We start from the raw sequence: 71,305 nt of genomic DNA, 5'->3' as shown, positions 1-71,305 counted from the left end.
CCGACCTAAGTTCCGCTGAGAAAAGGACTTACCAAAGGGACAAAGCAGCTGGATAAAGGTTAGGCGTATTTGTTTATATGCGCTAGCTCGGACTGCATTGTTGGACACACAACTATCCTCTCTGATGCTAAGATAAAGGGATCATTGTATCATACAATCAACGCCTCCCGCTCATGGCACTTTTGTTTTGCTTTAAATCAGTGCAACTTTGCGTGATGGAGTTTTCCGAAAGTTGCCGGACGACGAGGGTCAATTGTTTGCCTTCTTTTTCAGTCTTACTGGGTACATTGAATGCAAGGAACTGTCGCGCGTTGCTCACCGGAAACTGTAGTTAAATCATGCAATGTATTTTATTGGCATAATAAGTAAAATGTTAAAATTGTCTATGTTATTAAAATCTTTGTCAGTTAAAAGAACACAAGATTTTACCTTCTTAAACTTTCCTTCAGTTTGTAGTTGAGGAGGAAACAACTTTCGTCTTTCCGTGCGGCTTTCTTTGAGCAAAAATATATCATTTGTCGCCTTTAGTTGTGTTTCACAAAGCTTGTAGCTGGTCGGACCTGTAGGTTCTACGTGTAACCATGTAATAATTGAATTTCCGTACTAGGAACCGGAGGATCTTTCGAAGCCTAAAGAAGACAGGAATCAGCGAAGGATTACAGAACTCGCGATCGTTTGTCATTTTGAAAACACTGTTTTAGAATTGTGAAAAGCAAACTACTAAGCAAGTGTCCGGAAAATATTGCCAAAGTACAATTTGACAAGCATAACGCGCGATGTGTTTGATTGCGCCAAGCAAGTGAATTTCCGGTAATAAACGCGATCCAAAACAGCTTTCATTTGAACTCGTCGTTGACCTACCAGTTGAGGCAACGGTTTCAATCTGCACGCTAGTGCCGTGAATCAACTGGAGTCGTGTAATGAATGATCTATCGATGAACTGTATATCGAAGTGGACACTTCTGCCAGTTTAAAATTCTTTGACCAAAGAGCGCACGTCTGGATAATAATTTTGCCAGATTATTTGGCAGGCATCTGTCGCCCGTGGTATTGGGCGGGCGTAAAGGCGAAAACTCCTATTTTTTTTTTTCGGCATGTTCACTCGCTTAACACAAGGCCAATGGGGCGAACTCCTTTGGGGTGATCCAGGTCAGGATTTATGATCCGAGATCACACTGATCATGTTCAAAACGAGAAGCCGCAAATGACCTTTGGAACGTCAGGAGATAAGTTGACCCATGAGAAACTTGACAGAGCCTTAAGACATGACCGCAAAAAAAAGCGGTTGTATTCCTAATTAGGCGCTTTGACAAGGTCTGTGCACCCACTACGTGTACAGGAACCACACAAAATTGCGAAAGTCGTTTCAGTTCGTCGACTAGTAGAATGGGTGATTGGGGGTATAGATCACGTTTCACGGAAAATAAAAAAAAGAACGTTTTGGAAAATCACGGCTCAGACTACTAAGGCAAAGCCAGTCGCTTCAGTTATGAGCAACTAACGATTGCTTTTGCTCCGAATCATTCCGACTTCTGTCGTGAGTCTTTTGCGGTGATCGCCTTACGAACGACTAACGATTGCTTTTGCTGCGAATCCTTGCGGCTTCTGTCGTGAGTCTTTTGCGGTGATCGCCTTACGAACAACAGTTATTAACGATTGCTTTTGCTGCGAATCCTTGCGGCTTCTGTCGTGAGTCTTTTGCGGTGATCGCCTTACGAATAACAGTTACTAACGATTGCTTCTGCTGCGAATCCTTGCGGCTTCTGTCGTGAGTCTTTTGCGGTGATCGCCTGACGAATAACAGTTACTAACGCTTGCTTTTGCTGCAAATCCTTGCGGCTTCTGTCGTGAGTCTTTTGCGGTGATCGCCTCACGAACGACCAACGCTTGCTTTTGCTGCGAATCCTTGCGGCTTCTGTCGTGAGTCTTTTGCGGTGATCGCCTGACGAACAACAGTTACTAACGATTGCTTTTGCTGCGAATCCTTGCGGCTTCTGTCGTGAGTCTTTTGCGGTGATCGCCTGACGAACGACTAACGATTGCTTTTGCTGCGAATCCTTGCGGCTTCTGTCGTGAGTCTTTTGCGGTGATCGCCTTACGAATAACAGTTACTAACGATTGCTTTTGCTGCGAATCCTTGCGGCTTCTGTCGTGAGTCTTTTGCGGTGATCGCCTGACGAACAACAGTTACTAACGCTTGCTTTTGCTGCGAATCCTTGCGGCTTCTGTCGTGAGTCTTTTGCGGTGATCGCCTTACGAACAACAGTTATTAACGATTGCTTTTGCTGCGAATCCTTGCGGCTTCTGTCGTGAGTCTTTTGCGGTGGTCGCCTTACGAACAACAGTTACTAACGATTGCTTCTGCTGCGAATCCTTGCGGCTTCTGTCGTGAGTCTTTTGCGGTGATCGCCTGACGAATAACAGTTACTAACGCTTGCTTTTGCTGCAAATCCTTGCGGCTTCTGTCGTGAGTCTTTTGCGGTGATCGCCTGACGAACGACCAACGCTTGCTTTTGCTGCGAATCCTTGCGGCTTCTGTCGTGAGTCTTTTGCGGTGATCGCCTTACGAACGACTAACGACTGCTTTTGCTGCGACTCCTTGCGGCTTATGTCGTGAGTCTTTTGCGGTGATCACTTTACGAACTACTAACGATTGTTTTTGCTGGGAATCCTCGCGGCTTCTGTCGTGAGTCTTTTGCGGTGATCGCCTGACGAACGACCAACGCTTGCTTTTGCTGCGAATCCTTGCGGCTTCTGTCGTGAGTCATTTGCGGTGATCACCTGACGAACGACCAACGCTTGCTTTTGCTGCGAGTCCTTGCGGCTTCTGTCGTGAGTCTTTTGCGGTGATCGCCTGACGAACGACTAACGATTGCTTTTGCTGCGAATCCTTGCGGCTTCTGTCGTGAGTCTTTTGCGGTGATCGCCTGACGAACAACAGTTACTAACGCTTGCTTTTGCTGCGAATCCTTGCGGCTTCTGTCGTGAGTCTTTTGCGGTGATCGCCTGACGAACGACCAACGCTTGCTTTTGCTGCGAATCCTTACGGCTTCTGTCGTGAGTCTTTTGCGGTGATCGTCTTACGAACGACTAACGATTGCTTTTGCTGCGAATCCTTGCGGCTTCTGTCGTGAGTCTTTTGCGGTGATCGCCTGACGAACGACTAACGATTGCTTTTGCTGCGACTCCTTGCGGCTTCTGTCGTGAGTCCTTTGCGCCGAACACCTGATGAACGACTAACGCTTGCTTTTGCTGCGAATCGTTGCGGCTTCTGTCGTGAGTCTTTTGCGGCGATCGCCTGACGAACAACCAACGCTTTCTTTTGCTGCGAATCCTTGCGGCTTCTGTCGTGAGTCTTTTGCGGTGATCGCCTTACGAACAACTAACGACTGCTTTTGCTGCGAATCCTTGCGGCTTATGTCGTGAGTCTTTTGCGGTGATCACTTTACGAACTACTAACGATTGTTTTTGCTGGGAATCCTCGCGGCTTCTGTCGTGAGTCTTTTGCAGTGATCGCCTGACGAACAAGTAACGATTTCTTTTGGTGCGAATCTGTTCCGGCTTCTGTTGTGAATCTTTTGCGGTGATCTCCTGACGATCAACTAACGATTGCTTTTGCTGCGAATCCTTGCGGCTTCTGTCGTGATTCTTTTGCGGTGATCGCTTTACGAACCACTAACGATCGCTTTTGCTGCGAATCCTTGCGGCTTCTGTCGTGAGTCTGTGAGTCTTTTGCGGTGATCGCCTGACGAACAAGTAACGGTTGCTTTTGCTGCGAATCCTTGCGGCTTCTGTCGTGAGTCCTTTGCGCCGATCACCTGATGAACGACTAACGCTTGCTTTTGCTGCGAATCCTTGCGGTTTCTGTCGTGAGTCTTTTGCGGTGATCACCGTACGAACAACTTGCGATTGCTTTTGCTGCAAATCTTTCCGGCTTCTGTATTGAATCTTTTGCGGGATTTGCTATTTCGCCAAGGAAATGTTATACTGATAAAGGTAGCTGACATCTGTTTGTTTCGTAGGTTCATTTGATTATAAAAATGACAGACTCTTGGTAGCCAAAGCCTAGTGAGGGCTTTGTAATCTTGTTTTGCTTCCACTTCATGAGCTAAACAGTTTTTTAGTTTTTTGCATGGAGGTTCGTTGACTTTTTGGAACAATAACTCTGGGAAATGAAATGAATGTGAAAGTTTGTCGTATGTAAGCGTTTGAAACAACTGATAGGTTGCTTGTTGTACTTGTAATAACAACAATAGATCTTCATTAACTGAATATCTAGATTACGTCTGTTAACCGAATGGACATTGTTTCTACTTCACTCTTCTTTTGGAAGGAATTCACGAATTATTTTAAGAGTGAAGCTTGGATCCCTCAAGGATAATCAGAACACTGTAAGCACATTTTATCTTTCCCTCTCTTGGTTTGCTGTTGTATGGTAAGTGTAATCTTTTGAGTGTTACGAAACCTTTCCAGTCAAAAGTAAAAATGAAACCATTAACGTATTTTTTTTGCGTTCAGGGTACGCAATACTGAATCCGTTGTTATATAAATAGTTTTAAGGAAATGTACCTTGCTATGGTATATTGAAATTACTCGCTCGCTGGCTGGCAAAAAATGGTATACTCAAACATGGTGGCAAACTTTTGGCAAACTTTTTTTATGCTGGCTAGCTAGGTGACAAATTTAAAGCATGCTGGCTCGTTGACGACCTCAACGTCGAGCGCTGGCTGGGAGTCCGATAACTTCAAAATCATGCTTGCTGGCGGTGAAGAGCGGGTATTTTTTTCCCAGGAAAGTTAAATATTAAACAAGATTGACGTAGCGACACTCGGGTAATGTTAAGCACACTGTACGGTGGATTTTCTTCGAAACTGTCGTTGGGTACTCCTGAGAACTCAGTGACAGATGTTTATGTTGCTTTCCGGCCGCCATGGTGGTGCCCATCGGGAGGGGCACCAGCATGGCGTCTACATACAAATCTGTATAAACTTTGGTAAAAAGTTTTTCCGCATATCTTAAATAAGAAAAATGGTTGTGACCTTAGTCTTGGCGAGAGTCTTGGGGTATTTACCTTCTTTCTTTTCTCAGATTCTGGACTTTATCTGTTTAACGGTTTTGATTTTGATATTGATCTTTTTTTCATGGCGTGACACTGAAAAACAGCAATTAGCGCGAACGTCCTCAAGAGGAAGTTTTGAAGAGTGATGTGTTTTTATAGGTACGATGTATCAGAAGTAAACAAAATTGCGGTCGGGATGTGCCTCCGTTACATCAAAAGAAAGTTATTTGTGGTGGTTGAGCTACATTTAGAAATAAAAGGCTCAAAAACAGGGTTGGGGCGGGGGGGGGGGGGGTTAAAGCCACGTTCCCCTGGATAATTTTTTAATTGTAATAGCTGTTGTAGTCTTTCTGAAAAAAGGTTTTAAATTTGGAATGCCCCCCCCCCCAACCCCCTCACATATACCGAGTTCCGTCGCATATGCATGTGACCAGAAGTTTACAAACTTCTGAAATTAAATATTTAATATGACATTGTTTGCGCTTACCTACATCTCTTCTCATTTTGGGTTAATTTAAACCAGTTTTATTTAGTTGTTGAAAATGGAGACGGATGAACAATCTTGCTACCAGGAATACTTCCTGGATTGCTCTGAAACTAAAAGAACGGATTGCGCCATGTCCAACAAACACAAACATTGTAAATTATGTTGTAAGACTTTCACCACGCCTTTTCGTTGTCAACGGCATTTCATTCAATCTCACGTGAATCGCGCAGTACCTTATCATGGGAAGTTCTGTTTTCCATGTAAATTATCACATGATAATTTGGGAAAAAGTGAAAGGTTTCACTTCCACTGCCCTGTTTGCCAGTGCACCATCATAAATCGGGATCCATTCATAAAACACTTGAAGCATCATGACTCGAATGAAACACCCCAGACACATGGGGATTGTGAAATGGACAATAAAAGAGAGAGTGAAGAAAACGCCATTAACAAGGACGATGATGAAGACGGATCAAGTGTGGACCAAGAAGAATGCTCTAATGAAGACTCCACAATTTCCAGAAGGGCAATCCCTGAAATGAAAGAGTGCTCGATTTGTGGCAAGTCTATGCACCAAAAAAGCTTAGCTAGGCATTATCGTGATATTCATGACAAGGAAATTGTCAGTGTGGCAACCTGCGTAGATGAGGTTAAGGGCATATTTCTTGTTCGAAACAGTTCTAGGGGTGGCGTAGGATATCCCGTACATGTTAGAAAAGTTATGGGCACTGAAAATGTAGGTATCCAGTGCGAAAAATCAGAATGCATGGATTATATGCGAGTTGCTTGGAGAAGTGGGATAACAACGGCCGAGTGTAAACACCTTCAGGAGGTAGGAAAGAATCCCGTGTTCCCAGAAGCAATCGTCCTGTCACCTGAAACCATTGAAGACCTCTCGCCATCTGGGGAATACCGAATGCTGACAGAAGAACGGATAACCGAGTGCAAAGAGCTCCAGTGCGAAGCGCGTCGCAAAAACTCCGAGTGTATTGTTTCCGTCACAGATGGATCGAGATTCATTCATTTGTCTGTTTTTGACGGAAATGTTAATTATTTTTCGAAATTTGGCAGGGTAATTGTGACAGCTGACATAGAAAATGGTACCCTTGATTGTCGCTGCTGCCGTAGACGAAGACTATGCATTCATAAATGCATTTGCTTTTGGTATTTACGACAAAATAACCTCCTAGACGCCTTCAGACAGCAAAGCACAGAGATCGAAGGAGATGAGCCTGGCCAAGAGGATTGCCCAACACCACACATTCAGTCGGCAAACCAAATATACCCTCCCAATGATCCGAGCATAGTGGCAAAAATGTGTAGATACTTACACTCCTTTAAGCGCATACCACTATACGATGCTAGTTCGAAAAATAGGGTGACAGCAACCCTCTGCAGGAAATTTATCCCAAAGGAAACACTTTGCCAAAATTGCAAGTCGCCCCTCGGCTCCCCTGTTTTAATTTCAAATAGGGCCACGTTGCTCACAATGAATGATGTGATTGAAGGAGTAGAAACGTTCTTCAAACGGTGTGAGAATTGCCGTATGTGCTATAGATACCAAGAACATGAGCACAACATCCACAATTTCAATGATACATTTCTAATAGGATTCGATGTTTGTCGCTTTCTTAGACAATGTTTACAAGAGCATTTGCCCATTGGTAGTATCGTGAAGGTTTTGGAAAGCCAACTAGGTCAGCAATTAAATTCTCAAAATGTCATTAATGCTTACTTGCATTTTGATAGCTTAAGTCAGCATTCCTATGAATACAGCTGTTCGCTATGTGGATACCATCCAAAGATTTTGATAATGGATTTGAACAAAAAGGTTGCATTTAATTGTAATGTTTCGAATTTGGAATTGCCGGAAAATTACCAGGTGGATGATGCCGACTACGTAGACTGTGATGATTTCTGGGGCAAAGTGGAGCTCTCAATGATTCTGCGAGGATTCTCAAATCGCACAATTCCCGAATTTGAGGTGAGTCCTAACCTCCTGTTCTGGTCTCCCTTCATCGGACGCCATACAAGGAAAGGGCCATTGCTGCTAAACACCGAGCACAGAAAGGTCAGCAGGAGCACTGGCGAACTGGAAAGTGAGTGTAGAGAAATTTCAGAGGAAAGACTTCTTGAACTCCTTCATAACTCCACCTACAAAGAAGTACAAAAATTCGCACAGTCAATTGGTACTCATCCGAAGGGATCAAAACTGGATGTCATCATGCAGATTAAGCAGGCCATTTCCAAGGACGACGAAAAGTTTAAGAAGGCATTTAACAAGATTTGGGGTCGCTCTGGTGGATGGGTATCTGGGACATGTCCGCACGGCGTTATCTATGCTTTGAAGTTTGTTCTACGCGCAGAAAGTCCAAGGGATTACATTGATCTTATTTTGTCCATGGCACACCAGCCAAATATCGTGGTAAGTGATATGGCCAACATGCTAGTTGCACATGGACAAAAGAGAAACAGAGAAATGTTTAACCCGCACAACGGTATGGTTGCGGAACCGACCAAAGAAAATGTGCAAGAGGCACTTGAAGGAAAACTGGAAGTATCGCTGCCATGGTTAAACGAGAACTACGTAGCTGGCAATGACAAAGGCAGTACTACAAAGGTGCACCCGGTGACTGGAAGCGATAAGCATTTATGTCTCTTTGATCGATTGCACGAAAGAAACGCAAAGAAAGATGAAGAGGCATTGAGACGAGTAAGGAATATTAAGGAATTGAAAGGAAACCTTAACACGCAGAAAGATGAGCAGCTCCATGTCCTATACAATCACGACACTAGATATTTAAACCAGATGAAACCAGTAAACCACATTTTTCTATTTCGTTCAAACATTGACATTCATAATGAAAGGATCAACCGACGTCAAGAAGACGGACTTAGAGCTGCTTTTAAACACCAGATCAAAGTAGATGAAAACGGTCGTGCTGTCCTAGATGAAATGAGCAAAATAGTTGTGAAGAGGAAGGGGCATCAGAAGCGGAATATTGCAGGTGACATGAATAACGATGCTCAACAAGGCACTCCGAAGAAGATGAAGTCTGAATCGTGCGACCCATCAGGCTCAGGTTCAAGAAATCAAGCGACAGCTGACCAACAAGCCACTCCAAAGAAGATGGAGCCTGAATCGTCCGACCCATCAGGTTCAAGTTCAGGTAATCGACCAACAGCTGCCCAACAAGCCACTCCGAAGATAACGAGACCTGAATCTTCCAAGGCATCAGTCGCGGGTACAAAAGATCAACCCAGTGATAACCAACAAGCCACTACGGAAAAGATGAAACCTAAATCACCCCAGTCATCAGTCTTAGGCAGTCAGAATGGCCCCATTGACGTTGATACAACTTTACAGCGCCCGCTATCTTTGGCAGATTGTTACTGGATCCAAGATTTGGGGCTTAAGAATCGGGACAAATACCTCATCATGAATGACTACTGGATAAATGATAGAGTCATCAATGCGGCAATGAAACTGATGAAGAAGATAGCACCGAATTTCGCCGGTCTGGCAGACGTTATCTTAGCAAAGAAAGATGGTTTTCCCCATTCGCTCTCTATAGACGGATTTGTACAAATTGTAAATGTGCGGGGCAACCACTGGATAACTTTGTCTAATGCACAAAATCTCAGGTTAGAAGTCTCCATATACGATAGCCTTCACGGGGTGGACAAAAATAAAGATACAAAGATTAGGTACCCCATAAGCGTTGAACAGAGCGTTTGCCAAATAATGCAGCCTCCCAATGATGTAACCTTTTTGGTTGACGACGTGCAACAACAGGAAGGAGGGAATGACTGTGGTTTATTTGCAATAGCCTTTGCGACATTGCTGTGCGTGGGAAGAGATCCAGCGAGAGAGCGTTTTGATCAAAAAATAATGCGTCAAGAGTTACTCAATAGCTTCGAAAAAGAAGACATGGCTTTGTTCGTCGAGAAAGCCTGCAGCACTGTCCAAAAAACAGACACGGATATTCTTTATGAGTGGCGCTGTCCTGTTCACTGTCACTGTAGAATGCCTGACGATGGCAATGAGATGGTGCTATGTATTGCCTGCAAACGTTGGTTTCACGGTAAGTGCGAAATGGGTAATTTTAACAATGCACAGTGGCGGTGCAAACCGTGCCAAGATGTCTTCGAAAGGGAACAAAAGAAGGAAACTGAAAGGAAACAAAACGAAGGCAAAGTGCAGCAACTAAGGCGTGTGGCAGCAAATTACCCAGTGGAAAGTAAGCGCGTTCAAGAGCTGTACACGGCAATTGCTGGAATTTACCAAGACTTTCCTTTCCCGGATGGCAAAACTCACATCGGATGCATGTCTGCTGAAGACCACGCGAGCGTAACCAAAGACACGACTAGGAAGCTTGGTTGTACGCATTATCTCCACAACCCTAAGTACGACTTCTACATTGTCATCTTTCACGAAGAGTTAGAGACAGATGCATCATTTTTGAGTGTTGTCATACATGAAATGGCACACGGTGAACAAGGTGCAATTTCTACATCTCAACAACCCCACGGTAAGTTATTCAAAAAGATTGGAAAACGTCTTATCCAATGTGTAAAAAGTAAACAGGCGGAACTACCAAAACCTTACTGTAATGTAGAAATAAACGAGGTCACTGTTCTTACGGCAAAGTGTTAAGGGTTTCCCTCCTTTTTAGCATTATTTTGATGTATGTAGTAAAGGCACGCCTACTGTTGAGAAGAACAGCAGAATGCCGAAAACGCGGAAAAGTGTACATAGCTGACTCCTGAATTGCTTAATTAGCCTTCAGTTGAGACGAACAGCAGAATAGTGCTGACTCCTGAAGTTTTTTTCATTAGCATTCAGTTGAGAAGAACAGCAGAATAATGCTGACTCCTGAAGTGCCTTAATTAACCTTCAGTTGAGAAGAACAGCAGACTTGATCACACTTTAAAAGCATTGCAATGGTGAATGACCAAGACCGTGCAAGCATTCCGCATGATGGATTATGCACGCCTGCCATGACTTGCATGTAAGAGGAAAGACATGTTTAACGGGTAAGGAAAAACAAATCGAAAAGTTCAATTTCAAATTGTCTTTATTTCAGGTAAGCAAGATCTCGGAAATGTCGGGAGTCCAAGCGCGTGAAAGTAAGAATATGTTAAACTTATTTTAGGCAATGCAGCACTAATCAATGCAGTAGTTTAAATTATAGCAATGTTGATTCAACTTTCTGGCACTGAAGTAGAATACAGTGACTCTAGGTGTTGCCAATTCATACTCGTCTCAGCTGAACTCGTCGCCACGGTCATATTTTTCTCATCACACCTGTTTTAGTCTATTGATAGATTTTTTTTTCGGGGATCGTTAGGTGATGAGCGTAGATCCCGTCGTGAAGACCGCGAAAAGAGTAGACTACAAGAAAGGGCCAAGCGTTTTGGTCTTGACAGAGGTAAACAATGGTTGTCATATTTTACTTGTATCAATTAGAATACGTATTATTACTTAATTCAAGATGAGAGGAATAGCAGTGACTTCTGAAATACTTAACTAAGTAGACGGAAGCTGTTCAGCACACTTCATTTAATTACGCTCTTGCGAGATCAAAATTACCCATGCTCCTTGCGTTGTAATAGTGGAAGTTGAAATTTCGTGAAAACCCAAAACGAAAATCGACGAGGACAGTACATAGCTACTCAGCAGTCCGGGCCTCATAAAGGGTAAGCCAGGCAAGAGCTTCAAGGCCCTGAAAAAAAAAAGTGAAGGTCCAGGCTACGAGTGTGCATTGCCAGGTAGTTTGTATGACAATTTCGTATTTTCCCTAAGTGTTTATTCGGTGACTATACATGCTTAGTTGACCACATTGATAAGTTTCCCTGTGATCATTAGATAAGGCGCGAAGAAACCGTCAGCAGGAGGAAGTTGAGCGACGAAGAAAGGAGGAGAGGGAAAAGTTAATTGAAGAAAGGCGGAAAAGAGATAGAGGTAAACCACTTTAGCTCATATTGCGGAAGCATCGTTTGTACAGCGATGCTACTGTTAGACATATAAGAGACCTTTTTTTCCAGAACCTACGCCTGAACGCCTCCTTAGATATCCTGCCAGATGACCTATAGGTTTAATTTTATTAAACAGAAAAACAGAAAAACAACCGAAGATTTTTTTTTTTTAGAATGGGGAACTGACTACCTTAGATATTGACAGACAATTTGGCGGGAAACAAGCACCATAGTCCTGGCAAAAGTAACTTACAAATAGTAGCAAGTCTACGATACGGACTCGAAAACCACGAACCTTTTGTTGAGATCGCAAACTGATGTGCAAGATAGGAATAGTCCAATTGATCATCGCACATTCGGTTGTGAAGCACAAAGCGAGAAGGATTATTGCTTATAGAGACCTATAGCGAAAACGTCGGGAAGACCATAAAGTCACCCCAGCGAAGGCTTCAGTTTGTGCTGCCTCTGAAATAGTACTAAATATCAAATAAATCTTTTCAATTTTCCAGAGGCAAACAAAGGGAAATGCTGGAATTGTGGCCGAAAGGGCCACCGCTTTTATCAGTGCCGAGCCAACAGAACTCGGCAAAAAAAGTTGAAGCACATAAAGGCCAAACCACAGCCACAACCACAGCCACAACCACAGCCACAACCTGGAATCACCATTACGCTTAATGTCCAGACTGTAAACTTCAAACAATAAGATAATGGTAACGATCATAACAATAAAAAGCATTTTTTCAAATTCTGCGAAACAAAAAAAAAGGCCATTTTCGTGTTTGTCCTGTCTATTGTTTGAAGTTTACACTTTGCACGTTAGAATGAAATTTGATTTTTAATATTTACCGTACCTATTAATTATATAATATTTCATTAACTTAGTTAGGCAGTTAGAAATGAATATTTCGTGTTGGCTTCAAAGTAATTAAAGAAATTGTTTAAAGAAGCCATATAATTTATGTAGAGACAAGTTAAACTGAATTAACACTTACTGAAGTAAATGGGGGTTTTAGAAAACAATATTTGTAATGAAATCAAGTTAAAAAGAAAAATAGTGGCTGATTGTCTTTTTCGAGCACAATAGGTAACATTTTCAAAGGAATTTTACAAGCGATAAGATAGTTTTCATTGATCTTAATTACAACATCGTAAAAGGTACTTAGAACCAAATCCGATGGCGAAAAAATTGAAATACTGCTGGCATGTGACCCATTGCTGCGAACGCCAAAACTTCTTTATTGTTTTGGAAATACGATGTATATGTATTTACTTGATACACAATACTTGCTGCTGGACATAAGTGTAAACAGATGCAATGTTCATTTGTTGTGAACATCATAAGTCAATTATGTGGTGACTGACTTCACAAGTAGTTGATGTCTTTTTGCAGCTGACAAAAATAAGGCAAGTTGTCACCCCTGAAATCCCCACAGCATTTCATCTTCTGTAATTGGTTCGTTCGTTGTTGTGTTCAATCATTCTTGGACTTATGGTATAACCAAGAAATTACTACTTTACTAAGTTTGGCGGAGAGGAGGCCAATTTGGCGTTCATTCTTTATTTGTAATGCACTGCAAATTGATGCAGGCGGTTTCCTGATTTTGAAATTTACATAATAAATGAGTAATCGTACGAAAGCGGCTGGGATCAAGGATTTAATCCACTGTTGATTTACACTGGTAGTGTAAATACTTAATACTTGTTAGTGCACTCTGATTTATACGAATACATATACTATATTGCATGGTGAGAAGAACTATTTGAAGTTTGTAACATTTATGATCCACGCCGATTACGATGATCCCTTCTATGGAACATAAATCAACTATCAATGGAATTCCCTGCTTTTATTGCTGTATAGTTTAATAGTGATCAGAGCTATATTTAAAACAGCTGTAATAGAAGCAAAAAGGTGTAAAAAGGCCTGCCTTGGAATGGCAACAGCTCACATTTATACAGAGAATTTCGGATGTGCTATTGACCCTTAAATCCGATGCCCCTATATGTCAAACGCCCCTATATGTCAGATGCCCCCATCTGTCAGATGGCCCTATATGTCAGAAGCCCCTACATGTTACATGCCCCTATTTGTCAGAAACTCCTATATGTCAGACGCCCCTATTTGTCGGAGTCCCTTTATTTGTCATATGCCCCTATATGTCAGACGCCCATATATGTCGGACTCCCCAAATATGTCGGATTCCCCTATTTGTCAGATGCCCCTATATGTGAGATGCCCCTATTTGTCAGATGTCCCTATTCGCCAGATGCCCCTATTTGTCAGATGCCCCTATTTGTCAGATGCCCCTATTTGTCAGATGCCCCTATATGTCAGATGCCCCTATATGTCAGACGCCCCTATTTGTCAGACGCCCCTATAGCTGGTTTTCACACGACGTCACTAAAATTCGAACTACAAAACTATTGATCTCCCTGAGATTTTACTTTAATGATGTATAAGAGCAGCTAAAAAGTAATATTCACACAAAGTTTTGCTCCGAATGGGCTCTTGGTTTTGTGATACAATACGCTTGAATTTCCAAGCTTTTACGTGACGCGGCATTTACATGACGGCCTAGAGAGCTGTCAGCATAATTAAAAAAGTGGCTTATTTCGGGGAACTTGGCTATCTGAATAGTTCATGTCTTAGGAAAAGTACTATTTTAATGTTTTAAAGTTATTCCAGGGATAAATTCACGTTTTTGTAGCAAAACTCAGTGACAGATTTTTCTGTTGGTTTCCGGCCGCCATGCTGGTGCCCATACGGATGGGCATCAGCATGGCGTCTCCATACAAATCTCTATAAATTTCGGTAAAACATTTCTTCACGTATCGCGCATAAGAAAAATTGCTTTGACCAGAATTTTGGCGAGAGTCTTTGCATATTTACCTTCTTTCATTTTCCAGATTCTGGACTGTATCTATTGAACGGTTTTGATTTTTATTTTGATCTATTTTGAATTGCGTGACACTGAAAACCAGCAATTTGTCAGATGCCCCTATTTGTAAGACGCCCCTATTTGTCAGATGCCCCTATTTGTCAGATGCCCCTATATGTCAGATACCCCTATATGTCAGACGCCCCTATTTGTCAGACGCCCCTATTTGTCAGACGCCCCTATATGTCAGACGCCCCTATTTGTCAGACGCCCCTATTTGTCAGATGCACCTATTTGTCAGATGCCCCTATATGTCAGACGCCCCTATTTGTCAGTCGCCCCTATTTGTCAGAAGCCCCTATATGTCAGACGCCCCTATTTGTCAGACGCCCCTATTAGTCAGATGCACCTATTTGTCAGATGCCCCTATATGTCGGACGCCCCTATTTGTCAGATGCCCCTATTTGTCAGATGCCCCTATTTGTCAGACGCCCTTATATGTCAGATGCCCCTTTTTGTCAAATGCCCCGATATGTCAGACGCCCCTATTTGTCAGATGCCCCTATTTGTCAGATGCCCCTATATATCAGATGCCCCTATTTGTCAGATGCCCCTATATGTCAGACGCCCCTATTTGTCAGATGCCCCTATATGTCAGATGCCCCTATTTGTCATATGCCCTTATATGTCGGAGTATACAAGAGAAATGCCAAAACATTAATATGTGCTGTTTGCCGTAAATGGGAATTATTAAAGCCTCGAATCTTACCTCTCTAAATACGTGTACGTAGACAAAACTTGAGAGCCAGGCATAAGAGACGGTAAATTTATATCTGTTTACAATTCAAACAGAGTATTTTGATGGCAGTGGAGCGTGACATGGAGCTACGATCGCGTTTGTAGAAAAATATATAACTATCTCAAGTTTTTTAGCCTTTTTAGAAGTTGGAGCATTAGGAAATATGCTTAAATCCAAATGCTCGTTTGCTCAATACAGATAATCGATCGCCTAGATAGCCAAAGTAAGTTCCAGATGTTTAAAATATTTCCGGCCGTCATATTTAGTTGACCACGAAGGTAATCCAAGACGGCGTTCCCGTACTGTGGGCTCCATAAAGTTCTGTGAAAAATTTATACGAATGTCTTAAGTTTAGGAAAACGCAAAGACCTAACCGTACGAAAAATAATGATCTTCTTTACCTATTTCTTGACTTTATCCACTAGTACTGTATGGTGTTGTATTTATTTTCTTATTGCGTGACATTGAAAACGATGTATTGTATTTTTCCCGTGATAGATACGATGTAGATTCCTTCGCAACAACGGCTGCGAAAGAGACAACGCGATAGATTGATCAGTTTTGAAAACATGAAGCATTCATGAATTTGCCAAAATGCGTGGCTTAAGTTGTTTGTAACAATTCTGTGACAATTTCAGGAACAGATCGCCCCATTCAAATTAAAGTTTACTGAACTTGAGTCGCAATACATGTAGGAGGAGACTTCGGCCATTTATGACTCTCTTAAGAATTATGAAATCCTGAAAAATATTCCGAATTTAGAAAGTTTAGGACTTAACAGATACTGGCAAAGAAAGCATTCGTTGTAGTGGATCTAGATGGATCTTTCTTCAGTGGATCTAATTGGATCTTTCTCGACACCTCCATTCTTCGAACCTCAACTCAGCGAACCAATTCATTATTAGTCTTTTCCTTCCCGTAGAAGTCAAAAGCTGTCGTTTTAACACTTTTTTATAAGTCCAAAGCTGTCATTTTAAACCTTTTATTACTAGTGTGACACATTAACTATGTAGAGGTAATGATAAACTTTTGGTATTTTGATATAGCGCCCCTATATGTCAGACGCCCCTATATGTCAGACGCCCCTATTTGTCAGGTAACGTTACCAACCCCGTTCTTAGTGATTTCGCCGCTCAACAGCATCGTCTAAGTCAGCGACTATAAATTCACTGAGCTTGGCCTTTTTCTGCCGTCCATTTGAAAGATTGAACCGGGCTCTTACTTGAAACCGAACATTCACCTGAAATTTTCCGCTGCTATCGGCAAACATTTCACCGCAGTTGGATGATCTCCTATGTATAATGTATAATGTAAATAAATTCTCGGTTGAAACTCTGTTGAAATTTCCGCAATAACTTTTAGACGCAGCGAAAATCGTCACAAGAGGCCTCTTTCGCCGTCTTCTTTTTAAAACTTCTTTGGCAGTTTCGCTGAACGAACACTGAACGAAGGTATACTTCTCACGGCATATGTTTTTGCCTGGCTACTTGAAGAGTAGAGTAGAGCAATTTTATTCAGATCTCCTGGGGCTATTGATAACAGGCGATAATAAGAGGACGTCAAGATGAGAAATCCTACACCGAAAAATCACTCGGCCGTGAAAGGGCAAACTCTTGGGCTTAGGAGGTAGTCCCTCCTTTCGCGCGCTCCTAGCCTCAAGGATTTCGCAAGGCCATTTTTTTCTCGCGAATTTCTTTCGCGTCACGAGCGACGGACTAAGCGAAAGAGGGACTACTCGTAGTCTAGATCCGATAAGGCATGCATCGTTTGGAAATTGAGATCGTTAAGTGTGTATGTATTGACCCTGATAGACATCATCAACAACATCGTACTCAGTAGTGATCTTGAATGACCTACCGGATGCCTTGTTTCAGCATTTAACGGAGACCTGGGCCCTGTCCACACTACGCTGGAGAAATTTGAAAACGACATTTTCACACCAAAAACGCATCAAATGTTTTCTGTCCACACTACGCCGGAGAAATTTGAAAATGGAATTTTCACACCAAAAACGCAACAAATGTCTTTTGTCCACACTACGCCGGACAAATTTGAAAACGCAACGATCACCGGCGACAGAAATCACCCTCGAGGGTTAGGATTAATCACATCGTTTTCGAAAACCTCCGTTTTCAAAACGCTTCCCCTCCACGCTGAAACTGAAAACCGAGTTTTCGTAAACGTCCGTTTTCGGTCCGGATTAGTAAGGACGGTAGTCCTAACCGTAGAAAAAAAGCTGCGTTTTGAGATTTCTCAGGCGTAGCGTGGACGCTGCCTTATTGGTTGTTCTCTCCCCACAACGAAATGCAGCTATCACGTGCCCAACGTGCGCGTAATACACATGCGCCACATGCGTGTATTATGTTACCGTGCGAGACTGGATACTGTGGAGTGACAAGAAGATATGCTACATGTACAGGATCAACTTCGCAACCAGCGACAAAGATTTGTTTGTCAAAGAATAATTCCCAGACAATGAATTTCTGCAATTGAATCGCAGACAAAAACAGCCATGAATATTTTCCAGTTGCTATAGATTCACGTTTTTGTTGCGCTATTTTTTTTTCCCTAGACATAACGAGGCAAATTCCGACCTTATAACAAACAAACAATTACCTTTCGACATATCTACGATAGTAGCCATTAGATAAAAAGAATTAAAAAGAAAGGTTAAAAAGTCTGGTTGGCTATATTTATTTACCTTGAAACGAATAGCCTGCGGAGCGCCGTGGGTCAAGCGAAGAACACTGGGTGTTGTAATCATATAAACAGTGCAAATACAACGAGTGACGGTGAGGTACAGTGCCAACAAGTGAAGATCGAACGACTGTTTTGCAGGTATAAGTATTAGATCTACGTCTATCATGCTTAATGTACTGAGTACAGAACATCTATCATGTCTTTCAGTCACTTATGAATCCTTTTATTTAAATTGCACTTTGACAATTTAAAACATTCACAAACATACCAACAGTTCAGGCGACCGTGCTCCACCGCAAGGTTGGTTGCATTGTCTCAGTCAGTTCTACTTTGATCAACACAGCAAACAGGCTTGGAGTAATTACATGCCTGTAAAGTGCATCTTTTACGCGCCTGATACAGTGCGTGTCACGATTCGAAAGACCTGTGGCGTTGCTTAGGGTTGGGAAGGGGGGGGGGGGAGCCCTGAGGGTTGGCTCGATCGATGAATCATTTAGCAATTTGTGAGCTGTTTTAGTCTGAAATAAAGCATGGTTTTTCAATCAAAGCGAAAAAGCCCCTTCCCCAGAATGTCGTTGGGTAGGTTACATGTTACGATTGGAAACAATTGGCGTTGTGCAGCGCGAGGAAGGGGGGGGGGGGGGGGCGAGTCACTGAGAAATGCAATTTGTGAACTATTTTTAGTGTGAAATCGAGCGCGATTTTCAAAGCAAAGCGAAAAAGTCCCTTCACCCCTGCATGTCATCGCCAGAATTAGAACAACAACAACAATTAAGCTTTATAAACTAAGTATTAGAATATAGCACCGTATAGAACACGGCTATTTTGACCTGACGAGACAAAAAAAAAAACAAAAAAAACAGAGTCAACACTATAGGAGTAGTTTCTTTCTTTTCTTAAGTTTTATTTTGTCTTATTTCTTTCTGTATTGGCTTTTTAGTCGCGTAACTTGAATAGTTTTCGCCTCATTCCGGGGACGTCCACTGGTAACTTTCAATTGAGATCATTTTTGCCGTTTTTGGATTGCTCAGTTTATTTGTTTCTGTTTTCTTGTGGTGCCAAGAACTCAAACCTAATCCTAAAAAAACTTTAAAATAATTCACAAATACATATGTTAGGTAAACAGCTTATAATATGGCTAAGTAATCCAATTATTTCAGCGTTATGAGATATTTAGAATCCTCGTTAAACTGACTTAAAACTAACTCTGGCCAAGTTTTCATGTCAGGTGAAACGAGGGACAAAAAGCTGGACTTTTCGACATAATAAACGGTAAAAAAGGAACACTAGAAAAGGCCGTGATGAAACGCAAACTCAGATATCAGTTTGTTCAACCATTCTCTCCTTGTCATCTGAATCTTACTCTTTTCTTCTTGTGTATGACATTGATTCTCCAAGCCTTCACTAGATCATGTTGCGGTAAAATGTAAAAAATAGCTGGCTTTGGGCTTATGGTCTGTAAATAGATTTGAAGTGAGATCAAACAATGTGTTTGGCGTTCACTTTAAGTCTCAGGATGATAGTCAGTCACGCCTTTGTAGAAGAAGGAAATGGCCGCTTTCTCAAGTTTCTTAACTCTTTCCTTCCCTTTTTCAGCTTCCAAGTGCTCTTTTCTCCCTGTATTCCCTCTCAACCAGACGATATTGTGGTCTACCTCATTTAAGTTTTAATTATTTTGTGGTTTTGGTCTCTTAAATAAGTCACTCTATTTTTGAGCTCTGATGGTGCCAATTGTGGTATAGAGTGTCGGGGTTAAATAGCGAGTAACGGGTTGAACGTGATGTGCACTGGCTGAGGTTTAACACCCGTTTTGCCCGATCGTGCAATGCAGGTACAAGAATCGCATTAATTACTCAGATTATACTTGATGTTTTGAGTATAGAAATAGATTTAGTATACGTTACTTAGCTACTCACGACCCTCTTGTTGAGGTCAAACTCAGCCTGTCCTGTCCAATCGTATTCTCAAGTGTTACGATGTTGTAGCGTGTTTAGAAAGCGATTAAGAACATTACTGTATCTATCAAATTTAGTCACTTTATATGTGCGCGCGGAAGAGATCAGGCAAAAAAAAAAAAAAAAATTAAGTTATCCAGTGTCACTATCCATTAAGATTTGTTGTGTCCCTTGCCTGTCAGGTACAATATTTTTGCCTCGACGTTTTCTTCCAATTGATCTATAAAAAAAAGAAACAAGCAACCAAAAAAGTAGTTCGACGGATCAACAGTCCAAATTGTTCGACTGGGGACCATGTGAAAAGTAACATTTAGAAAAGACGCAGATACAGTCTTTCTTTCTTTTTTTTCAGTGCCAGTTTACTTTTTTGGCACAGTATGCGACCGGTTTCAGGTGTGTGTATAAACATACGCAGCAAGTACAACCAAGATGAAAAAGTAGAAACTGTGAGTAATATCGCGGGTTACTCATTCATCGCGTTTTTCTCCCCTCCGTTTCCTCAATTTTAAAATGCCATCTTCTACGCGGCTAAATGCGTACGACTTTAACAAGCCTTAAAAAGAAAAATATCTTTGCGCAAAACACCAAGTGAGGTCGTTTTTGTCGCTGTTTGTGATCTGCTTGTTGTTTGTTTCGCACTTTGTCCCAAGTACTCAACTTAATCCCGGTAAAACCTTTGAAAAAATTTACAGCTAGAAATAGCTAAGAAATAAAGCTGAAATAATCTAATTATTTTAGTACGAAAACTTAATATAGTCCGAACCCAGCGTTAAAAACAAATTAGGCAAACTAAGTATTGCAACAGTCGAGATCCGATTGAAACGGTTCGGAGAAATTGGAAAGACAATTTTATCATCTCAGGTAAGATGCCAGGCAACTTTGTTGTTAGGTTTCCGTCGGCGACTCAAGGGCCATTTATACGAGAAAAACAAGCCGCGGATTACTCAAGTCCCGGCTTACGTACTGGACGCGAACTGAACCATTTATACGAGCGCGACTTGTATAAGACGCGAAGTGCTCGTATAAATGGTTCGCGGCTTATTCGTGACTAATACCTCGCTTTTGTGTTGGTTGTCATAGCGATCGCGAAATTACGCGAGCGCTCGAGCGAGCGCGGGAAAAACTTGCGCTTGCGCAGTGTGAGTTCGCGTCTTACGTAAGCCGCAAACAAGTCGTGATACCAGTTATACAAGTGGCTTCGCGTCTTACAGAAGCCGCGGCTTATTTAAGCAGAGCTCAAAACCCTCGTCTTACACAAGCCGCTGCTTCTGTTATCCGCGGCTTGTGTAAGACGTGAACTGGCTAAAATGTACCGTTTACACGGCAAGTTCGCGTCTTATTTAATCCACGGCTTGCGTAAGCCGCGGATTATTTTTCTCGTATAAATGGCCCTTCAGTTTCGTTGCCTCCTAATTTAGTCACAACTGTTTCGGACGGGAAAATTATCTATTCTGCCCTGGAATAACGAAAGTGATTTTTCTGACGCATTGACTGACTTTTAATAACTTAAATTCATGCGATACATGTTCTTGGATAACACAACCACTTTCTATCCAGGAGGAAATATGTATATGTACCATATATGTTATTAAAACCAAGAAAAGATCCTGTGGTAAAATATGAACTGAGATGAGTGATAAGTTAATAATGATGGTGAATTTTAAGCTCGGTAATGAAATGTGAAGGTGAATTAATCAACATGACACGAGCGTGGGACAAAGAAAAATTCTGAGTCCCGGACAGGAATCGAACCCAGGACACCTGTCATATATGAACTCAGTTAAATGACCTTGCTTTCCATGAGTTCTCGTAGCTCAGTGGATAGGGCAGGCTCGATTTCCGCCGCTTTCTCGAGTCAGGTCTACGTTCCTCCCCGAGAAGAGACGGCTGGACGCGTGAGCGACAAAGCATGTCTATGACGTAAATTCATAATTTAATTCTTGCGGCGCTTCAGGTGCCCGGAAATGTCACCTGATGACAATCATAGGCAGGCCCACATGATGCCTACGGCTCGTAAAATTTGTGGCGTTTTCGCAACTTCTTTTAATTTTGGCCCTCCAACCTATTTTGTTTCACATTATTGTTGGGGAAGGGCATTACATGTTGTGTTCTATAGAAGAGCAGAGCAGAGCTGTTTGACTATGGTGTAGCAACTGTCATGTCAAAGGTCACGCACATGATGTTGTATGGTGTGCGTGGTGTTGACACCATGTTTATGTTTTGCTAGTTCGCTTTGCTTCGGCTCATTTAAAAATTTAATTTTGTCTGGCTTCGCCAGAGACTGGTGTCGCTTCCCTTCAAGAAGATTGCCGTGCACATCAACTCGACTGAGTGTTTTGTTTCTTGAGATCGATGTTTGCGTTTATCCCTCTCTTCGTTGACTTTGTTCGTTATCTGACATTCTGGCACCACATGATTCAAATATAGATTCTAACGCATAAGGCTGTTGACTATTTTGCGTGTTGTATATGCTGGTATATGCCACTATGGTTTCGATCAGGCAAGATTTCATCAGTTGACGGTATTTAGTTAAATGTCCCACTAATGCGATCGCACTTCATATCGCACAACTTTTTTGCTACTGCGAGAAAGCTAATTTATGCAGCCTGCTCGATTCAGGCAGGCAGATTTCTTATTGGTTGAAAGTAACAATGTGAAGTCCACGAGTCCAGCCGTGATTTCGGGGGAGGAGCGCGGGCTCCTTTCCCGAACAGCGGCTGGTAATCGAGCCTATGGATAGAGCGCCCGCCCGGTGTTCGGGAGGTCATGGGTTCGATTCCTGTCCGGGACACAGAATGTTCCTTTGTCCTACGTTCGTGTCATGTTGATTAATTCACCTTCACATGAATTGAGATATTGGGAGAAGAAAACTCGAGGCATAAGACGGACCTCCCATCTTCTACTAATCCCACTATTTTCTATCTCCTTTTCACCCACCTCCCTTCCCCTCTTCCAAACCCTCCCCCCCCCCCCCCACCTAAGTTAGGCTTGTTGCACTGCATTCCAAACCTTATTGCTGGTTTTCAGTGTCACGCAATTCAAAATAGATCAAAATAAAAATCAAAACCAGTCAATAGATAAAGTCCAGAATCTGGGAAATGAAAGAAGGTAAATACGCAAAGACTCTCGCCAAAATTCTGGTCACAGCAATTTTTCTTATGCGAGATATGCGGAGAAATTTTTTACCCAAATTTATAGAGATTTGTATGGAGACGCCATGCTGGGGCCAATCCGTATGGGCACCAACATGGCGGCCGGAAACCAACAGAAACATCCGTCACTGAGTTTTGCTACAAAAGCGTGAATGTATCCCTCGAGGAACTCTAAAACATTAAAATAATACTTTTTCTAAGACATGAACTGTTCAGATAGCCAAGTTCCCCGAAATAAGTGACTTTTTTTAACCATCATGACCGCTCTCTAGGCCGTCATGTAAAAATTCAAGCGTAGTGTAGCACAAAGCCAAGAACCCATTCGGAGCGAAAATTTGTATGAATATTAGTTTTCAGCTGCTCTTATACATCATTAAAGTAAAATCTCAGGAAGATCAATACCTTTGTAGTTCGAATTTTAGTGACGTCATGTGAAAACCAGCTACTCATTTAATTTTCTGAGACATTAATGACTGTCATAATTTTACACGCAATGCTATAACCATGGAATCCCGGTTTTTACAACTTCTTCCCCGAAATCATTATTTGATCATCAGTCGTACATGATCATTTGCTATTTTGAACCATAAAATCCATAGCTTATCCATAGAGAGAAGTCAAAAATATAACAGCAAGAAATATTCGTGACTTGCCAAAATAATCCATTCATTGTTGTCTGGATGTCTTGTGTCGCACGTGAAAATCAAAAGTCAGCTAAATGCTTTGCCAAACAAAGGACGAAAACTGTCATCAGATGTGAGCATCTGTTCCAGGCTCTGATCCTGAACTATTGGCCTGAAAAGTAGTCTTGCAGGAACAAAAAAAGCGTATATCCATGATAAAGACAAATACTATTGATCATAAATGTCAGTGCCTATTCGGTGATGTGATGCTGATAAAGGATATTTTCTGAGTTGTAAATTGTCTTATTTTTTTCCCTTAAAAGTCGAAGGGCTAGATTTTTTTCTCCGGCGTCAAAATCGTGATTTTGTTAGCAGCCGTATAGCCTGCAGACAGACTCTTCTCGGGGTAAGCCACGCAAAGAGCCTGCGCGCAGGCTAGTAGCTGTTAAGCATGATGGTAACTTTCTGTGAAACAAGAAATAAATGCTTGCCGTGAACCCTTATTTTGACTGATTATGTTTTGTGTTATTCTCGACACTTCTCATTACGTAATAAACATGGCATGACTCTGTGAAATCCATTCGATCCTTCTCAATTTTTTTTTGGTGGAAATAAGGCGAACAGAAATGACACATGTCGAACAAGGCTGTTCATTGGACATTTAATTTCAAAATCTCATTCATTTTGTTAAATTTGATTGAAAAGTTTCCTCCCTGAGTTATGATACGTAAAATGCCCATTTTATTTTATGTGAATAGTGAACGGACCCTTTTTTTATTTTCGTGAAACGTGATCTAGGTCCCCTTTACCACCCTCTGAGATGGCCACTTACCTTAACCTCAGTAACAAAGGCAAGTTGTGAAGCGTTCTCAGTCATATCAGACCCTGGGATTCGTGAGGCTCTGAGATACCTGCTCCGTCTGTGTGTTTAGCGCGCTGTTCTTCAGTGTATTTTGCTTCCAGCGGTGGTCAGAGGATCTTTTAGCTGAGAGTGTAACTGACTTCTCCTGCGCCGAGGTTAGTTTAACCATAACTAGATATGTCAAAAAGAATTTCACTTCATTTGTCAGGGGCACCCAACGAATCGTTTCGGTAACTTATCTGTTCGGAAGGCCTTTAATCCCCTCTGATTTTCTTAAGAGAATTGTCATCTCGAACTTTCGTGATGTGAGAAATTTAATGTCTGTTGTCTTCGGATTGTTAAAAATGTCGTTTTGGGTACCGAAAAAAGGTCAGCTATCATTTTCTGAAAGGCGATAAGATCTAAGGTTTTCGGGGAAATGGACAAAAACGCCCTAATAAATTCGAGAATACTCAAGTTCTCCTAGAATAACTGAACAGATAATTTTTTTTAGCGCAACCTAAAATTAACCTACAGAACTTTAAAAGTACCCCAGATAGCCTAAAACAGCGCTTAAAAGCATTCGAGAGAAAACGGTCGTTGGGTGCCCCTGATTTGTCAATCGGTTAACATGGCGATCTTGTATATACGTGGAACAAACACTCTTCCGTCCCGGAAAACTGTACTTGACGGTGAATTTGTTTAGTTGCGTGCTACGGTGAGGAAAAACAATTATCGGACCCTTATGGGGACAAGAAGCCCCCTCCAACCACTGTCAAAATGTCACTTAATAAACGGTAAAAATGAATAGATTAGATTTCAGTCTTGGATACGTTAATTCGTAGCGTGTCCTTAAAGTTGTATTTATTTACCTCAATAATTCTTTATAATTTTCCTTTGCTGTATCCACTGGTCACATAATGTTGGTCCAAGAAAGGCCAAAGTTTGTGGGAAATTGAAGTAATAGTCCGGTAGACCATTATTCCAAAAGTCCAGGCCAGTTTAAAAGTCTAGATGTCAACAGTGCAATCGACTGTCTTATCTAATGTCAAGACAAAGCTGTCATAAAGGGTTAATAACCGGTAAAGCCAAAGCAAACATTCATTCGTATCCGAAATCTTAGAACTGTAGGAGAGTTTTATCTTTCGAGCTGCTTAAAGCTCATACCAACTGAAGGTAAGTTGATTTTTTGTACTTGAGTAGTGTTTTGCTAGCTTTAGTGAACGACCAAATTGAAATTTTTCAGATTCATTTTCACTAGAGCACTGGAAACTACGTAGAAAGAAAGGCATTCGGAAGTTTAGAGGTCATTAGCTAACCTGAAGCAAACGCTGGAGAAATCACTCGCACGATATGATCACGTTTAGAAAAAGTTTAAATTGTAAAGTGTCAGAATGCGCGCGAACCATGCGCCTCAGAGGAAACGCTCTTGATTATCTTCTTACACCGCGTCTTACCTGGTGTTAACAAGACTTCAATATGATGTGTGAGCTGGCTTAGTCCGACATGCATTCCTCGCGAATAAAAAAATGTAAGCGGTAATAAGTTTACGGATGACAATACTTGCGAACAAAACTACCCAGAAATGATGGAGCTTTGTGAACTGATTACCACTGAACGGACGGAAAAGCAATGTTGAGATTCTAACATTCTGTCACATTGCGGCTCATTTCATTGCCATCGTCATGTATTTTGCATAAATATAAATTTTACGTTATCGTGTGGGTTATCAGTGGGTTCTTGGCTTTCTTCCAATCGTTTGTTATGGCGAAGGTCACACCAATTCTCATGCCGCTTGCATATCGGGTGCACACTTTGGGTCACTGCGTTTTGTGCTGATGTTTTATATCAAGGCTAAAGTGCGTCCATTTTGACGGAACAAACAGCAACTGAATAAGGTGAAATTGTGCTATTCAAAGCGAGCCACCCAAAAGAAATGTATGGCATAATTCAATAGAGTAATATTGGAAAGCCTGGACTGAGAAAAATTGTCCCAGTCCCTTCCCGTCAGCATGCGACGTGGGACGTCAGCGTGCGACGTTTGTAGGTTCTAGAATGTTTACAGTCGTTTCAATGTCGATCTGTTGAGGGGAAAAATCCATGGAATTAAGGTCAGATTATTATGACAGAAAGAAAAGCTGGGCACATCTTGCTGACCGGTGACACTTCCATAGTGGGAAGTACACAAGAAGGAGGCGTCCTAGCGCATAATCGGACCATAATCATGCTGTTTGTATCGATAAACTCGTTTATATCGCGATGAACGCAAGAATCTAGTAAAGATTGACGATAACTGAATACTCCTAAAAACAGTTCTGGCTCATTGTTGCGTTACTGACATATTTGAACAAGACATTAAAACTTTATCTTTTGGTTTAAAAGAACGACGCGTTTACCCCCTGGTAGGTGCGTCGTTTAGCTCGAGGTTCTTGTTCAGCGTAATCCGCATCAAACTTGTGGATAGTCTTAACACCATTGTTCCCGTTTTTAATATATTGTTGTTCCAATGCGACCACCAGGAAACCAGAACATGGTCAGTGAGATACAACAGCAATAAACTTTTCGCTGTAATGCCAACATGGGCAGCCAAGTGGTCGTAGTGTTAGTGCGAGGACAAGCTTGCGTCTACTCGACAAACTTTCAATCCTCAAGTCGTTTGGACTCTCTTTGATTTCTCGTTTGGGTTGACCTTAATCTGTCAGCTCCTGTCAAGTTACCTGTTATTGAGTTAAATCATTAGATTGGTAAACAAGTTGGGAAGACTGTTGTCTCGGTCACGTTTTGTCCATTCCATCGTTTCTTAATCCGACTTCATTGAATTGACCCACATTTATCTCCCAATCGGGTTTGCTAGCGCTCAGCTTAACAATCGTATCGATTACTGTCAAACAGAAAGAAATGGCTAGGGATGGATCACGCTTTGCAAACAAATAAGGTTGGTTTTTCTATTAATAAATGTCTTAAGGCAATCAACATCAGAAGGACAAGTAGAGGGACTACGGTCTACAACAATAACAACAAATGTAAAAATACTAATTTCGTAAATGTAGTGCGGTACTCCTCAGTTGCTAGAAATCCAGTTATAACTGCATGGCATTGGCTAAGAAAGGAGAGTCTTAGCAAGTTGACAATATATACTACTTGAAAATAAAAGCTCCCGTTCTCACGTTTGTCTCGCCCGAACTATCGATTCCAGATTCTGTTGTTTTAGACGGAATATATTTTATTTGCCGCTTTCTGTAAGATTTTCATGTATTCACTGCGGCTTCTCTCAGTGGAAGAACTAATGGCCGTGTACGCTTACATATGTCTCAAGCAGGGTAAAACTAGTCATTTTGGGGTCGAGAGGGAAGGGGAAAAAATCCTATACTCAAGCAAGAGATTATCAAGGAACTTGTCTTGACTCAAGTGAATGGGGGGTCCGATGGGTTCTACAGAACGTCTAGAGCTAAGGGAGCTGCTTCTACGTACAGAATCTCGATCATTTCTCAGGCGTGGCTCCTATTCGTTTTTGCTCTCAGAAAGTAGTTAGTGAGTATAGGCAATCAGGCAGAGATGCGTCAACATTTCAAAGGCCACTGGTTTGAACCATTGTTGTATTTCTTCGCAGCAGAATTACTGAGACGTTACCATGGCTGTTCGTTTTCGTTTACCTGCCTTGATGAGAGAAGCTGCGGCTGAGTTCGCGGCCACCTTCATTTTACTGGTGAGTAAAAGAGGATTGCTAATTTATGGTGGGGGTGGGGGGAGGGGGGTGGCCACTATACAACAACTGTATTCACTTCTGCATTTACAGTTTTATAAAATGTATATAAATAGGAGAGCAGGGCTGGCGCAGTGGTGAGAGCGTTCATCTCCCACCAATGTGGCCCGGGTTCGATTCCGGCCTTGGGCCCGTTTCTCGAAGGTTCCGAAAAGTTTTCGCACCCGGAAAGCCGTAGCAAAATCTTCAAACCTTATGATTATAAAGCTGTTTTATTGACATATTCTTAACATGAAGAGAGTTTCTCTTCATACAAAAAGTTCCAGGTGCTTACACCTCTTTGTTTTTAGATACAGATTAATTAAAAATCGCTTTGCGGGTCCGAAAGGTTTCCGGGGCTTTCGAGAAACGGGCCCCTGGTGCTATATGTGGGTTGAGTCTGTTGTTGGTTCTCGCCTTGCTTCGAGGGTGTTTCTTCGGGCTCTCCGGTTTTCCTCCCTCCACAAAAACGATCACTCCAAATTCCAATTCTACCAGAATAGAGGACCCGGGTGAAAACTAGTTAAGGCTGATGTGACTTCCTCTCTAGATACTGTAAATTATTTCTATTTTGTTTATTTCAGGACAGAAAAAATTGAACAATTTGAGTCAGGAGAATGAAGTAACCCGAAAGTTGTCTAGTCAGTCCCCCAGCTTTTGTATGTTTCTTTAGAGAAGAGATGTGTACATGGTATAATACAATGCAGAAAATCAAAACAGGCTTCCGGAATGTTGTTCAGACCGTAAATAAAATTTCACTTGTTTAGAGAGGCTGAATGCACTGAGATCTTTAAGAGCATTGGGGCTAAGGCATTGGGACATTGGGGATATTGTCCCAGTGAATAGTCATAGTCGTTGTGTAAGCTATTTTTGTTTTCCAGAATTGCATATCTAGTATTGTATCCTTGCACTTTACTGCCGCATTGAAAGAAATCTTGAAAAGAGCTTGATAGGGGGTTTTTATGCCAAAGATGCAGAAATACCATGGCGCATATGGACTAGCAAGACAGGAAGGATATTAATAAGAGATGAAAATTCATGAGCCGTAATTTTCTGTTACGTTATTTTGCAGACTTTTGGAGTGGGTTCAGTGGCTCAGATGGTTCTTAGTGACTGGAAGTTTGGAAATTTCTTCTCAGTCAACTTCGGTTGGGGAATTGGAGTCACACTCGGTTGTTATTGGGCAGGGGGAATCTCAGGTAAGCTTAGAGCAACGAAACTGCAGTAGATATAAAATACTTATTTTAAACTGCCTTGCACCCAATGTGATGATCAAATTATTTTAGAAACATTTTGACACAAGGGGACCTGCAGACAGTACTTTATTCCTTTATTATCAAGAACTTAGTTGTGGAACTTAACGGCGCAAATACAGTCTATCAGGCCCGTTTATTGACAACATGGACCATGGCAAAATTACTAGGAAATGGGTATGACGTGAATAATTTTTCAGTAAATATCCCAAGACATAAGTCCAACAAATGCACGCTAAACGACCGATTGACAAAGAGCCAAAAGTGTTCAAATTCCTTCGTGACTTCTGCTCTGAACCTTTCTGCTGGTACATGACGGAACTTGAGGGCAGGATTGTTCGGAAGCCGATTAAAATAAGTAATGCGGGCTTAAAATTTTATTTTGTGGACTAATTCTATGTTATTGTTCGAGATTAGCTAAAAATAGCAATGCTTGACACAATATCGAGCGGATAATGCTTTTAATTACTTGTAAAACATCTTGCGTTTGAAGTGGAGCTAACCCTGTCTTTGTGTTATTAAACTTTGAACAACCTAACCTAGGTTACGTATTATCAATTCCGAAGTAGATTTCGCTTATCCAAGAACATTTTTGTAAATATCATGCTTTGCAGGCGCTCACATGAATCCCGCGGTGACGTTGGCATTTGCTGTCGTGAGAAGACTTCCCTGGATTAAAGTACCCGTATACTGGGCAGCACAAATGCTAGGAGCATTCGTGGCTTCTGCTTGTGTCTATGGAGTTTACTATGGCAAGTTTTATCCATGCTCAGAGCATTCTCTTACTCTTAGGTTGACGGCTTTTATTTTCTCACTCCGCGCGCACACATCATGAAATCATGAAGCATTCTACTGCGAAAGGTTTAGTTTTACTAAAGATGTCCACAGTGTTTGTGAATATTTGGACCGGTGTTAATGTGAACATTTCTGTTTACTTCAGCTGGAAACTATTCAACCAGCATATAGTCTCATTAGTGGCGTGATTAGCTAAACTGCGCAAGCGTAACAACAGATTTCTGTCCTGGAAACAACATGGTTATGTGAAACACTGCTTGAAATGAAACCGTCGTTTTGTTACCCAACAATAATCCTTTTTTTTTTCTATGTCATTTGTAATCTTATAGACGCCCTAAATAAATATGATGGAGGTGTCCGCCAGATACTGGGTCCAAATGGCACTGCAGGGATCTGGGCTACATATCCTCAGGACTACCTGTCAATTGGGAATGGCTTTGGTGATCAGGTAAACAAAGACAAATCATTGGCATCTAGAATAGATCATTGCTTGATAATTACAACAACAACAACAACACGCGCTTTCTTACTTTATTAATATTAAACTTACTTTACAAAACATAATATGTGAATACAAAAGAATTAGGTAAATTTACCAACCTAGCTGATGAAAGATAAGCGGAAAGGAGGGTAGACAGACAGAGAGACAGGGAGACAGGTAGAGAGGCAGACGGGCAGACAGGCAGACGGGCAGACGGGCAGATGGGTAGACAGGCAGACAGGCCGTCAGGCAGCCGGCAGTCAGGCAGTCAGGCAGTCAGGCAGTCAGGCAGTCAGGCAGACAGGCAGACAGGAACTCAGGCAGTCAGGCAGTCAGGCAGTCAGGCAGTCAGGCAGTCAGGCAGTCAGGCAGTCAGGCAGTCAGGCAGTCAGGCAGTCAGGCAGACAGGTAGACAGGCAGACAGACAAACAGATAGACCGGCAGGTAGACAGGAAGCAGGCAGACCGACAGATCGACAGACAGAAAGGCGGGCATAGACAGATAGGCGAGTGGTGTTTCACGGTAGACGAGGAAGCATTGCAGGACTAGTATGTGTCCATGTATTTCGTAGGTGTTTGGCACAGCCCTGTTGGTTGGCTGCGTCTTCGCCATTATCGATAAGAGTAACAATACTCCTGACAAGGGCTCAATACCCGTCATGATTGGTCTGGTCGTGTTCGTTATTGGCGCCACTTTCGGATACAACTGCGGATACGCTATTAACCCGGCCAGGGATCTGGGACCAAGACTTTTTACCGCAATAGCTGGATGGGGCGGGGGTGTGTTCACGTAAGTATGGACTTTTAAACCTGATTTTAGTTGCATTAGAACAAGTAGAGGAATCGCCCATAATACAATGTGTTAGAGTAGTAATCTTCAAGTTGTTTTCTTAATGAGCGGCGAGGGACTCGGAGCACTTCAGTAAGGGGTCTTGGATCAGTAATCCATGTTTGAGCTTGGCCATTATTAAGACCGGGTGCTGAAATTTCAGCTGTCAGTTGAATTCTCGGACATTCCTTGGCTATCAAAACTCAGATTTCGGCCATCGGTCATTTTTTCAACTGACAAATTTGGAGTTCAATGTTATAGCGAACTCTTATAAATTAACACTAACGCCGTCCGTTCAGATGGCCGAGCAAAACACTCCATGTCGAATTTGGACTATTCTAAATTTTGGAATGCATGTTTAGCATCCACTGATTAATATTATATTCGGTCGTGTCAGCTTTAAGTTTTTCGTTAAGTCGTGGCAGAGTTTGGACTGAAAACACTACATTGCACGTTTAGTCGCTGCGTTTTCGTTTCGCGATTTGCATTTCGCATCGTCGAAACACTCGGCAATCAGTAAAATCTATCCCTCAATATTCTTTTGCTGTGTTCTGTAAGCTATTTTCTTTCGTGCATTGCTTTTTACGACTACTGTTTAATTGCAGCGAAAGTCTGGAGCAAATTAACCTTGCACCGTTTGAGACCAACGTATTAAATGATATGTTTTGTCTTCACAGCGCGGGAAACAATTGGTCCTGGGTACCAATAATTGGTTGTTTCTTGGGCGGAATTCTTGGGGCGTTGGCCTACATCGGTCTTATCGAGATGCATCATCCTCCAGAAGACCCGAGACCGGCTAACACGGAACTCGAGAGTATCATTACGAGTAACTGAAGACAGAGTGGGTGCTCCGGATGAATCATCGTGTTTCATGACAGCGGATGATAACTGAGGACTTTTCAGTGGTGTCTTATATAGTGTACTTATCCTCATAGTCGCATTTAGTATAGAAACGTCCGTAGGAGAAAAGCGAATGACTACCTTGCAAGGTAATTGAAGTTCAAGACTTAAGCCTTGATAAGTAAAGACGTAGCACATTGAATATGTACAAAGATGTAACCAGTGGCTAAGCCGTTTTCTGTTGTAGGACCCTGCCAAGTAATTCTATAGTTCTTTCAATTCAAGAGGGTTCAAGCGTTGAAAATGTCACAGATCGAGATACTGGAAAACTAGTAAATGAGTCTCAAAGCCAAAAATAAGAAGATTGGTAAATGTTCCTGCTTATAGCACACTTTGTCAAACTGTACCATTCCAGATATCACGTTTACAAACATAAACAAAATTACAATTGAAAATGGAACTAGCAGAACTACCCTAGCTGCTATGTCACTAGAAAGAACTCTATTTAACAATTAGATTATTCGTTCTCTATCAGCTATCAACTCATAGAAATAGAGAGCGAATTATCTAATTATTTTACTAGGATTCTAACTAAATGAACGCAAATAATGGTTTCCAATTATTTCTCCATGTATCATTAAACTGTAGACTTTATCAAAATCGCATGGACATTGGAAATTTGTAGTTGTCTGCGCGCGTGCACCCGTTCTTCAATGATTTCAAGTTTAAAAAGGCCAAGAAACCGTAAATAACTCTGTTACAGTCTTCTCAAGAATTTAATTATTCGTTTGCATCTACACGTTCCTCCAAAACTTCTGGAATGTCAGAAAACGTCGCCATCTCGTAGACGACTGACAGCCACTGCACTCTAATGGCTGAAAGTGTACGGTTAGCTCAGCCAATCAGATTGCAGCATTTGCATTAGTATTCTAGTAGAATTCTACTAAATGAATTTATTTTTGTGTCAAAACAACATGAATGATAAAATATGGCTTTTTGAATGTGTAGTTATTGTCACCTTATCTAACCTTGCATCTGTTACGTATTGTATATGACAATTGAAAAATATTTTGTTTATGGTCGCTGCTGTTGTTGTTGTGGTAACTAACAAAACGCCCAGCTAATGAGCTGGATTCCAATCTTTCTTAATGAATGAGATTAAAAGTAACTGAAAATTTTTTAGATTCTGCTTCTGTAATTATGTTGCGTTTAAGTAGTATTACGTTTTCAGCATGTTCTTACTGTTAATTGCTATCGACTCTGCGCAGTGGATACTCCACATATTGGCTATGTACTATGTTATTTCCAGTCGCAAATCACGATACCGCTACCTGCTAGACTGGGTCGCAGACAGTCTAAACCGCCGGTATAGTCCCGCTAAAGGTTTACGTATAGACTTTTGATGAAAGTTATAACCAAAGATAGGCCTAATTGGGTACGCATCCCATCCTCGTCTCGATCTATTAATTGTACTACCTTTATAAATAAAGGAAAAACAACAAGGCTGCGATTGCATATTTAATAATAAGTACAAACCATAAACAGTACAATCAGTTTTATTATCCGAATTCTACTTTATACAAATGGCTACTGAACGTTTTTTTTTTTTTTTTTTACAAAATTCATACACTTGTATAAACTACCTCCGACGCAGAACAAAATTGAGACTTTATCACAAAACTAGATCAATTATATATCTGCGTGCTGGCATTTTGTAATCACTTTGACTATCTATTGTAGCGTTGTTTGTAGCGTTGCAAAAAAAGAAGCACAGTCTAATAAGTTGTTTTCCTTGTAAAACAGCCACTTTGAAGACCCCACTGATTACAATTGGGAAGTCTTCTCGGTCACGTTCGTGTCCAATCCCTGGTTGTTATTGGGGCCCATTCCGTCCTCCGTAAAAGCCATGTTACCCACCCCCAGTCCATTTCCTTGCATCCTACAAACTTCGGGCTTACTAGTAACAATACTTTGGAGTTCGTACGCAGTCTCTCCATCGTTGTCGGGTGTGTGATGTATCTCAATTAGGGCAATGTACAAGAAAGCTCCCAGCACTCCGCCCAACAAACAGCCCACTACTGGTACCCAGGACCAGTTGTTTGCCTCACTGTGAAGTACAAGTGAACCAGCATTAGCAGACCGATGGAATAAAGTTATGAGAAAAGAGATCGACGCGCTGGCCTGGAGTTTAGCATCCCGCCTAGGGGTAGCAACACTGCTCTTAGACACTTCTTCACAACTCTTAAAAATTGTATTGTAAGGCGTTTGACGAGACAGTTTAATCATACGAGCCGACAGACCAGGCTGGGTGACAGTAGCTCAATTGCAAGTTACAAAGGTTGTCTTTCCAGTGTCTTATCGTCCGGCCCAAAAACGATGATTTTAAAAACTTGACAAGTTTGTAAGCGGCCGTTTTGGCGGGAACTATACGTACGCACTTCGTTTGACGCTGTGGAAGGCAATTCATGCTGCATAGCCTGATTCACAATAGGTTCGAGGTCGCTTACTCTCAGACTCTCTTATTCTCTCTCACGAGAAAGCTCGTTTAAGCATTTATAAGTAAAATTAATCAAATACTTACGTGAACACTTCAAAGCCCCAACCAGCAACGGCAGTAAACAATCTGGGTCCCAGATCCCTGGCGGGGTTTATGGCGTAACCACAATTATATCCGAAAGTGGCGCCAATGATAAACACTACAAGGCCAATTACCACTGGTACCACCCCCTGGTCGGGAGAATTGTTGTTCTTATCAATGATGGCGAACACGCAGCCCACCAGCAGAGCTGTGCCAACCACCTATCAAAGGTAGAGTAATTAATTAACGGATCAATCAGTAGCAATTAAAGGAGCAAATATATAGCAAAACTCTGTCATAGCTCATGAAGATGTCCGATATCCCTAAATTTTAAATTTAAAACGTTAGTTATCCGAAGAATTCGAGATTTTGGCTTTTGGAGCTGATGAGCTATTCAGCAGCCGAAACTTACTTACTTGTCGCACGAAAATTAGAACCAAACATAAGCGCGTCATACAAACCAAACGAATCTCTGAAACGTTAGGCCATCAGAATATATAACTTTTTGGCCCAGATCCCAGATACACCTCTGGCCGGGTATGGAGATAAAAGCGGAACCATTTTATGTTTTACATTGATCTCCCTAGATTGTGAAGGACGTACGCTTTGGATTACCCTGACGCTGGAAGGAAACACTTACATTACAGTGAATTCCAACTTTATTAGTATTCTAGTAGAATTCTCCGACATACACGTTAACTCATACCATCACGGTCGCACAAAGGAGGAGGGGATAGGGTGGATTGAACCCTCTCCTTGGCATTTTCTTTGTAATAAGACATATCAAGTCATTTCACACCTAATAGATTGTCTTTGGTCTGCTGTACAAAATGGAATATTTAGTCGCAAAAGCTAACAATTCACCTGGTCTACAAGGCCATTCCAGGTTGATAAGTAGGATTGAGGATATGTTGCCCAGATCCCCGCTGTGCCATTTGCGCCCGATATCTGTCGGACGCCTCCATCAAACTCATTCAGTGCATCTATAAGGTTACAACAAGAGACCATGATCTACCTCATTTTCTCTTGGTTACAATTAAGCAACCAATTGTCCATGATAAGCTTAATACCAACTGCACGAGTTACATCGGGGATGTTAAGGTGTAGGAATTCATTAAAGCGTGGTGATTTATTTCTTGTTCCTCATTATACACACTAATGGAGTTCGATTTTGACTTAAGTTTACTCGGTATCATAAAGTACAGTTAAATTGAATAAAAATAGTCTTCTGTGATCTCCCCCCCCCCCCGTTCTTCTCTCTCATTTGATCCCCACCCCTTGAGTCCAAGGCCGCTGACATGCTTTGAAGGAAATTAAACTAAACAACCAGGTAATATTTGTTTGTCGGAAACTCTTATTTCCCTACATGGGTACTAAGTTCACCTTATTAAACAGGATTATGTAACAGAAGGAAGGGGTAATTGTATATCAGGGGATGGTTAGCCAAAATACCCTGGGGAAGAGATGACGAGAAACTAAATAAAAAAAACTCACATCTTTCGTGCAAAATCCTTTACATCTTTTACAATTGCCCGATAAAGCATTCTTACTACCGTAGAATTCCGAAAGTAACGCACCGCCCCCTCCCCCAAAAATAACGGCTTCCCGAAAGGAACTTTAATTTTTTACCTTCCTATTGAACCCCGAAAGTGACGGCCCATCCGAAAGTGGTAGACCTTTAAAGAAGTCACTAAGTTAAAAGAGAAACTCTCTGATCTCAGGCGCAATGCGGATGAAGCACTCTGACCGCCGGACTGAACAAATTGAAGAGTTATTTGTAATTTCATTTCCAAATTCACTGAATTTTTCTTAAAATTATGATTTATGGGCTGTATTTGTCTGGCAGCACATTCAAATGATACACCGTAGTGTAATCAGTTCCATCACGATATAATGCGATAAAATAGTTTCACCCTTCAGTACCAACATTTGGGACCTTTATTGCTTATACAGCCTGCTTTGGTTATGTAGGTAGTCAGGAACACACACCAATGGAACTTTTTATTTCATGTGTTATGCGTCCGGTTTGTCTGAAATGACTGTTACCGTACAAACGTTTTTAATCATCCGAAAGTAACGGGTACCCATGACTAACGTAACGGCTACCCGAAAGTAGCGGCTCCTTTTGCTTGCTAAATCCGAAAGTAACGGGGACCGTTACTTTCGGAATTCTACGGTAACTAAATAAGTTATGAAATGAAAAAGGTGTTGTCTGAGAGCTGGCGAACCTGTACTATAACTTTACTGTGTGAGTATTTGCATTAAACTCACCGTAGTATACTGCATAAATACAAGCCGAAGCCGCGAAGGCTCCCAGCATCTGGGCCGTCCAATATACGGGAACTTTTCTCCAGGGAATCCTCCTGACAACAGCGAAAGCTAATGTCACCGCGGGGTTCATGTGAGCGCCTGCAAAGAATCCAAATACGATCGATAGAACTGCTTCATTTAGGGTGATCCAGTTAATAGAATAGAAGGAAAAAGAATGCAGCTTGAAATTTTTAATTTAATTGCGACCGGTTACTGACAAGATGTAAGAAATGCTGTTTTTCGCTGTGGGTTCGTTTTGTTCGTTCAGAGGAGGAGCATAACTGTACGCCATGCTGGGAAGAATTTTGCCGACTTTTCGAACTGGAGAGGGTCATGCTGGTTTTAAGAGAACAGGTCGCACTTCTGATCTGTAAATGCACCGTGTAGAGATTACCCCAGCGTGAAGAGACACTGCTTGAGGGCAAAATCGCTCACACAATTATTCAGATGCATACCTGAAACACCGCCAGCCCAGTAACAGCCGAGTGTGACTCCAATTCCCCAACCGAAGTTGACTGAGAAGAAATTTCCAAACTTCCATCTACTAAGAACCATCTGGGCCACTGATCCTATTCCAAACATCTACGAAATGTATATAAAAAAAACCTTTTTATGGCATTCCCTGTTTTCACGTGGAGAGTAAAGGTAACTTCATACGATTTTTGTTTTCGTTCCCTATTTGGCTTCTCTGAAACTGGATGCAACGTGGCTGGGTGCACATCTATAGCTGTATTTGAGAAAAAGGCAATTTTGAGTTGGGCTCTGCTTAAGAATTCATGGCGACATCAAAGGCGGGTTTGAATTTTGCATGAAGCTTGCCTATCCCCGCGCCATTTGATAACTGTTGCGCTGCTTGGGAATGGAAAATTAAAAAATTAACAAGAAAGGGAAAATAACCTGACCATCTATTCCAATTTTCTAGCTTCTTCACAAACGCAAAATTTATGTTAATGTTTTTTTTCTAAGTACGAGAAGGCGTATATAAGGGATGTGGCATGCCGTTCTCGCGGTATGCCCTTCTCGCATTCGCTATTTTTTTCAAAAATATCATATGGCAGTCTCGATTTTTTGCAAGGCCATTAAAGATAGTTTGCAAGGCTATGCTCAACAAGTTTGCCTTTGAATTCTAAAGGTCTCTGAAGAGTCTCTTGGCCGAGACGAAACGCGCGTCAGACTAGCCACGAACATTTCACAAGTATTTAATTAAATTGCTTTGTATTATTTCCCATTGGGATAGTCAGACCTTTGTATGCCACTCCTTGTGAAAATCACACCACTTGACGCCGACCAGTTTACTCGAGGCTGTTTTTCCTTATTATAAATATCGTTGTGTAAAATAGCGTGTAACATTTTCTTATATTTCCTTGTATACCAGAATCACTCAATCCACTCACCAGTAAAATGAAGGTGGAAGCGAACTCAGCCAAAGCTTCTCTCACCAAGGCGGGTAAACGAAAACGAACAGCCATGGTTAAAGTCTCTCCTCCGCACTGTAGAATGGAATAAAGCGGAAAACTCAATTGAGTCTTAGTTATATAACAGCGTATTTAATTTTGACTGAAAAATGAAACGCGTTGGAGTTCCAGAATTATTTTGAACTTGAGCCAACGTCTTGTATTTTTAAGCAGCGTTTGTAATGGTACAAAAGATTCCAGCGGATTCACGACATCCGTAACTGGAGACCAAAAAACAATTGAAGACACCTTGTCGCCAAGACCGTCCTATCGGAGAGCACGTAAAATACAGATGAAATAAGTATTTGTTTGCCACAAAGCGTTCTATGGCCGTGTTATTGTCAACCGATTTTTGTGGTTAAGAAGTTCATTAAAGAGAGTAATGTTGTGGGTCATGTAATACCGTAAATCCCGAGGAATTCACTGTTGGATTACGAGTTATGTAAGGATAATTCAATTCTAACGGACAATTGCGCTGCGCCTCTCCTGCTGAGAAGTAAATCGTTAGCATCCTGGGATTCTTCTCCTGATCCAATTACTTGAATTCTCGTATTTCACCAAAACATACGGCCTTATCCAAAGTCTTCCTGTAAAAACTCTTTGAAAATTATTTCTAATGGTTTTCCTTCAATCAGGCCAGTTTCAGGATAACCGCAATTCAGACCCGAGCTTTCTACCAGAAAATTACGCCAAGCAAAGTTAATCCACAGAGACTTGAGCAAATATAACATCAGGGTTTAAATTTACGGCGGAATGATCAAAGAACAGTGTGTAGCTAGGTGGTCACTGGTCTACATGTAGACACACTAAAGGTTTGATCATCCGTGGTAAAGTTGGCTCTCCTGGCACAGACCATGCACGCAGAGAAATATTCTGCATGTCATTTCATTGTTTACTCCATTCAGCTTGATCAGGGCTGGTACAAACAAATTTGATGATGCTTTATGCAGAAAGGAGTAATGAACATCGATTATTCAGTAAAGTGAAGTAGAATTTTTTAGCCAGTGTGGCCCATTTAGCATCATAAAAGATCTACCGGCGAATACGCGAACAAAGAATTTGAAACCTTTTTTTGTCTGAGACTCGGTTCAAGATCCTGCGGCCTCAAGACGTGACTAGATAACTCTACCCGAGGTGCAAAGGACACAAATTATAATTACTCGGTGGATAAGGAGATTAATAAAAGACGAAAAAAGAACCTGAAGTATAACATCAAGGTTAAGCAGATTAAAGAGTATAACATCAATTTTACAGGGTCTAACATTCTGAGCCTTGGGGCATTCTTATTAGGCGTCGAGATTCTGGGCGGCTATTTTGCCATTAAATTCTTCCTTAGATAAACGAAAGCAAATTTCTAAAGCAAATAAATAAATGTAAATAACAGCCGGAGCTTATCTTGTAAGCCTATATTAACATACAGCATCGAGGCCATTTCCCATGAGAAAGAAAAATAATAAGAATATCATCAATTTTCTCAGTGGCACCCATAAACAAAGAAGTTCTGAAATTCTTTGATAGTTTCCGTGGTGGATACTTGCTTCAGAATGCTAAACAAGTTAGATCGAAGAAGCTTCTCTTCCACATGAATACTAGCTTGTGCCGCTTCAACAGAAAGATAATTTTGTCCTTTACATTTGCTTTTATTTGTATGCCGGACGTGTCTACATTTTCCCTGGTCTTTTAATTCGATGATATGGAACAAACTCTATAATCCCAGGGTTTACTAATCTGACTGACTAAGCTCTTTTCTTTAGTTTTGCTTGTATGCACTAAAGGTGTAAAACGGGTTCTTTTTTTGGCATTATATCCTCGGGGCGTTTAATGGTATAGAATTCAATGGAAATCACACTTTATATTGTACCAAACAGCCGCCTGAATATATCGCTACAAGTAGCCTTTCTGCCACTGGAGACCTTCAATTCCGCCAAATTTTAACGCTTATAAACTCAGCTGCTCAGAAAGTAAACAACATTATAATTATCATCAGCCCCATGACAAAATAAATTTTAATGCAAAAATCTGGCTAAGTAACATACATGAAAACAGTAGCCCAGGGTAATGGCGGAAGGTATCTAATTTCTCCCCTTGGCAAATATTAATCGAGAAAATGCACCATTAGCTTGACCTGATAGAACAATGTTTCGTAGTTACTTTCATGAAACTTTTCAACGTGATGTCCACTTCTAATGTAGTTTTCAATGTTTTATTGAACGAACAGAGTCATTGTATAGCTGCGGAAATTAAGTTTACTACCCTACCAGTTGCCTCTCCCACTTATAGATCACCACCTTGATATCCTTTCCTCAAGACATTGTCTAGCAGTTCTTGCTACAGGCACACAGTAACAATGACTTCGCTCAGTACATCCCATACTGATGAATGAAATAACTACAAATTTTCGTGCAATGTGTTTTAAAAAATGGCTTGCTGACATTGCCATCGTTGTATGAGCCTTGAGGGCAAATCTGCGGCATTTTCTGATGTCGGAATTTGTGACGTTTACAATTTGGAACTGTCTGTCAGTCTGAAGCAAAACCACCGTTCAAATCCGCATGATAATTTCAAGCTTTTCAGTCTACGCGGAGTCTGTTGCAAAATTGGGGGTGCGGTAAAAAGATCGAATTGCAAATAGGCCGGACTTAGAAAAGAATAAAACCAAATTTATAAATCTTGTTGTTACGATTAAGAAAGATCTTCCAAATAAACCAATTTGTTGAGTGATGTATGTTAAACATTTTGTTGTGACGTTTCCAGGGCAGGCCAAGCGTGCCTTTCCTCCTTGCTAAATCCAGTGCCCATTTATGTTTGTGCAAAACTAACTGTATCAAATCATTTCTGGGATGCCAAGCAGCGATTTGCAGCAATGTAAACAGTGCCGTACCTATCCGAAAAAGACTAACGCTACGAAAGTACCATTTACGAAAAAGCTAAAGCAAAATGCAACATTATTTAATTACGATAATTAGTTGAAATATTGTGCCTTTTTTCCGAAGACAGATATGTTTTATGTGGCATCGAATTTTAAGAAAAAGTAAATAAATATTCGGCCGTGTTGAATTTAACCAGAAGAGGCTTATAAAACGGAATTAAATTTATTAGCGACGGTGTTCTTGTAGCGAACAATAAAACACCGATGTTAACGAGAACAGATTGAGCAATTGAAGAAGAAGCTGCAAATAAAACGGGTGACAAAGTGACTACGGGTGACAAAGAAACTTTGCATTAGGGTAACTAATGCAAATGAGACTGTTCTTTTCAACCAGCTCTGGGCTACAGTACGCAATGACCTGGTTCACAAGGTTAAATTTTACAAGAATTACTCAAGCACTTACATTATAAATAAAACGATGCCTGTCCGGTGTTGGAATTTGTGGCTCGAATTCCTACAGCGTGAATATACTGTTTCTGTTTTCTCCTTCGTTGTGGCGTACGTGGGCAGTGGATGTTCATGTGTTCAAACAAGGCTATGCATTAAGCATTAACCAGCAGTTATTAGTTTTGGTAAATAAACACTGTGACGGTATCTTGACATAAAGCTTTGCCACAATGGTGTTTCACGGACCTAAGATAGACAGATTCGAGAGAATGTGTGGGAGGTCTTCATAAAACGAGACCTGATGGGCAGGTGGATTTCGACCAAGAACGAATTCGAAACTCCAGATCAAAGTGCAATAATCAAATCTCCTCTAATTCTACCATTCTTCTGTGTCTAGCGAATAGCTCACGGTGGGTGCGAGACATATTGCGTCGGTAATAATCAACCATGTGACCACCTCAGACTATATAGACTAGACTTAATTACGAAACATTCTCTAACGCTTAATTGAAGCAATGTAATCTGGCCATAGCTAAAAGAGGGAAATGGTTGTAAGGCCCGACAAAGTTCTTTGCTGTTTGTTTTTGTTCGCTGTTTTTGCCTCTGGCCGTGCACAAAACACAATACGTGTTTACTTCTGACTGAGGACTACTCTGAGGAACAAATCAATAGAAACGTTTTGATTACGTATACGTAATTCATGCATTCAAAACAAAAGACTGTGCACGGTGGTGGACCTTTCATCATAATTCTTGGCATCTTTGTTTGTTCCTTTGATGTTTACCGGACATAACCATAACCATTCCCCTCTATTAATGATCTGGCTAATCAAGAAAGGTCCATCTTTGCAATATTTTCTGACAGGCGATTATGAACAATTTCAAGTAATTTCTACCTGTATTAGACAGCTTCTGAACGCGGACTTGGGGAGCTTGGACATGGATTATAAGTGGTACAAAAATAATCCGTTTGTGATTGAGCTGACAAGACTTAGCGTCTTCTTATGATATATTGTAAATGAAATAACTTGAAGCGGGCATGGGCGCGCACGCGGCAAGGCACGCGAGATTCACGAGTCGTGGGAGGCGTGACTGGACTGGCTCACCGCAGGGTTCTTTCAAAAAGAAGTTCACGCGCTCTTTTTATTTAATTGACATCTTAAATTTATTTCATTTCACGTGGAAAGGCTAGGTGTATCATTGTCCGAGGAGCAACGTGCGTCATTGTTCAGTAGGTAAAAGATAGGGTAACACAACCCCGCCTTCCCTCCCCCCCCCCCCCCAAAAAAAGTCGCATTGCCGCTAACGTGGGCTCGAGTGACCTCGAGAGAGCGGCGGAAATCGAGACTACCGGTGGTAACGCTGTAGTGGGCCAGAGAAGAACTCTTTGTTGCGATGCAAGAATTTCGCTTGACTAGTTAGCTGGAATATTGGATGGAATATTGCTTTATACGATTAGAAGTTATTCCAATAAAATCAGTTGTATGTTTGGGAGGCGTTTAATTAAGGGTCTTTCAGCTGTTGGAATATCAATATTTCTTCTCTTTCTGACCCACGGCGACTCTTGTAACGAGTGCAGGAAGAAACTCTTGAGAGCGATAGAACACACAGAGAAAAGAGCTGTAGGACCTTATGATTTTTATATACCAGGGGAAGTCAGATGACTACCCGCCTGAGGCTGGTGATGACAAGATCGGATAACAATTACCGACAAATGGCTTTTCTCTTTTCAAATGGTTTTAAATTAGATATCCTGAAGTCATGAATTTCGTCTGGTGATGTTTCTCCCTTCATTATGTCTTGACTCAAAAGTTCAGTTCAGGTTTTGTGTTATACGTCATCCGATCTATCTTACAGGCAGGCGGAAGATGACAATTTTTTTCTCTGCGCCGAGTACATTAGTTCTATCGCATTTTTGGTATAAATCTACTAGCGCTCTATCACGAATGGCGTTCTATGATTGGCTGCGCTGCTCACTCTCTATTCTTTTGTAAATAGTGAGTAGGCTAGTAGTGTGTGCATCTTAACGAATTGGGGGCTGCTTCTTTGCGTTTTCGAAGTATTTGGACCACTAGTAGATTTATACTAAAATTATTAGATTATTCGCTCTCAATTTCTATGCGTGACAATTGACTCGGGCTGCGCCCTAGTCAGCTATTACGTGATAGAAATCGAGAGCGAATAACGTAATTGTTTAATCAGAAACAAAAGTGAACCTTCGAGAGAAGGAACGCACGAGATGCAGGCTAAAGTGTTTGTACAGCTTTGTCGAGTTCTCCCAAACTGTTACGAGTGTTTGTATGACTCGATAGAAACTCGGAGAAAATGTTTTCTTTTTCTATTTATATAATAACTCAAATTATTCTCGCATCTTGATTGGTTCTCACCTATGATCTATTAGAGGACAGACGCATAGAGACAATATAACAAACATTTTGTCTCGGTTTTTCAAAAAAGCGGACATTTTGAGAATTAAAACAATATTTCACGTCACTGGGCGAAGGCTGATGTGGAAGAAAGTCTTGACGAAGCTGTGAACATGTACGAGAAGCAGGAAGAAGAAATAAAAGCACGATAATAAAACTGAACAGTTACCTCAACGAGAAGTGGAGAGATCTTTGAAATAGAACAAAGCGCTTAAGACAACTGTGTTTGTAGCTGGTGCTGTAGTAACGGTTATGCTTCGTACCAGCAATTGTCTATCTCCTTTTAGAAGTATCCAGTGGCGGATCTAGGGGAGGGGCCCAGGGGGCCAGCTCCCCCCTATTTGGGTAAAAAAAAGAAAAAATCACAGAAGGAAGTAAAGCCGGCAGGGCAAGCAAAACAAAACTGCTCCCCCCCCCTCTCCTTAGCTCAAGGTCTGGATCCGCCACAGGTATCCATGCAAATACTCCGCTCGAGCGAATACTTTTTGCAACTTGGTTCACACATTTGTCATGATCAGCTCTTTTCTTAATCCATTGATTTACTGTTGGCGTCTACTCAGAAATGAGAACGTTTGTCTTTAGAACGAGATGACGAGCAGTCGCCGTGGATCAGTTAAACCAATGAAACGAAAGGGCTTTAACTTAGTGCAAATCAAATCATTGATGTAAATAAGTACCATTGCAAAATGACTGCCCAAAATGAAATTAAAAGAAATTCCACTGCCATCATAGTTTGTTTAGTCTTGTTAAATATAATTTCCCATGTTTCAAGCTTGCTTTTTACACAAGCTATTTGGTTTCACGATCCAACATACAGCTAATGCTAGTGTTTTTTGGCTAATTTTGCCGTTTAGAGATAGGAAGAATTTTATACGGTTTATTAAAAAAAAAAAAAAAAAAAAATTGTATTGCATTTACAAATTTCCAACGTTCAGACAAAATTATATTCTGTTCAAAATTTCAGCCTTGGGTTTATTATTAAAAGTCTAGAGATTTCAGCCTCCATATTCTTGTAACGAAACTGTTCTGGGTCGACGTTTTACAACAAAAAATTTAAAACAAGTAAAGTGTCACAAATGATTTTGTGATTTTCTTAAACTTTGTTTGATTCCACACATGGAAAGTTATTTTCATATGGATCACGCTAAGAAGACTTAAGGTGGCCGAACACAGATTTCGCGCGCACTCTTGCTAATGCGATTCCGTGCGCGCACAAGGATTGCAAAAAACAAACACGACGTTTATACAGCGATCATTTATTTGCTCAATGCCCGCATTATCTGTGTTATTTTTTTCATAATCGAACAACGTGTGTTGATGGTTTTAGTCTTTTCCTACAAAGGTATGTTAGAAAAGGTAACGCTGCAGAGAACCCAGCAATTCTCAGATTTTTCTTTGTTACCAAAAGAACCCGGTTAAATGCAGCGCGTGCGTAGTAAATAAAAAAATTTCGATTGAGTGTGGAATAGCTTTCTTGGAAATACGCTCATTTATCGAGAAGCAAACATTAGAATTTCACGAAATTTGGCACGAAAATACTTTAGGAAATAAGTAATTGGAGTATTGGAAAAAAATTGAATTTTAACGGAGGAAATTCTAGAGCTTCCAGTGAACCTTCAACAAGAGATAATTAAAGATCTTTCTGTTAAATTTATATTACAATAGTCAGTGTTAACTTGAGAGCATCGTTACAAGCTTGTTGCATGCAAATTATAAAGAAAATCTTATTACTAATTTTTTTTGCAAATAACCAAAACCGATTTTAAAGGCCTGTTTATATTTATTCATGTTGCCATGGCAACGGCACATACGTCAGCTTAACTATAAAAAAAACAAGTTTATGTTGTTAACTTGCTTGTTGCCATTTTTGAGGTTTTAGAGAAAAAGGCGAACGAAGCGCAGGTATCAAAAACTGTGTTCAGCCACCTTAAGTTACAGCGTATCCAATCACAAAAGTACGGAAAGTCACGTGATTCAATTCTGAGAAAACAAAAGAGTCACATGTTTTTTTATCGACATCGAAATGTTAAACTAGTATTATTGCTGTGCGAAGAACATCGATAGGTGTTTGCGGATATTTTGTCAGGAATTCGACGAGAAAGTATCTGGAAGGTGCAACAATCCATTTAAATAACACTCTAATCCTGTGACTCAGTAAGTTTAGCGGTTTACAGAGTCAAAGATTCAAGTCGTGAAGCTACCATCGAACGCCCACAAGGCGCCGGGAAACCCAACAGAGTTATTTCAAGCTGTTATGCCAGAAAATGCGAGAAAATGGCGAGTTCCTGGTAAATGGGCCCAGAAACAGGTCCAGCATCATGTGGCTTGTACGAAGCCTGAGCTACAGGCTGCCATCTTCAAAACAGGTGGAAGACTGGTAGTGCGGCAAGAACAGTTTAAGGAAGATGAATGTCTGAAGACAGTATCGCATTTCAGTGATCAAATAAATTGTTACGTCTTTATTATTCTTTCTTTTCAAATTCTTGTAATATTAAGAATAATGTCCAAGTTCGGTTTTGTTTTCTATTTGTTTTTGCTAGAAGAGCTTATATTTTCATTACCCAACCCCCAGTCTGGCCTTTTGATCTTCCCAGGTTTAGAAGGAACGTTTTCCGTCTCTTAATTAGATGAGCTGCCCTCCTGGGCTACGAGTCCCAACTACCGGAAGCATGCTAGTCAGGGCGCCAGTATCTCGCCATCGCACCTCCAGAATCTGTTAAAGCGGTCCTGCAACAGGTCTGCTTGTGGTAGGAGCCTGGTTAGAAGATGCTATTTGAGACGCGAGCCAGGACAGAGCATTAGGAGCTTATCCCTACAGCTGCTCCTAATCCATTTCGATCAACATAGCATTACATACTTTATATTAACAGCTATAAGTAAAAGCATATATAAGGTCAAACCGTATGTTTCTTCACCTTGAAATCAATTTTTCTTTTTCATGAAAAGTTGTAATAACGCAAACCATTAAACCTGCCAAAGAATCGAAAAACAATTACATCACTGAGCATTCAGTAACTGCCACAAAACGTCCAAAAGCAACTATGCAACTATTTTTATAACTTTTCCTTCTAAATATTGACACTGCATGATAAGTATCGAAACTTTTTTTTTTTAAATGAGGCTGGCCCTGGCTCGTGCCCTTTTCAATCATTAAAAGAAATTGATATTGGTACAAAATAGATACCAGAAATGGAAAGAGCGTGATAAAGTGTAAGAAATTACGGTTATCTAAAGGTTCAAAAAATTGACAAGATCTGTGAGGAAAAACGATGCTGGATAGCATGTTTTGCCATCGATCGATGGCAAAAACAATATAGTGTGAACAGACATGAAATAGGAGTGATCAGATGCAGCTCACCGATTGGACACCAAAAATACCATGCCCCAAATTTTTTGCCCAATGAAAAACCAGGATTTCGTTTTGGGGTTAGTCCGATAAGCATTAGCTTCCAGAGCAGTTAGGCTGTCCTTGTAAACAATGGTACAGGCTATCTTTTCGATTCTGCTGCTCTGTTCACATCTTTTAACCCTGGTTAACCACCCTGGGTTCTGGGGAAAGTATCTGAAAGTTACAAACATAACAACTATAAAACTCTATGGACTATTCACTACAGAATCAGTGATCTGTATGAGATAACAATGAATAGAGATAGACGATAAAGATTAGCAAACGTCCAAAATTTATTTGTTTCGGACTGCTAGATTGCATTTATTTGGACCTATTTAGCGGACTTCCGGGAAATATATGTTGGGAAATATGTTTTGATAAACCCCAGTGATATCTAATATCAGTGGGTTACCACTGGGAGGCGCGGTGGCCTCATGGTTAGTGCGCTCGTCTCCGGATCGAGCGGTCCGGGTTCGAGCCCTGGCCGGGGACATTGTGTTGTGTTCTTGGGCAAGACACTTTACTCTCACAGTGCCTCTCTCCACCCAGGTGTATAAATGGGTACCGGCGAACTTAATGCTGGGGTTAACCCTGCGATGGACTAGTATCCCATCCAGGGGGGAGTAGAAATACTCCTAGTCGCTTCATGCTACAGAAACCGGGATAAGCTCCGGCCTGATGGGCCACTTGGCTCGCTTGCAGACTTATTATTATTATTAGTGATATCTAATAAGATCACTGCCTTTAAAGGCTGATGGTTCTTGATAGATAAGTCCATGACTTACCGCGGTTCAGAAAAGAGCTGAATAATCTACATGTATATAACTATTTAGCCGAAAGAAAATACGCGCGCTGATTGGTTAAAAATCGTGTTTTTTATTAACAAATAAAGAAGCCTAAGCCGTGTATTACACTATGGTAAAACACGACTGGCATTTGAGAACACGAGGGAAATGTAGAAAACACGAGTCGCAAGCGAGTGTTTTCTGCATTTCTCGAGTGTTCTCAAATGTCCGGAGTATTTTACTACAGTGTAATACACGGCTTAGGCTTCTTTATTTGTTAAATAAAAACACGATTTTTAACCAATCAGCGCGCGTATTTTCTTTGGGCTTAATAGTTATATACATGTAGATTATTCAGCCCTTTTCTGAATTGGCTTGTGGCCGATATAACGGGCGCTCTGATTGGCTAAGAGCGAGATCTGAGTGGTCATTATGCAGCCGTGATGCCCACGGGCCGATTACGGATTATGCAGATTAGGAAGAGCCCGGCTCTGAAAATTCAAGCGCATTGAAACGATGAAAGCCGATTAAAATCAGTAAGAGAAAGGAAGTAGCTAAAAGTTTAGAGATATTTCCTTATAAAATTTATATAGATGACTTACCAGCCGGTAACCTTGGCGGGCACTAGTGAAAAACAATCAAAGTTTGCCGAGTCTTAAGTAAAGCTAAAATCGCTAAGTGAAAAACACCATTGGCAGATCTGTCATGCATCCTGAGCAGAACACCACGAAGAAACGTATAAGTTATCATCTTAGTCACAACAATTACCGAAATATTGAGCTCCCTCAAAGTTCTCATCAAATAGATTCCCTCGCTTTAACACAAGCAAGTGTAAATCAGCTTCCAGGATCATTAGATGCAAACAATCAGGCGGTTTCTGTCGGTAGCAGTGTTTCTGATAACTGCAGACGTTCACAAGGCTTGAAATGTTGATCCATAAATCCCAGAATAAAGAAGGCTAAGATGTGTTGTCGAAAGCGAATGCGAAGGTCGAGTTAAGCTTATTTTGAGCAGTGCATTCTGAAGCATTAGTATTTTCTTTCACCGAAAGACCGTTGGTTTGGACAATTTTGAAGCACTTTCTGTCTTTTCTATGTCCGTTGACGTTTCGCCACAGAAGTCGGAAAAACTCCCCCATCAACTTGTGGCACCACGTTACTACTAAGGGCCTGATTACATGAGCTGGGCTGCTTCGGTGTGCCGAGATCAACTTTCAGCCCGGTGTTACATGATGAACCGTGCTGGGCTTGCTTAATGGACTGGGCTGGCCCGGCAAACGCGATTACATGGAAAAATCTCAGCCCGTTTAGCCGGGATTCCGGCACCGCGATACCGGGATCTCGGCAAACCGGGCTGGCGCGGTTGTCATGTAACCGCGAAGTTGATTTTTGTTGCGTTTAACAAACGTGCCGAGATTCCTGCAAACTGACACCAGCCCGGCTAACCGGGTCAGCCCGGCTCATGTAATCAGGCCCTTTTTGAGGCTGTGACAATCACTTTTCGCGCAGCAGAAGACTGTGCACAACACGTATGCAAAGGTGTCTCTGTCGCAAGTGGACCGCACAAGGGTCATGTCGCATGACAGCGACGATTCTCTGACTGAATCTATCTTTGTTTCGAAAACGTGTGTTGATGGACTTAATTTAGTCGAATCAACTTCGACCTTATCTTTATTTCTCGAAATCTTTGCTAACCATTTCCTTGTGTGCTTGTCTAGTGAAAGCGCCGGTTCATTTTCCGATCGACAGGATAACAATGTTACCGCCATATCGCGAAGCCAATCTCGATCAGTCTCCAAACATCGTTTTAAAAAAGAACAAACGTTTAAGTTTATTCACGACAACGAGTTTGACTGAAAATAGAACAAAAATAAACAATTATTTACAACATTAGACGGCTGAACGGACAAACCCCGAAAAACACAAACTTACAGCTTTTTCCCGAAATGAATGATTGACCTCTGGTAGACGATGATCACGAAAAGGAAATTATAAGAACAGCGACAACGACTAGCTCTAATATAACTCGAAGGATGCTAGTTTGACCGTTGCCACAGATTTTAAACTACTAGTAAAACAAAATGTTAAAAAGAAACCGAACAACTCTTTTAAAATTAACAGGCCGCATTAACGCCACAAAGAAACTCCAGATGAAGAAGTACTGAAAATAGCTTTGCACGCCCTTTTCAGCGAAACCCGTCAAAGTCCCTCGGATTTTTCACAGACGCAATTGAATATATCAGAAATATATTTTGTTTGGTGTTTCAACCTAAGAAAGGTCAGTTACTATTGACATTACAGGGAAATAAGTTCGCATCTTGTTTTTTTTCATAAAAGTCCATCAGTAGCAGATGAAATGGTAGTTTACTGAAGCGCATCCGGCACGGCGTGGGAATCTACAAAGACCTAAGACTAGTTTTAGAAATCTGTCCGGAAAGTACACATCAATATTCCTAACTGAACATATGGATATTCCTACACTAGCCATTACAGGAAAAAAATGGTTTATGATGATAGAATTCTGTTCACGGATATTCTTTTTCCCCCTACCTAAAATATCGTAAGGTATTTTTCCATTGTCCGAATCTTATCATCCGTCATATGATTACCGCATTTTGTCATTCTCGCATTTTATCATCCGCATTTTGCCATCCGCTTTTTATCATCCTCATCTTGTTATCCGCATTTTATCATCTGCCATCCGCCATCCCCCATCCGGTGCGCACTTTACAGAGACCCCTACCGTACTGACATCTCTATCGCTCGGTCAATACGGCAAGACCTCAGTTTGAGATTTTCCCGTAACGACCGAACCGTCGAGGTTATTAAGTTGTTTATTATATGGCTCATGAATTAAAGAAAAGAAAAAAATATTCGAGCGGAAGTCGTCAATTAACGTCCGGCGATGCGCGCGTTTACCGATTCATTCTTTGTCTCAAACCCAGGGCAAACCTACACAGTCAGTGAACTTCACCACCGTATTACGTATTCCGTTAAAACACACATTTCTTTACGGGAAAAATGATTGTCACAACCTCAAAAAGGTATTTTAGTATCGTGGTGCCACAAGTTGATTGGGGAGTTTTTCCGACTTTTGTGGCGAAATGTCAACGCATATAGAAAAGACAGAAAGTGCTTCAAAATTGTCCAAACAAACGGCCTTTCCGTGAAAGAAGATACTAATGCTTCAGAGTGCACTGCTCAGAATAACTCGATCTTCCCGTTCGCTTTCGACAGCATATCGTCGCCTTCTTCATTTTGGGATTTATGGATGAACTTTTCAAGCCTTGTGAACGTCTAAAACTTCCTGCAGTTATCAGAAACACTGCTACCGACAGAGAACGCCCGCCCAGTTTACATCTGATGATCCTGGAAGCTGATTTACACTTGCTCGTGTTAAAGCGAGGGAGTCTATTTGATGAGAACTGTGTCGGAGTTCAATATTTCGGTAACTGTTGTGACTATAAGATGAAAACCCTTTACGTTTCTTTGTGGTGTTCTGCTCAGGATGTATGACAGAGCTGCCGACGGTGTTTTTCACCCAGCGATCAGTTTAGCTTTACTTAAGGCTCGGCAAACTTTGATTGTTTTTCACTAGTGCCCGCCAAGGTTACCGGCTGGTAAGTTAAAAACGACTTCTATATAAATTTAATTAAGAAAAAATCTCTAAACTTTTAACTACTCGGAATTAAATCTATTTTCTCTTACTGTTTTTAATCGGCTTTCATCGTTTCAATGCGCTTGAATTTTCAGACCCGGGAAAACGATAAAAACGTCGCATTTTATGGACGAGTGACAGTCACTGCACTCTAATTAACAATTAGATTATGAGCTCGAGATTTCGAGGCCTTCGGCCTCATCAACTATCACCTCATAGAAATCGAGAGCGAATAATCTAATTGTTTTAGTAGAATTCGAACTTAAATTAAAGCAAATAATTGTTTCCAAATATTTTGCGACGCATTATTGAACTTAACGCTTTAACAGAATCGCACGTATTGAATTGTCCTTGGTAAATTTTCAGTTGTTTACGCGCGCGCACCGGTTTTTCAGTAATTTCAAGTTTTTAAAGTCAAGAACCGTTTATGTCCTTCTTTTTGTCTTCTCAGGAATATAATTATCCATTTACATCTAAATTTTCTTCCACAACTTCGGAAGAACAATGAAAACGTCGCATTTCGTGGACGACCGACAGCTAGTGCATTTTAATGGCTGATAGTATACGAGTAGCTCAGCCAGTCAGATTGCAGCATTTGCATTAGTATACCAGTAGAATTCTACTAATGGCTGATAGTATACGAGTAGCTCAACCAATCAGCCTGCAGCATTTGCATTAGTATACTAGTAGAATTCTACTAATAATAGATAGTAATACACGACTTAAGCTTCTTCATTTGCTTTATGATATCAATTTTACATCCCGCTAGTGGAAACAACAAAACACACACATCGACAAACTGACGCAATTTAAGACCACTAAGTGCTGCATGCCTCGTCTTCAAAACTATCTGCTGCTTCGCAAAGATCTCAATCACAAATTTCTTTAAAGAAAATGTTTTCCGCCCTCTCTAGAGATGGCGGGTGATTTCCAAGCTTCTCGAGTGTTCTCCCAACGTCCCAAGCGGTTTATTGCACCGGTAAACCCATAGAAAGAGTGGTCTATCGCCTTTATGAAATAACTATGGAAAAAATCTGTCAGTGAGAGGAAAATGTATCGCACTTTCGTGATCAAGTTGCTTATCATCAAATTCATGAGATGACGCGACAAACCAATCACAACGACTGAAAGAATGAAAGCACAGACTCCGCGCCGGACACGAAATCCGCAGAGCAAAGCGACGGAAACATTTCACGCTAAGAAAGATTTAAGAAAGGAAAGGAAAAGGTTATCGGTGAAAGGCAAAAAGCATATTAATTAACTCAATAGTATTCTGACGGGGAAATGCAGGGATTCGTAGGTGGAATTGGTCATGACGAAAGTAAAAGGCTGTACGAAAATTGTACAAGTTGTCCAAACTTGATGTGCTTGGCGAAGCGATTCAACGCAGTGGTTAACGATAACTTTCCAATGTTTGGCGAATGGAATAAAGGTTAGTAACAGAAACGCTGTTTCCGAGATTTGCTCAGAATTTATTTACTTATACTGAAGGCTATGAAGTTCGTGTTTCTCTCTGTATTTTGCTCAATGAAAACTATTGCTTGAAAACTAAGCTTATGGAAATCAAATTCATTCATCCTGTTATACATGCATGCATTGAGTTTAAACTCAAAATGTCTGATAGAAAGAAATCTTTTCCCTTCTTTTTTAACAACCCAAATTGATCAGTCAAGCCCAGCTGACTTCGTCTTCCACAGACTGTGGAAGGCACCGAAAAAAGGGTTTAAAACTTCCTTAAGGTAATTCTTCACATTTGCATTGCGCATCCTTATTGCGCATAATTTATAGCGTCACGGCTAGCGCGCGCTCTTGCACGCGCACATTGAAAACATGACGGATTTGCCTTGATATCGAGTTCTGTCAGTTGAAAAATGGCTATAGCTCACTAACGAGTTCGGGCACCCCAATTTTTTTCCCAGTCGTTTTAATCAACTAATCATTAGCTTTGCGTGAGAAAAGACTGATCTGATTTCTATTGCTGAAAATTGAAGAAATTTGGAAAATAGAAGCTGCACTGTAGTCTTTTCTATTTTGCAGTTTGATAGCCGTGGCAAGCAATTTGGTTCCAATATTTTAACAAGGATTCAGCTGTCTGTCAAAATCAAACTTAAAAAGTTTATTTGCGTCCGACACAAGTATTGACTGTAGTTTGAGGCGTGTTTTCATGAGTCTGGGCTCACAAAGATTTTACAATTACTTCGAACGGGGCTCTTGTAATAAGCATTAAATAATGCCAAAATGGGACATTTTCAATGTTTCACTGCTCCTTAAAACGAGCATGGGCACCACCCCCTTTTTATTTTATAATTAAAGTCCTCATATGATAAATATTCAGTGGACAATGTTTGAACAAAAATCTATTGACAGTTTTATTTAAGGGGAATTACCTTAATTTTAATCTCAAACGTAACCGGGATAGGCGTAAAATTTTTGCCGTGGAAAAAAAAGTAAAGCTTGAAGCTTATATGACGATCAACTTCTGGTCCTTTTTCTCCTTGTAAATGTCCATGTAAATGCTGAATGAAAAGATATTCGTGTTATTGATATCTCAACCAGTGAAAAGCAAAACTGTTTATCACGTTTGTTACCGCTAGAGTTCCGAGTTGTCTAGTTCCCGCGTAGAGCTGCCACAGATTGGGAACCGTGGTTTACCCGTACAATAGAACATTTCACTGGCTGAGATATCAATAACACGAATATCTTTTCATTCAACATATACATGGAAATTTGCAAGGAAAAACAGCACCACAAGTTGGTCGTCATATCAAGCTTTATCTTTTTTTCCACGGCAATACTTTTACGCCGACTCCGGTTACGCCTGAGATTAAGATTAAGGAAGTTCTAAACCCTTATTTCGGTGCTTTCCACGATTTGTGGAGGACGAAGTCAGCTGGGCTTGACTGATAAATTTAGGTTGTCAAAAAAGCAGGGAAAAGATTTCTTTCTATCAGAAATTTTGAAATGAAATCTCAGAGGCAGCGTTACTAACCTTTATTCCATTCGCCAAACATTGGAAAGTTATCGTTAAACACTGCGTTGAGTCGCATCACCAAGCACATGAAGTTTGGACTACTTGCACACTTTTCGTACAGCCTTTTTTTATTTTACTTTCGTGATGACCGATTCCACCTATGAATCCCTGCATTTCTCCGTCAGAATACTTTTACTTTTGAGTTAATTAATAAACTTTTTCCTTTCACCGATAACCTTTTCCTTTCCTTTCTTAAATCTTTCTTAGCGTGAAATGTTTTCGTCGCTTTGCTCTGCGGATTTCGTGTCCGGCGCGGAGTCTCTGCTTTCATTCTTTCAGTCGCTGTGATTGATTTGTCGCGTCATCTCATGAATTTGATAAAAACAAGCAACTTGATCACGAAAGTACAATACATTTTCCTCTCATTGACAGATTTTTTTCCATAGTTGTTTCATAAAAGCGATAGACCACTCTTTCTATGGGTTTACCGACGCAATAAACCACTTGGGATGTTGGGAGAACACTCGAGAAGCTTGGAAATCACTCGCCTGACGGCTCGTGATTTACAAGCTTTTCTCGTGTTCTCCCAACATTCCGCGTGGTTTATTGCATCAGTAAACCCATAGAAAGAGTGGTCTATTGCTTAAATAACCATTGAATATCTGAAGCAATAGACACCAAAAATCATTCTAAATAACCGTTAAAAATTGTTAAAGCATAAAATACAAACATGCTTAGTCTAAACTTTAAAGAAATGGACAAGGACAGGTTTTGGTCACACAGTCTCTGGCTGTGTGGCTTTCTTTATAGCTGCTTATTTTGTAATTAAGCTATTAATAGCGGAGCTCCTGCGCGCCGAAGGCGCGAGAGCGGAGCGCCATACCTTAAAAGATTTAGTAACTCATCGATCTGAAAAATTTTGGTTGTCACGTGACTGTCCGTACGTATGTCCGTCCGTCCGTTCGTACGTCCGTACGCCAATACTTTGAAAACTAAGAGAGCAGCACCATTACCATGGCTACATCTTTAATTTTTGGGCATCCAAGCTATTGATAATTGACAGCTGTCACAACAAGCTATCCGCTGACCAGTATCACGCGACGATATCGCGGGCTCAGGTTTAGAGCTCATTGAGGTTGCGTGTGTTTTTAAAGATGACCGTTAACCAGTTACTGATTTTCCGATTGGATCGCGGGCTTAAGTCAGGTTATTTCTTTGGGGGAGAAGGAGGGAGTACTCGCAAAGGCAAAATTTCGGCGTAAAGTAATCCCTGGCGCATTCTTAACTTTTCTTGTGACATCTTCCTTGCATAATCCTATCTTGGAAAGTTCTTAATATATTGCGCACGTAATTTATACAATCTTGGTTAGGATTATTGTGTATAGTTTAATTTGTTAAAATTTAACTCGAAAAACTAGCAAAACCACACGTTGAAAAAGCACATGTTCACAATTGATCATTTTTTGAGTTTCTGATCCGAGAAAAATAATTCTCTTTTTTACTTCATGGTAAGTTTTTGCAATCTATAAGTTTTTGGCTAAATCTATATATTAGTTTTTGGCAACATTACCTCTATATCATATAGCAAATGAAGAAGTCTGCGGCTCGTGTTTTTTACATTTCCCTCGTATTCTCAAATGCCCGTCATGTTTTATCACATTGTAATTAATACACGGCTTAGGCTTCTTTATCTGCTAAATAAAACGGCTTTTTGAACAATCAGAGCGCGCGCAGTGACTTACCTATATTACAAAACTCGATAGAAACAGAACTAGTACGAGCTGTTCACGTAACGATGGCGCGAGCAAAGAGAATTTACAGCTTGATGATCTCGCTTGTCGGCTCGTGTTGCCACGGCATTTCACGTTCTCCCAAACTTCCACTCGTGTTTTTATGCAACAATTAGATTATTAATTATATAGCTCCATCGAAATCCAATATTGCCAACAGACCTATTCTTTATTAATGTTTGCAAAGTGTCCAAATTTAAAATAAATTGGATAGCTTTTGCTCGAACGTTTAGTTTAGCTTTGAACAAACTGTCCAATTTGAGAAAAATCTGGATACTTTCAATCAACCAATGAAATGTCAAGATAAATAAAAGAACCGAGTATTGGCCAATCAGGTTGCAGCTATTATCACTGCCATCAAACGTCACCGAGCGATTTTAGCTCGCTAAGTTTTCTTATGTTTTGATAATGGCGGAATTTCCCGACTTTTCTCTGCATTTTTTTGACGTCTAAACTTTCAAATGGAGTTTTCAGCTAGGTTTCCAGAGATAGATGCTACTGATTTACTCGAGATGAGGGAGAATAATCAGAACAAGAACGCTCAAACAAGCAAAAAACCTGGGTTAAAATGTCTGACCTGTGACGTGCTGAGCGAAGCGAAGTGAGAAATACTGTACTTTTGAGGATAAAATATTTGCCTTGCTCATCTGTTTTTGGATCCTATATAATTAATAGGTAATAGGACTACAAGCTTGTCCAATTTGGAAATAACTGGATTCAAAAAATTCCTCGGACTGCCAAATTGGACTCGGCCTACGGCCTCGTCCAATTTTGGCAGTCCTCGGAATTTTTCTCATCCAATTATTTCCAAATTGGACAGCATGTAGTCCTATTACATATACATATCAGCTCCAGATTTATAGAAATCGAGAGCGAGTAATCTAATTGTTTTAGTATAAATCTACTAGTCGTTCAAAGCCCCATCTACATCCTCTTCACAGACACCTCCAAAACGCAAAGAAGCGGCCGTTACTTTCTTAACAAGGGCACCGCTACTCTACTCACTATCTACAACAGAATAGAGGGTTATTAGCGTAACAAATGAGAGAGCAGCATTCGTCATAGAACGCTAGCAGATTTATACTAAAAACGCGATAGAAACACGGTACATGTCTTTTATGACTTAAATACATACAAGTTAAATTAAGAATGGAGTACAAAAGAACAAGAAAAGTGGCACTCCCGTTTTTCTACATCTAAGGAAACCACACGATAACTGAGGACGTTCTTGCCTAGATAGGAAGCTCTTTACAGTAAAGAGTTGTGAATTATGGAACTCAATGTCATTGCCATTCAAAGAGGGCTTTTTAAGGATCTTTTTACTAAACAACAATGTCAAAATCATTTTATACAGTTTAATAAATTTTATTCATACGCTTTTATAACCTTGTATTTTATCTTTATGTAGTTAACTTAATTAGTTAGTGGGGATGTTTTTAATGCTTTTTCTAGCTTGCAATTTATTACTTAGAGAGCCACAAGTTTACTAGCTTTATAATTTCGAGCAATCCTCTGTAACTAAAGATTTAACTTACTTACTTACTTACCCTCTCAATCTCACTGAATAAATAGACATGCATACTTAAGGCCAAGACACATTATGCGACAAATCGCTGCGACACGTCGCCGCGACAGGTTGCTGCAACAAATCGCCTCATGTGACATGTGAATATCATTTTTGTTGCGATCTCTCGCACGAATTCAAACTGGTTTGCATTCGTGCGACATATCGCAGCGACAAAATAAGCGCAAGCAGCCTTGTCGCAGCGTGTGTACGCTTCTGCGACAAGTCGCTGCGACAAAAGTTAAATCAACCAATGAGGGAGCGTCAATTCAAAATGGCGACCGAACATATGGAACTATATAGACAACCTGAGCGTAATAAGCCCCTCTTTCTTCTCTTCTTGACACCCATTGTCGTTTCTAGCATCTTCTTTCGACGTGTTTATATTCTTCGTCATCTAACAGCATCATTAACAGAACTAAGAGCTTCTTTTTGTTTGACCTTCGCTGTATTGGCTGGTCCGCCATGTTAAATTTGGAAACTAGTTCACCTTTCCCCTCTTCCAAATTCGCTTGCGTGCACCGAACAAGTGTCTTGTCGCAGCAACAGTTCAGACGAGGTGTCCTGTCGCATCGACGGAGCGACTTGTCGCCGCGATGTGTCGCAGCGATTTGTCGCATAGTGTGTCTCGGTCTTTATACTTTGAGGCGACAATTGAAGGCAAGTTCATGAAACAGTTCTTGATTTACTTAACCTAGTTTCTAAGCCCCCTCCCCCACCCACCTAGCTCTTAAACTTGCTCGCTTGCCAAAGCGAAAAGCCAGAAAGTAGGACTGGACTGGGAAACTCAGACCCTAAACCCAGGCTATCTGGCAGGTTGTACGTACAGTTTATACTACATAAAACTAGTCCTATAGTCGGTTCCAATAATGCCGGACTCAACGCCGAGCCGCTTAATATGTGTAAATGATATCCTAGTGAAAAAAGAAAACAACAACAACAACAACAATAACAGCTGACTAAGGCCATCCAAAGTTTTTCCCTACAGCTTTGTAAAATTCTACGTTGAATGGCCTATAGAAGTCACGAAGCAACGTTACCACATCTTCATTGATAGAGGGGTGTGGTCGTCCCTTGGTTTCCGACAAGCAACCAGATTTAGCTTCGTCGTCTCCCTCTTGAGAGACTGGTACTAAGCATGGGAAACCCTTTGTTTCATTAAAGTAGTATAACTTTTCGTCGATAAACGGCTCCAAGCCCAAAAATTTCTCAACGGATTTCATCTCATTGACGGGGTTTTTAACCAACTCTTCGCCGTTAACGAAGTGAATTTGCTCAAGGGGGAAATATTCCAACCATCTTCTCAAATGATTCATGTACAAGCCAGTGGTGACTATCGTACTCGATGCTCGAAGAACACGGTGCTGCGAATCTTCAGTTACGTATTCCTCAAAAGGTCTCAGGGTACCATGCTTTTTGTCAGACAGCTGTGCATAATCTGAAATCGCACGCACTGTCGGATCACGAACTACCACCAACAGCTTAACAGAAGAGGACATTTGATGAACAAGTCGTGGGGCGTCATCTGTTACAAAATAGGCAGGCGTTTTCTCGACTGTAATTTGGTTTCTCAAAGACAGCGGCATTTGGGTTTTGTACCAGTCCAACCCCAGATGATAGTTCTCCTGGCGGTCAAAGAAGTGCAACTCCCTGTAACATGCTCTTACGTTGGGGTGACGCGATAGAGAATTGATCAGCGCCCTTGTTCCTCCTTTCCTTATACCGATGATAAGTGCGTTCGGAAGACGTTGCTCCCATTCGTTTTTCGTGTCGGCAATGTAGAGTATGTCATTGCTTTGCGTCGGAGGAGATAACAAGTCGAAGCTCTGTTCAGTCTCGGTGAGCGTAAAAACGGTCGCTAAATCTTCGGACTGTGGCTGATTGTGAAAAATGCTGAATGAAATTGCGGCGAGTATGAAAATGCTTACAAAATAAAAATAGAATCTCCTTCTGATCCTCTTTGATAGCTGCATCAGGAATTATCTAAGCAAGCTTTTCAAATTCGTAGGCTTGGCAATTTTTTGTGGACTGGTGGCAATTGGTGAGAGTAGAACGTAACCTTGATCTTTATTTGATCTAACTTCGACGTCGCCGACCAATCTATGACGAAACAAAACGTTAGTTTTAAACACTGTGATAATGTTCCATTTATAAACGGGAAATACAACATAATTCAAAACGGCACGAAGATTCTGAAGCATTTCTACCGCGAATGATAGAAAATTATTCGAGCAACAAATCGGCTAAGCTTAGATATTATTTGAGAGTTCGTTAATTCCAAACACGTCTTCATTATCAGAGTGAGTCAGTGAGTGCTTCAAATTCTGGGCCTTTAGAGGGACATCAGTGAAATTTTCTTAGGAACATAAAGGATGCGTGTTTTTGGACCATTTACGTGATAAAATTGGCACCTGGAGATCCGTTAACAACGAAGTAAAATAAATTGCCTTATTTAAAGTGTTCTAATTTTACGAGCATTTACTTTCTTGTTTATCCTTCTATGTTACATATTTCCTTACGAAAGACCAGCAGTGCACATGATACTTTCGAGAGACTCTAAGATACGATAAGCAGGATATTTGGAGTAAGGTAGGATAAATAAATGCCAAAATTCTCCCTACCTTTAGATGTAACAACATGTAGCGATGGTTCTTAGACCGTCACAGCTGATCATGGCCACTCCAAATTCATATGCTAAAGGCAATACCCTCGTGTTCAAACAATAACCAGCTTGAATAAAAATTTCAACATTCCCTGTCTGGAAAAAAAAATACACTCATAAACCTCGAACCTCTGGCCAGAAATATTAAAAGATTGATACTTTTTGAATAAAAAAAAAATCGAACATCCGAATGAGATGTAGGACGATTTAAATTTATCAGGTTTAATTATTTTCACAAGATCTCTGTAAGTTGACACTTGTACATATAATTATCTAGGACTTTCGAAAATACTTATTTCAACTGCTTTGTCGCCAAGGAGGAGTTATTCATCATTTATTTATCTTTTTGTTATGCATGAGATTCGGGTTAACTAACACTGAACAATGGCAAGAGGTGTAATGTTTTCTTTTTCCTCCTGAGGGCTTTGAATTCTTTTGCAAACCTTAACAACAAAAAAGTGCAATTAATGCGGATAAAACATTTCCCTTTATTTCCAAGTTTCAAATGATGATAATTCCTTATAAATTTAATAGTTGGAAGTCCACCAGTACCACAAGTTAGGTTTAAAGTCATTGAAGTGGGTTGAAAGCTAACTTTCTCTTTAATTATTTTAGCCTTTTCTTTTTAGTATTCTTGTTTGGTGTCCCCAATTAGTCCGCTAGGGCTCAATACATTTGACACTTAAATAAAGGTTCTTATTTTACCTTATCTTATCTTCTCTTCTCTTCTCTTAATGTGTACGCTTAAATTCTCTTGTGGCGAGTAATTTTGCTCAAAAACAAGATCTTCGGGTACAACCGTAATGGGATTTTAACGTGGAAGTAACTAAACAAAATTTGTCTTCTTTTCCTCTGATATAGGAAAGCTCTTTACATGGAATTCTAAGGGCGCGTTTCACTACATTGTAGTCTTTCAGACTTCTTAAACAGTTGTAAAAACACATATGGTAAATAAATTCACTTTCTCTCTTTTAATACTAAATACATGTATGAGGCATAACCTGTCATGGCGACGGTCTTAGACCACCTCACGTGAATCAACAAAGCTAATGAATCCACAGGGCGAACACACGTAGAGATGACTGCAATTCAGTGTCACGAGCGAAAGTTTTCAACTTTTCATTAGCCCTATGCTGTTGGAAAAGAATAAAACCATTTGAAGACTGTAGGATTTCTTTGTGTTCTTTGTATTGATCTCATGCCGTGCCGGTCAACAACGGAGGATATTTACCTCACGATTTTGTGAGCTCGAGTGTCAAAATACCTTTCGCCATTGACCATTATGTTAACTCATTTTTAATTTTCTTTTTTTTCTTTATTAATATTTTGTTTTTCGGTGCCTTTTTATATATCTGGCAAAGGGACCCTATAAATTTTGCAATGGTTTAAATTAAAAGACGATTTATAATTCAGTATAAACAGAAACAATTCAATACTCCGCTGTCGAGTTTATCCTTTTATTATTGACTGTATGGCCTGAAGGAAGGAAGATTAGACCATAGATATTATTTAAACGAGTCGTACAAAACAAGGGACAGTGACGTTAAGCAAATCTCTTGGGAAAGTGCTTTTCAACTTGGTTTTAAATAATGGTCCCTAGTTTTGTAAAATTGCCAAGCAACATTTGTATACTTTAGAAAAACGCAACGGCAGTTGTTTTACAACATCATTAAAAGGTCTTTGACAACTATAGGTGAGAATTGTTAGTCAAGTGCGTCGATTGTCCTTCGATGCCAAAGAGACGCATTTTTTCAAACATACATCTGAGTGTATGTGTCGAAATTACTCGGCAATTCATTTCGGCCGTTGTGATCATTTTTTTATGCACGTTTTAGCCAAACAGGTTACAAAATCGAGAAGGGATAAGCTATTCAGAGTTTCAGCAAATGCTGATTGCCTATCAACATTTAACTTGGGCTTTTAGACTTTGTGGTCTTGAGATGAAAATTTAAAGGGTAAACTCGCTTCGACTAATTGGCGCGTGAATACAATGCAGGGTCTTTGTATTTTCTGTGTAATGATAGCTTTGAGTCTGCAGGCAACAGAATCGTCACTTGTATAGGAAGATGTTAAAAACGGTAAATGTTCGATATTTTAAATTATTCAAACAACCCACTTCATTAAAATAATGAACAGTTTTATTTTAATACAGAATTGATTGAAAAATAATTGCGATCACTCATTATAGACGGCTAACGATCAGCTAGGTTTTGTTGATTTTTACTATCAACGTGTGTGTGTAACTCTATATTTATCACAATTCTATATTTCAAAGCTGTAAGCGAGATTTTAAATCTTAAATACTAGTAAATCATTGACTGACTATCGGAAAACGTAACACAATAGACTTGTTTTGCCGGAAACTGGCAAAAGGAAATCTTGGTCTCCCCTTTTGCTCTCAGCATTTGTCTACATTTCTCATCTGTGATTCGACTTTTCTCGTCTCCACTAGAAAACTTAACCAGCATTATACATACACTTCTTGCGTGTCTTTATGTCTTCCTTCAATGAAGATTAAAGCTTAGCCGAGTTATCCAGAATTCATGTCGTCCCAGAAAAGGATATGTTATTAGACTTTCTTGTCTTCAGACGTTTGTTTTTCCCGAGAGAGACTAAACTTGGCAAGTGAAAAGTGCTTAGGACATAGACTCTTTTTGAAATAGGGAAAAGGAAACACAAAAATGTTTCGCTCCTTTGCTCTATCGTTTACATTTCTCATCTATGATTCGACTTTTCTCGTCTCGATTAGAAAACTAATCCTCATCATACATACACTGCATGCATGCATGTCTTCCTTTACGAGGTTTAACAGTGTGGCCACGAGAAAAACAGGCAGGAGGTGATACAGCTCAAAACAATGATTTCGCTCACATTTGGCACAGATGTTGGGTTTGGTGAGTGAATGATTGTGGCAAGAAAGTAGGTCAAAATATTCTATTCCCTTCAAGTTATGGGAAGCCCCTGCAAAAATGGCCATTTGACACTAATTATACATATTTGATTAGCCATCTTTGGTTTAGCATTTCAACAACAAGAAAAGCCATGTGAAAATAAATCCAATCGATCATGTTCTACAACTATCAGTCTAAAAGCACAGATCTTCATTTCAACAGAATTCAACATCTTTTCTGTGCTGGGCTACTGTTTACATAAAACGTAACGATTTTTGGTCATTTCCTGAACATCCACTAAAACAAAAAAGCCATTTCTTTGTCTTAACCTAACTCGAAATCAACAAGAAATATAAAGCTAATCATTTTCCTATCGATTTCGAGTAAACATTTACCGAAAAGAAGCACTTGAGACACCTTTTTCAAATATATTCGGAGCTACATCTTGAGGCATTCTCACGATATCGATATAAATACTGCAGCAGCTGATTCAACTCACAAATTCCCTCAACTTATGTTTTCTGGTGTAAAATAGAATTGAAACAAGAAAAACTACTACATACATGTAACTAAGACGCGATTTTGGGCTCTCTTTAATTGTTGGCTTACGAAATTGCCATCTATACGGTTGGTTCGACCTGAGGTTTAAAGAGAATATCCATTGCCATCCCGCTTTCATGGTCGCAGATACTAGCAACTTGTCGCCATCGCTACTCAAACGGCCGTTAAAAATCCACAGACAGAATGCTTCTGTAACAACAGATCTCTATCGCAACCCACCATAAAACACTCCGCCGAACACCCCGCTATTTTTGACGGGTGTCTGGAAGACCTGAATAGCGAATAGCGAGTAGCGAATAGTACGAATAGTGCGAATAGTCTCGGATAGTGCGAATGGTGGCCAACAGTCGCGAATAGTGAGGAATAGTCGTCAATAGTCACCGCTTTAGTTCAGTACTGATCTGCATTCGATCCGTTTAAATTAATCACGTGAAGCAATAGCGTTCATCCGCGGACGCTAATAAATTCGACCAAGCACGTTCTGTGAAGAAACAAACAAACAAACAAACAAACAAACAAAAAAACAGTAAAATACAAATGTGAGGCAAGTGGTCTCTGATTAGTTTATCAACTGAAAAGACAGAAACGAGCTGCTCTGATAACCGGTTGAAAAACAAAAAGCTCGAAGCTATATCTTGCATTAATTAATTATCCAAATAAGCCACAGAATTTCAGTGAATTTATTACCTTTTCTTCTCAGGACTCAGGTTCGGGCTGTCCATCGCCGACATTAAGCTAAGGAAACAGAAAACACAAGGATAGCCTAATAAAGACGTATTTACGCTTTTGCAGCGTTGAAAACAGAAGAAATTACGTTAAGAAATACCTTTTGTCCTGATAAGCGTCTGTGTTTTTTAGCGGAAAAATCCCATCCCACGTTCTGCGAGGTTGACTGCGAGATACTGGGTACCAAATTTCTTTCACTGCACTCGTAACTATTCCCCTCCCCCTCTCCCCTATTACCAAGTTTTGCCACTATTCGCGACTGTTCGCCACTATTCGCACTACAGACTATTCGCACTATTCGTACTATTCGCTATGCCATATTCTCTATTCGCTATTCGGGTTTTCCAGACACCCATTTTTGACGACTTTGAGCCATTATTGAAAAGTAAGCGGCTCGGAAGGTACATCATGTATGGTGCTACAAATTGTACCGCATAATATCGTCAAAGATTGCGGCATGTTTTGTGGTGGGTTTTGAAAGAAATCTGTATGTTACAGCAGTAGTGATGGCACGCCCTGGTATTGAACGGACTTTTGAGTAGCTTTTTCGACAACCTGTTGATATCTCTGGTGTTGAAAGCAGGACCGAAGTTAACGGAAAGATGGATACAAAACTGAACATTTTGAAAGGGCATCAAAATCCAAGAACTAGAGAGAGGGCAAAATCGACATGTAATACTTTCTTGTTTCCATTCTAATTTATACTTGAAAGCGAAAGTTCAAGGAACTTGTGGGTTGAATCTTCTGCGGCAGTATTCATATCGATATCGTGAGAATATAGCTCCCGAAATAATTGAAAGAAGAGTCTCAAGCGCTTCTTTTCGCCGCTTTAGCCCTGTAATCGATAGTAAAATGCTTAGCTATGGATATTTCTTGTTGATTTCGAGTTAGGTCAAGACAGAGAGACGGCTTTTGTGCTTTAGTGGATGTTCACGAAATGGCCATAAAACGTAAAGTTCTAATGATGTAAACCATGACGACCCGCGAGCCCTAGATACTTGACGCTCGGTCATTTCAAGTGACCGAACTTTGATCCCGACAAAAGATAAGACAATAGAAGCTGGTGACAGATCTCACAGTAAGAATCGGGTAAATGCTCTGCTGAATGAACGCGTAATATCACTCACACGTCAACGCTTTGCGAATCTATGAAACCCGAACTCGGCGATTAAACCCAGCGATTTGTGCAAGGTAAATCACACGTCAACTTAAAAGAACTCCCAACCCAAAGGAAGGGCGATTTCCGAGACAAAATTCCTAGAAAATGTCTTTGTACGGTCGGACTTTCACTAAACCTGGTTAGTCCTGTTCTTAAAGAGTTTACTTTCCCAATTAGCCTTTGTTCTATCTTTTTGTTTTTCATCTCTTTTGGTTGGCGGCTGGTACGTGTTAGATCGAGTAATTTTCTACCAGGCTAGTGTGGTTTACACATCTCCTTTGATTGTTCTGCTCGATATTACGAGTGGAACTTGTAGCAGAGTTAAAATGTCGAGGATGTTAATCATTTAAACAGACTGTCATGAAAGACTGACAGTACTCTTCCCAGTGTAGGAGGCCATAATGTCCAGCCTGATTTTGGTAGAAAATGGTATTGGAAATACAGCATTTCCGGTCACTTAATGCTGACGTAATCGGCTAAACGAAACCCGCGGAAATATATGAAACAGCTGGTATATCAGGGTTTCAAGGCTACTCGCTTTTCACACAATGTCCGTTTACACGGTGGATTGCTCGTCCTGTAAAAAAGTGTTCAAGACGCTCTACTCGTTGACTAAACACGCGAGGGAACGCCATGAAAACGAAAATGAATTGTTACCCGTGTTTAAAGACCAGGAAGGAAAAATGGCGAGCGTTCCGAAACCACGAGACCGACTGCCCCCGCAAATGTTGCAAGGATACAAGATATGGATTGCCGGCCTAGTGGAAAGGATAAACTCCACATTTCATCCTCGTCTTCCAGGTAAATATTTTACATACTGTAATTACCTTGTACATGAAAACTAGTGCCAATATCTTGCATGAATTGCTGCATTGTTTTGATGAAAAAAGAATAGGTCATTTTTCTAATACTAGACTTCAACAGCAGACTATTCCTTCTGTGAGGGGAACCGAAATGTGGGTTTTCGACCGGCTTGCGTAAAACAGCAGATTTGCGATTTGTCAAGCGTCCTTCAGGTTTTGGTAGCGCAAGATTGTTGGGAATTGCGGAAACCGCCTCCAGCTTTTTATTACCTACAACTCGTGTGATGAAGTTTTAAATAGTTCAGAAACTACCGCCCCCCCTCCCCCACCCCTTACCCCCCAAACCGTGAAAACGAGTCAGCATAGTCCAAAAAGACAAAACTTTATTTCAAATGGTGGAGTCATTTTCGAGGATGTTATCCAGTGGTGCACTGATGGCTTGTCTGAGACACGGTTGCAAACACAGTAGCTCCCATAAGACTTGTTTATGGACACGGCATTGTCTTCTTATGTACATGGCATGGTACTACTATGGAAAGAACAAAATAATTGATAGTCCGTGTGAGAGGGGTGAGAGGGTAGGGATTTGACATATTCAATGAAATTCTTTGTCATATGCACTACTAAATTGCCAACCGCGAGTTAAGAAACCAAAACAATTAACCCTATCTGGGAACAGCGAGATCACAAGTACCAAGACAACCACTGACTGCTAAACCCCCCCATCCATGGGCAGTTATGCCAACCTCCCTCTTATTTCCTATCATTAAAGACTTTTTCCTGTTTTCTAGGGAGATGGATTAAAATTGACTGCCATCAAGTACCAAAGGCATACTTTGAGTACCTTATTGGGAGGATAAATGTTCAATTGAACTCTGTGTGAGAGGTGTGTCACAAAGCACAGCCCTGTTATCAAGCCTCTACAATGAAGCTTTCGTATAAAATCTGGTATCTGGAAAAATTTTTAGATGCAATAGAGGAACAAGACTTGGCATCCCTAAACACAGAAGTGCTATTCTCAGGAAATGAGATGTGCGAAGAAGAAGAAGAAGAAGAAGAAGGCCTGTCTGCAGAGGAAGAAATTAAGAGGGCAAAACAAAGGGTTTATGTTCCCGGACAAAAAAGGAAAAGGCCCTCATCAAAGTCTTCATTAATTGTTGGGTATGGAGAGAAAAGAGCCACAAGAGAAGTTGAACTTATATGGTGGCCACACTTGTACAATCTAACTGAGCATGGCCAAATGGTCCTGAGACTATATATAGAAAAATGCAATTTTTAATAACATTATGAAATGTGCAGTTCCCAAAAATATCTATACCCACATGAAGGAAGGTCATTGAAAATTCTGAGAGGGAGAGGGTGGGGAGGGGGTTTAAAAGGTAAAAATTGTAACTGAATGTACCAAGCTCAACTCAAAATTTCTGGAGGGTGTGGGCTCAAACCAAAAAACCTTGTGCGTGGATATTATGGATATTTTCTGGAATCACACAATGATATAAATATAATTTAGGTACACCCAATACACTGACCTCTACTTTTTCCATTGAACAATAAGAGCCATTAAATCTTTCCTCAGACTGGCCATGTTCTTAAATGTCCACTGAAATGACGGAAGGCAGTTTCTGCTTTTTATGATATCTCTCACCAAGAAAATCACACCAACACCACAGCTCGCAGATCCCTCTCCGGTTTTAGTTTGATGCGGCATGTTGAGGCGTGGTAAAGGGAGATCCAATTTGGGTTTGTTCCAATTTTCCTCTTGAAAACAGTCATTGTGGGAGAGAAGCTGAAAGCCAGTTAGCATGTTCTTAACAACTACTAGAATGTCTCTTGGTTGGTCAATCTTGAGTCCGTCATCAAAATGGACAGTTCTGCTTGCTACATCGAAGCACAGCAATCCCCAGTGTTGTGGTGAATCAAAATGAAAAGGTGACAAAATGTATGTGGCATCTTGCACAGCACAGTGGCCAAAGAAGGGCATCACCATTTGGCTGAAGTATCGTGGTCCTTGTTTTGCCCAGGTTTGGCTGTACGATGAGAGGTACACTAGGTTAGTGGGCTTGCTGTCCTCAAGAAATTTCAAACATACTGTGTCTATAGCGAAACCATTAACATAACGTTCACAAGCTAGAGTGCTAAAGTCATTAGCATCCATAATGTATGTGCCTTGCCTAATAATCTGCTCATTAGGCCTAGAGTTACACAGTACATCTCTGACTTTGTTAAGGTCTGATACAGGGCTGCTGTTGTTTGCAAGCCACCTTTCTTCTTCTCTGAAACTGACAGCTTCTGAAGCTAGAGTACACATAGTCTGATATAAGCCAACTGATTCTTTAGTGAAAGTTCCTAGTCTGCCCATAGCCACTGTAGCTTTGTCATCTTCATCCCCATCATCAGATCTGTCAACATTAATAGTCCCCACAGTTCTAGTACCTGACAGTTCTTTCAAAAGCTGTACGGCATGTGTCACTGCACTTTCTGCTGGACGAAGATTGACTAGCAGTGGGTTACTGACCTCATTTGGACTCTGAACAAGCTGAATGTCTTGCTTTGAAATGAAGGCAACTTCAGGAAGTTTCAAAGATGCTCTTTCACCACGAGTAAGAACACTGAGATTTTCCAAAATCTCTTTACTGTGCCAGGCTACATTATCAGGTTTTACTTGGTCTGAGGGGCAGCTGTTGTTACTGTTTTGCAGAGTTGATGCTGCCATTGCTGTGGCTGTGTGCTTGCTGCTGCCTTGCTGCTGTGTTGTTGCCTCTGCTACAGGTACTGGTGCCACTAGGGCAGTGTTGCTGCCATGCTGCTGTGTTGTTAACGCTGCTGCTTCTTTTGGCATGTCTCTGCCTGTGCTGCTGTCATCCTGTTGTGGTGATGTTGTCTCTGGTGCTGGTGCCACTCCGAGAGTGTTGCTGCTTTGGGGTTTTGGTTCTGTGGCTGGTTTGCTGGCTGGTTTTCTTTCCCACTCTTCATGGTTGTAATCAATGAGTGGAAATTGGCCTGGTACCACCACACAGTGTTTTGTCATCTCTGTGTACTCGTATTCACAATAGTCTGGACCAAACAGATTAGTAAATAGCTCATCCATTTTTCCAATCCATTCTCTGTCTTCTTCACTCCAAACCATTCTTTTAGCTTTCCAGCCACACCCTCTGTAGTAGAACAGCTTCTCTCCTGAAAGAAGAAAGTTAAAGAAGTAAAGAATTTGCCTACTTTTAATTGCACTATGTTGATGTAAAGAAAAAAAAGGAATTTTCTGGAATCAGGTCTTAGAGTTGACATTTTCATCAAGGTTTTTTTTATCATCAGTGCATGTTTGGAGGTGTGACTGACTCCTTGGGAGCCCTCCTGTAATACAAGCCTATCTGTAGACAATCATGTATATTACCAGATGTAATGGACTGTCTAGCCTCTCTGAATGCTCGCCTCATATCAAGTAGCATCTCTGTATAAATATGGGTGAGGATTTGGTCCACTATAGCATAAGAAAAAAGCACAAGTACCTGTTAATAGTAAGAATTAATCCTGCTACTTCCACATCATTTGTGTGAACATTTAGACTGGAATCTCAACTTACCTGAGGAAGTACTGCTTGATGAGTCGTGAGAGGTTGCTCTTAAGTAGAGCAGCCTTTGGAGCTTGTGTCCAGCCTCATAACCCTGGTTGGACAAGTGGTGTAATGAGCGATGCATCCGAAAAAGCATTGGTATGTGCTCCACAGTGAGGTGGCCATAATCACCTGTTCCAAGGCTTGTCCCAAACATCTCTAACAGAAGGAACCCCCACTCTTTACACTGAAAAAATTGAACATTACAGTCAACAACAAAGTGTGTGGGTATCAGTTGTTTAACT

General features: G+C 40.8%; 5 protein-coding genes and 1 pseudogene across 9 annotated transcripts in view; 1 reads left to right on the top strand and 5 right to left on the bottom strand.

Annotated features, from left to right (window-relative positions):
* Window positions 1-1,712: 1,712 nt before the first annotated feature.
* LOC145501626 (uncharacterized) lies at window positions 1,713-2,339 on the bottom strand (the record flags this gene model as incomplete). The annotated part of the gene is given in 1 exon segment (XM_081481055.1): window positions 1,713-2,339. A coding segment is annotated over 1 exon segment (627 nt), but the record flags the coding sequence as incomplete, so codon positions are not given.
* Window positions 2,335-5,562, bottom strand: LOC145501625 (uncharacterized; annotated as a pseudogene).
* Window positions 5,563-23,870: 18,308 nt separating this feature from the next.
* Window positions 23,871-33,950, top strand: LOC145499444 (aquaporin-7-like). 2 transcript variants are annotated; one of them, XM_081478958.1, is made up of 8 exons: window positions 23,871-25,650; window positions 28,085-28,180; window positions 29,289-29,415; window positions 30,084-30,221; window positions 30,594-30,712; window positions 31,317-31,534; window positions 32,251-33,746; window positions 33,786-33,950. In XM_081478958.1, the coding sequence occupies exons 2-7, from the start codon at window positions 28,106-28,108 to the stop codon at window positions 32,405-32,407; spliced, it is 834 nt and encodes a 277-aa protein (XP_081335084.1). In that variant the 5' UTR covers window positions 23,871-25,650; window positions 28,085-28,105; the 3' UTR covers window positions 32,408-33,746; window positions 33,786-33,950. The 2 variants fall into 2 exon arrangements, with proteins under 2 accessions (XP_081335084.1, XP_081335083.1); XM_081478957.1 differs by having other exon boundaries at window positions 23,871-28,180; window positions 33,786-33,949.
* A 167-nt stretch (window positions 33,951-34,117) lies between these two features.
* On the bottom strand, window positions 34,118-43,092 carry LOC145499443 (aquaporin-3-like). 2 transcript variants are annotated; one of them, XM_081478955.1, is made up of 7 exons: window positions 42,088-43,092; window positions 38,696-38,791; window positions 37,757-37,883; window positions 37,263-37,400; window positions 35,856-35,974; window positions 34,995-35,212; window positions 34,118-34,520 (listed from the first exon to the last, which is right to left on the bottom strand). In XM_081478955.1, the coding sequence occupies exons 2-7, from the start codon at window positions 38,768-38,770 to the stop codon at window positions 34,238-34,240; spliced, it is 960 nt and encodes a 319-aa protein (XP_081335081.1). In that variant the 5' UTR covers window positions 38,771-38,791; window positions 42,088-43,092; the 3' UTR covers window positions 34,118-34,237. The 2 variants fall into 2 exon arrangements, with proteins under 2 accessions (XP_081335081.1, XP_081335082.1); XM_081478956.1 differs by lacking the exon at window positions 42,088-43,092 and having other exon boundaries at window positions 38,696-38,947.
* A 15,427-nt stretch (window positions 43,093-58,519) lies between these two features.
* On the bottom strand, window positions 58,520-60,924 carry LOC145499985 (heparan sulfate glucosamine 3-O-sulfotransferase 4-like). The gene has a single exon (XM_081479502.1). It carries the CDS (start codon window positions 60,622-60,624, stop codon window positions 59,611-59,613), a length of 1,014 nt encoding a protein of 337 aa, XP_081335628.1. The 5' UTR covers window positions 60,625-60,924; the 3' UTR covers window positions 58,520-59,610.
* A 6,854-nt stretch (window positions 60,925-67,778) lies between these two features.
* The window catches only part of LOC145499525 (uncharacterized), a 9,214-nt gene continuing 5,687 nt past the window's right edge, over window positions 67,779-71,305 (bottom strand). For 2 of the 3 annotated variants that reach the window (XM_081479042.1, XM_081479044.1), the window contains exons 12-15: window positions 71,031-71,247; window positions 70,842-70,928; window positions 68,983-70,627; window positions 67,779-67,982 (exon numbers count right to left, since the gene is read on the bottom strand). In XM_081479042.1, coding sequence (XP_081335168.1) covers window positions 68,985-70,627; window positions 70,842-70,928; window positions 71,031-71,247 — 1,947 coding nt within the window. In that variant the 3' untranslated portion in view covers window positions 67,779-67,982; window positions 68,983-68,984. The remainder of the gene's footprint in view (window positions 67,983-68,982; window positions 70,628-70,841; window positions 70,929-71,030; window positions 71,248-71,305) is intronic. The other variant, XM_081479043.1, reaches the window with a different exon arrangement.

The sequence above is a fragment of the Orbicella franksi genome, chromosome 10 (genome assembly GCF_964199315.1).
Source record: "Orbicella franksi chromosome 10, jaOrbFran1.1, whole genome shotgun sequence".
Classification (NCBI taxonomy): Eukaryota; Metazoa; Cnidaria; class Anthozoa; order Scleractinia; family Merulinidae; genus Orbicella; species Orbicella franksi.
The sequence above is the reverse complement of the archived record's forward strand: the minus strand, read 5'-3'. Positions and strand labels throughout refer to the sequence as shown.

Coding starts and splice junctions, on each gene's coding strand:
- LOC145499444 (XM_081478958.1), top strand. CDS start 28,106: ATGGCTGTTCGTTTTCGTTTACCTGCCTTGATGAGAGAAGCTGCGGCT. Junction 29,416..30,083: donor TTGGGCAGGGGGAATCTCAG/GTAAGCTTAGAG, acceptor CATGCTTTGCAG/GCGCTCACATGAATCCCGCG. Junction 30,713..31,316: donor GGAATGGCTTTGGTGATCAG/GTAAACAAAGAC, acceptor TGTATTTCGTAG/GTGTTTGGCACAGCCCTGTT.
- LOC145499443 (XM_081478955.1), bottom strand. CDS start 38,770: ATGGCTGTTCGTTTTCGTTTACCCGCCTTGGTGAGAGAAGCTTTGGCT. Junction 37,884..38,695: donor CTTCCACCTTCATTTTACTG/GTGAGTGGATTG, acceptor TACATTTCGTAG/ATGTTTGGAATAGGATCAGT. Junction 35,213..35,855: donor GGAATGGCCTTGTAGACCAG/GTGAATTGTTAG, acceptor TACCTTTGATAG/GTGGTTGGCACAGCTCTGCT.
- LOC145499985 (XM_081479502.1), bottom strand. CDS start 60,624: ATGCAGCTATCAAAGAGGATCAGAAGGAGATTCTATTTTTATTTTGTA.